This window comes from Capra hircus, chromosome 4 (genome assembly GCF_001704415.2).
Source record: "Capra hircus breed San Clemente chromosome 4, ASM170441v1, whole genome shotgun sequence".
Classification (NCBI taxonomy): Eukaryota; Metazoa; Chordata; class Mammalia; order Artiodactyla; family Bovidae; genus Capra; species Capra hircus.
The window spans coordinates 27,392,499-27,463,722 of record NC_030811.1 but is presented as its reverse complement, the minus strand read 5'-3'; the positions used below and the strand labels follow the sequence as shown (position 1 = coordinate 27,463,722).

The following is a 71,224-nucleotide window of genomic DNA, read 5'->3' as shown; positions in this document are numbered from 1 at the left end:
TGTGTTCCTATTTTTAGCTGATTTGTTCTCTTTCCTTTTCTTCTATTGTTCCTGTCTTACTCAATTTGGATTCCATTTCCAGAGGCCATGCCCTGCAAGGGAGAGTGTTCTGGTGGTTTTGAGAGTTCTTAAGGCACATACTTCAACAGCCTCTTCAGACTGTGCCACAGACCCCTTGCACTTACTTCCCCAGTTTCCTTCTTTCTAAATTGGCTGGTTGCACTTTCTGCTGAGACGCTGCAGGCAGTGTAGAAGCCCTGCTGTTTACAGGCACATCAGACGCCCTGCTGCTTCTCTCTGCTGTCGCTCACGTAGATACTGACCCTCTGGGCCTTGGGGCTATCCGTAGCTGCAATATTTTATCTGAGCTTTTCTCAAACAGGCCTATGTCTGTGGGATTCATGTTGGCCTAAGTTGGAGGGGCAGGGTTTGACCCCACAGAACCATTGTAAGTTTGCTTCTGTTGGATGCCTCAGAGAGATTCATGGCTCAGGAGAAATTTTTTACATTAGTTTCTCAGCTTGGAAGTTATTGGACCCTGTATCATTTCAGATCTCAAACCAATATTGAGACAGTCCCAAGGATAAGGATTTTCAACAGAGACTTTTGTTTTGACCCAGAATCCAAGTTGGAATCGTTGACCCAGAATCCATGTTGGCTTTGACACTGGATGGATTTCTCTCTGGTATTCCCTGCCCCTTTAAATTAACTCATTAATTTTTGACTGCACAGGGTCTTCACTGCTACACATGCAAGGTTTCTCTAGCTGCAGAGAGCAGGGGCTGCTCTCTAATTGTAGTGCACGGGCTTCTCATTGCGGTGGCTTCTTTTGCCATGGAGCGCAGGCTTAGTAGCATGTGGAATCTTCCCAGACCAGGGATTGAACCTGTGTCCCCTGCATCAGCAGGTGTATTCTTGGATACCAGGTGTATTCCCTGGTATCACTGGATCACCAGGGAAGTCCTTGATATCCCCTTTTGTCAAGAAGGTGGCTTTGAAAGTCCTGGACTTATGCAAATATCTTGACCGGTGTCGGATTCGTGATCTCCGAAGAGAATTTAGCTTCAGAACCAGGGCCAAGGCTTCAGGCACTCAGAGCTTCATGTGGCAGAAGTTTTATTACAGTGGAAAAGAGACAGAGAAAGCTTCTGACATAGACATCAGAAGGGGGACGGAGAGTGCCCCACTCACTAGTCTTATCAAGGCTTTATATACTTCTTCAGTTGGTTAGTAACCAACAGGGGAAAGCCCCTGGAGAAGGGCATGGCAACCCACTTCAGTTTTCTTTCCTGGAGAATCCCCATGGACAGAGGAACCTGGGGGGCTAAAGTCCATGGGGTCATAAACAGTCAGACATGGCTGAGTGACTAACAATTTCACTTTTCACTTTGGGCTTCCCTGGTGGCTCAGAGAGTAAAGTGTCTGCCTGCAATGCAGGAGACCCCGGTCCAATCCCTGGGTCAGGAAGATCTCCTGGAGAAGGAAATGGCAACCCACTCCAGTACTCTTGCCTGGAAAATTCCATGGACGGAGGAGCCTAGTGGGCTAGTCTATGGGGTCAGACTGAGCAACTTCACTTTCTTTCTTTCACTAAGAGTAGGTCTTACCAGACCCACTCCCACAACATACATTTTAAGATAACATTTAGAACTAACAATAGTAAACAATAGGAAAGTTTTACCAGATCTACTCCCACAACATAAGATAACAAGATTAGACAGAGGGTTACTGTTAAGAAGGAGAAACATGTCCTCAAGCAAGAAACATTGTTATTACATAATCATTAGTACGGAGCTTAAGGAAAAACATACCCTTGAGCAAGATGTGTTGTTTTGTGTAATCACTGAAAAGTGACTCTTTGCGACCCCGTGGACTGTAGCCCACCAGGCTCCTCCGTCCATGGGATTCTCCAGGCAAGAATACTGGAGTGGGTTGCCATTTCCTTCTCCAGGGGATCTTCCCGACCCAGGGATCGAACCCAGGTCTCCTGCATTGCAGGCGGACACTTTAACCTCTGAGCCACCAGGGAAGGAAAAACATACCCTTGAGCAAGATGTGTTGTTTTGTATAATCATTAGCTCTGGCTTTAAAGAAAGTTAGTCTTACAAGAAATAGATTGTTGCCATTACAACTCACAGTTTAAAAAAAAAAAGTCTCCTGTGACTAAGATAAAGCAATATAGAAAAAAAAAGTTTGTTCCCTTCTCCTCCTTGAGGGCCTCAGATTCCTTATCAACCTATCTAAGAATTAACTTTCTCAAGTTAATGTCCCAGGAGCTGGGTCCCAATACTTAACCTCCTGGGCCACATGGCCATAAATACCCAAGGCCTGGACTTACCCTGAAGATCCAGTGGTTAAGAATCCACCTCCAACGCAGGGGACATGAGTTCAATCCCTGCTCTGGGAGGATTCCACATGCCACATAGCAACCAAATCCCTGTACACTAGAGCCTGTACTCTGCAACAGGAGAGACCGCTGCAGTGAGAAGCCCAGGCGCGCACAGAGAGAGCAGCCACCACCCAGCACACCTAGAGAAGCCTGCACGGGGGCAAAGACCCAGCATAGCCCCAGTAAACAAACAAACAAACCTAGGGCCCGGGTCACCAAGACTGGCTAGCCCCTCAGGCAGCCCGGCTTTAACTCATACCTCATTGATCTTTAATTTTGGGCCCCAGGGATTTTTACTTTAGTTTTCATAAATGTAATGATACATTTAAAATCCTGTGGATTATATTTCAACTAGCAGTTATAGGTGTTTCATGGCAAAGACATTTTTAGATTATTAGTCCATATTACCTGTCTCTGGCTAAATAACCCTAAAATTATTTTCATTGGAAAAAAATACTCATCGCACTTATCTCTGAATACTAAGTGTGTGTTATTTTTAACTTTCTTTTTGGTGCCTTTTCACTTCAACCCAGATCTGGGTTGAAGGTATCTGTGCTGGAAAAAACATAATTAAACAACAGTTTTAAAATTCGATTCTTACCAATGCTTTCTTTTTCTTCTGTTGCTTTCAATGTTCCTGGGCTACTCCAGAAACACCAGCAGTGCCACTGAAATAGAGAATTTCAACTGCAATGACAACACATCCTTGCCAGCATCATCCCCGGTCATTTCGAATATACCTATGAGAGCCACATTGAGCCACAGTCTCTGGGAACAAGAGAACGCCGATGAGTACAACATGCAGGCTCCTGTAGCCAGTTCCTTAGGAGAGAACTTCTGGGGACCCTAACACCTGGCCCAAACAGGGTGGTCTTCCCTGGCTTCATTCAGTGCACTTATTACAAACTTCTATAGGGCAGTTTTCCTATTGTGGCCCAAATGACCCTGGGAGAGCTAAGATGGTGTTTATAACAAGTCGCTTCTGTACGTCCATCAGTAAACCTCCAGATGAGTCCCTAATTGTTGTAGGTTGTGCTATGGAAGGGAGGGCGGGGCCCTAGGCTGGAGGACTAATTAGGAGCAATAGCTCACTCCTTGGGGAAACAAGTGCGGAAAAAGTGTTCTGTTTGCTCAATTGAAACCCCAAAGCAGCCAAGCAAAGCCAAAAAAGCCAGTCTCAAGGAAAGGACCTGGGGAGAAATCCAACTCTCTCCTACAAGGGAGAGGTTGGAGGAACAGAGACAGGGCTGCTACAAGCCCAAAGTGAAAGAAATCCTGAGACTGATGGCGACTGACTGGGAGATATTTTTGTGGTGCCCCACTTACCCCAAGCAAGAATGTGTGTCTTCCTGCCCCCATACCCTATGTTAAGTGTAAAGCTATGAATGTTACAGAAAGGTATGCATGGGGGGGTCTGGCTCCTTGCTGCTCAAAAGCCAATGAGCAGGCCAGGTTGGTGGAAAGGAAAGTTTGCTTCATTTTAGAGGGCTGCCACTTGGTGGGGAGAGTGGAGGACATCTGTCCAAAGGCAGACTCCCCTCCCTGACAATCAGAGGTAACAGCATTTATAGACAGAGTCTGGGGCAGGGGGCCTACATGCAGAAACAGCATAGTCATTTCTAACAGTCATCTTCAAATTGGTCATCGGTGGTCTGAACAGCATCATCTTGGTTGTTTTAGGTACAGTTAATCTTCAGTTCCAGGGTGCACTTGTTCCCAATTCTTTGTGGTCAGTTCTCAGAATTGAGGCAGCTCATGTCCTGGGTACAGTCTGGTCATCGTGCAGTGAACTTTCCCACCCGGGGTTTTAGTTTCTATGAGAGCTCACAGGATATGCCTCAGAATATTATCTATAGCCCTTAAGAAAGAACTAAAGGTCCTTGACCGTGCTTAATGACTACAGTATTATTATTTAGTCTCCTTAGACTGTTTTCCTTTGTTTCAGCATTTCTCACTTCTCTGATTAAACTCATTCTTTGACTAAAGTTTCCCACAGGCAAAAGGCAGGCAGAAGATATGACGGGGGTGGGGGGTCGGGCGGCAAGGTTCCATTTCATGAAGGCTCATCTTAGCCATGCAGACTTTGGTTGCTAATGAAGACTGGGCTTCTGGTAAGGAAGCTGGTGATCACTCATCACTGAAGTCCTAATCGATTTGACTCTTCTGACCCAGCACCTAATGAAAGTCACCTGGAAGACACACTGTGTAGATCAGGGATGGGGCAGAAGCCTTGGCCAACATCTGGGCAAATGGGGAATATTGACTTGGGAAATATCACCACAACATTCAGCAAGCATCTATCAAGCTCCAGCTAGGCGCCAGACGCTGCACTCGATGCTGGGTATATTATTGAGAACAGGACAGAAGGACATGACGCTTGACTTGGGGAGCAAATGGGAGAGCCACTGAGCCCTGTTTTGGAGACACAAGAAGGCCATTTAGGAGGACAGGATGTTTGAGTCACCTGGTCTGCAAGTCAAAGCTTGGAAGACCTGCTTCCATATAGTTCATGTTGTGCGTAATAGAGTGCTGCTGCTGCTGCAGCTAAGTCGCTTCAGTCATGTCTGACTCTGTGCGACTCCATAGACAGCAGCCCACCAGGCTCCCCCGTCCCTGGGATTCTCCAGCCAAGAACACTGGAGTGGGGTGCCATTTCCTTCTCCAATGCATGAAAGTGAAAAGTGAAAGGGAAGTCGCTCGGTTGTGTCTGACTCTTAGCGACCTCATGGACTGCAGCCCACCAGGCTTCTCTGTCCATGGGATTTGCCAGGCAAGAGGACTGGAGTGGGGTGCCATTGCCTTCTCCATGTAATAGAGTGAGAGAGGCAGAAAGAGCATGACTGCCCTCCCCCTTTCCCCCTGCCTCCGTGCATACTCAGTTATGCTGAGTGGCAAATCCCAGCTAGAGGGACTTCCCAGGTAGCACTAGTGGTAAAGAACCTGCCTGCCAATGCTAGAGACCCGAGACGTGGGTTCTTTCCCTGGGAGGGGCAGATCCCCTGGAGGAGGGCATGGCAACCCACCCCAGTATTCTTGCCTGGAGAATCCCCAAAGACAGGGGAGCCTGGAGGGCTACAGTCCATAGGGTCGCAAAGAGTCAGCATGACTGAAGTGACTTAGCATGGCAGGGGACAAATCCAGGCTAGACTGGATCAGAAAAGACATCTGAGCCAAGAGGTTGCCCAGTGTTTGTTGGTTTCTCTCTGCCTCCAATAAAAACAACAAATGTTCCTTTCACGTGCTAACAGTCAAATCAGCTGAGCATTGTTGGTGCTGATGAAGGACATCCAGAAGCAGAACTTAGAAGAGACTCATGTGAAGGGTGACCATACTTCCCAATTTATGCCTGTTGTTCTAGTATCATTATTAACATGAACCCATTCCACTCTCAAAAGCATCCCTATAGGAATAGTGAATCACTCTACTAATAATGTGTGTTCATAAATGTTTAGGAGATCTCCATCCTCACTTCTATTGCCTTGGTTTAAGCCTCCATCAACTCTCACCTAGATTACTGTGATAACTCCAACTGGGCTCCCAGATTCTGTCATCACTGTAGCAATAACAGCTAATTTCATTAGAAACTTACTATAGGCCAAACACTATGCCAAGATTTTACAAAGATCACTTAAATGACCCAACTCATTGGAATAGAGATATTCTAAGGATCACATTTTGATAGATGATGAACCCGAGGGACAGAGGGGCTCAAGAACTTGTTCAAGGCCATAAAGGGACTGATAGCAGAGCAAAGACCATACTCTTGATGACTCTGATTTCTTCCCAATCCATTTCCCTTTCATATGTCTAAAAAGCTGTCTTTCTGAACCACAGATCTGACTATAACCTCACCCTTGATAAAACCAAACTCTGATATGAAATGGCCAGGCCTATCTCTCCAGCCTCCCCACTGAGCGCTGCTCCCCGTGAGTCAGCTGCTTCCACCATGCCGAATTTCTTGTGGTTTCCATAAGGTACCACGTGTTTAGATGTTGCAAGATGTTGCACATCCTTCACTCGATTCAAATATCTTCTTTTGTGTTTTCTACTTGTTGTTCTCACATTGCTCTCAAGATACTTGTCCTTATGATGGAGTTCTTCTAGGCTACCATTGTGCCCTGTGTGTGCCTGTACTATAGCATTTCTCACATTACTGTAGTTGCTTGCATATCTGTTTCCTTGGAGGGACTAGGACACCTTTAAGAAGAGGATCCATTTTATATTAAAGTCTTTTAATTCCAATAAGAGAAGCTGACTCTAATTTAAACCTAAAGGAACTTATTGGGAGAATATGAGTTGGCCCATGGGATTGAAGGGTCAGCTGAAAGCCAGTCTTGGGAGCCAGTCTTGGAATGCGCTGACACCAGCAGAGCTCTGGGGGTTCAGGTAAGGATATCCAGTTGAACATCTCTTCAAATGCTGCAGCAGACTATGTGGTTTCCCCAAAGGCAATTGAGGGCTCTTATGAAAGAACAGTACTCTTGCCTGGAAAATCCCATGGACAGAGGAGCCTGGTAGGCTGCAGTCCATGGGGTTGCTAAGAGTCAGACATGACTGAGCGACTTCACTTTCACTTTTCACTTTCACGCATTGGAGAAGGCAATGGCAACCCACTCCAGTGTTCTTGCCTGGAGAATCCCAGGGATGGGGGAGCCTGGTGGGCTGCCGTCTATGGGGTCGCACAGAGTTGGACACGACTGAAGCGACTTAGCAGCAGCAGCAGCAGCATGAAAGAGCAGTTAGGGGAATGTCTACTGGAGGATGATAACACATGCCCACCACAGTCTGACTCTTTGCTCTGAATTTGGACAGGAGCTCTGCCATCAGCCTCAAGCAAGTCTGTATATCCTTAATGAGGAAGCCCAGGTTTTTAGGCCTAACTGTCCTATGACCTTGAGCCATTTCTGGAGCTAGCCACATAGGCAATTCAACATGGGAAGTGACCAACACATGACTACAATGACTTGCTCTAGGAGCGGGCACTGGTTTGGTTACAGTTGCTGTTTGCTGAGCCCTCAGCCCTGGTTCCTCAGCTGCAGTGCAGTTCACTGTGGGTATGGGGCTCACTGGGCCCATCCTGTTCTGTGGGCACTGGGGGCCGGGCAGCTTGTATTATCATGCTGAGGCTCCTCTGTTTGCTGTGCTGTTGGTAACAAACTGTCTTGCTTTCATCCATTCACTCTGCAAGTCTACTTTGGGTGCCTTTGGGACTGTTGTAAATCAGTCTGCTTTCTTCCTTAGTCGTTTTCTTTGCAGTCATTGCTCTGCTTCTCTCTGCTATCCTCTGTGAGACCTGGGTTTGTCTCCAACACTGTCCAAACCCCAACATTCAGTCTGATTTTTTTCACTATTGGCCAACCCAATATCATTTTGCCACTATTAAAAATAATCTTCAGGGACTTCCCTGCTGGTCCAGTGGCTTAGCTCTCAATGCAGGGGGCCCAGGTTCAATCCCTAGTTGGGGAACTAGATCCCACATGCCACAGCTAAAAAATTTCACATGCTGCAACTAAGACCCCGTACAGCTAAATAAGTTAAATAAATAAAAATAAATATTAAAGAAAAAAAAATCTTCAGCTTTCATAATGCCTATGTTTGGGGATGGGGAGGATCTTTCTTTTTAGAGAAAACACAAAACTTCCTCAATCATTGCATCCATTTCCAGATCTGGGTTCAAGAGGCAAGGTCCATTCTTCCCCTGGGTTGTTGCTATCCTACCTTTATATTCCAAAACTTCTATACCAAGTGGTAAATTGAAATGCCACAGATACATCCTATGTATGGTAATGAGAGAAGGAATAACTTAAATAATATATTTCATCACAAAGAAAGAAATATAGGTTGAAATTCTTGCTTCTGCATCTTGATGACCAGGCAGTAGCTAGTATTTATTTATTGTACAGTGGAAGTGACAAATAGATTCAAGAAATTAGATCTGATAGACAGAGTGCCTGAAGATCTATGGACAGGGGTTCGTAACACTGAACAGAGGTGGTGACCAAAACCATCTCAAAGGAAAAGAAATGCAAGAAGACAAAATGGTTGTCTGAGGTGGCCTTACAAATAGCTGAGAAAAGAAGAGAAAGGAAAGGCAAAGGAGAAAGGAAAAGGTTTAGCTGACTGAATGCAGAGTTCCAAAGAATATCAGGAGAGCTAAGAAAGCCTTCTTAAGTGAACAAAGCAACGAAATAGAGCAAAACAGTGGGATGGGAAAGACGAGATCTCTTCAAGAAAATTAGAGATACCAACAGAACATTTCATGCAATGACGGGTACAATAAAGGACAGAAATGGCAAGGACCTAACAGAAGCAGAATAGATTAGAAAGAGGTGGCAAGAATACCCAGAAGGACTGTACAAAAAAGGGTCTTAATGACCCAGATGACCATAATGGTATGATCACTCACTCACTCCATGTCTAGAGCCAGACATCCTGGAGTGTGAAGGCAAGTGGGCCTGAGGAAGCATCACCACAAACAAAGCCAGTGGAGGTGATGGGATTCCAGCTGAGCTAGTTTGCATCCTAAAAGATGATGCTGTGAAAGTGCTGCACTCATATGCCAGCAAATTTGGAAAACTCAGCAGTGGCCACAGGACTGGAAAAGGTCAGTTTTCATTCCAATCCCAAAGAAAAGTAATGCCAAAGAATGTTCAAACAATTGCACAATTGTGCTCATTTCACACATGAACACATTTTTTGAGTAAGGTAATGCTCAAAATCCTTCAAGCTAGGCTTCAACAGTACATGAACCAAGAACTTCCATATGTACAAGCTGGGTTTAAAAAAGGCAGAGGAACCAGAGATCAAATTACCAATATCCATTTGATCATAGAGAAAGCAAGAGGATTCCAGAAAAACATCTATTTCTGCTTCATTGACTATGCTTGATTGTGTGGATCACAACTAATTGTGGAAAATGTTTGAAGAGATGAGAATACCAGACCACCTTACCTTCCTCCTCAGAAACCTGTCTGCTGGTTAAGAAGCAACAGTTAGAATCAGACATGTAACTATGGACTGGTTCCAAATTGGGAAAGGATTTCATCAAGGCTGTATATTGTCACCCTGTTTATTTAACTTATATACAGAGTACATCATGAGAAACACTGGGCTGGATGAAGCACAGTCTGGAATCAAGATTGCTGGGAGAAATATCATTAACCTCAGATAGGCAGATGACACCACACTTATGGCAGAAAGCAAAGAAGAACTGAAGAGCCTCTTGATGAAAGCGAAAGAGGAGAGTGAAAAAGCTGCCTTAAAACTCAACATTCAGAAAACTAAGATCATGGCATTGGGTCCCATCACTTCATGGCAAATAGATGGGGAAAAAATGGAAACGGTGGCAGAATTTATTTTCTTGGGCTCCAAAGTCACTGCAGATGGTGACTGCAGCCATGAAATAAAAGACACTTGTTCCTTGGGAGAAAAGCTATGACAAACCTAGACTGTTTTAAAAAGCAGAGACATCTCTTTTCTGACGAAGGTCTGTCTAGTCAAAGCTATGGTTTTTCCAGTAGTCGTGTACAGATGTGAGAGTTGGATCATAAAGAAGACTGGGTGCTAAAGAACTGATGCTTTCGAGCTGTGGTACGGGAGGACTCTTGAGATTCCCTTGGACAGCAAGGGATCAAACCAGTCAATCCTAAAGGAAATGAATCGTTAATATTCACTGGAAGGACTGTTGCTGAAGCTGAAGCTCCAATACTTTGGCCAGCTGATGCGAATAGCTGACTTATTGGAAAAGACCCTGATGCTGAGAAGTATTGAAGGCAGGCGGAGAAGGGGACAACAGAGAATGAGATGGTTAAACGGCATCACCGACTCAATGGACATGAGTTTGAGCAAACTCTGGGAGATAGTGAAGGACAGGGAAGCCTGGTGTGCTACAGTCCATGGGGTCTCAAAGAGCTGGACACGACTAAGCGACTGGACAACAAGATAGCATTTATTTCTTTATTACGCATTCCATGTACCTTTTGCTTTGACAAGCACCTCAGCTAGATGGGGTTCTTCTCTTGGTAGGAAGACCATAAAACTTAATTCTTGAAAATCCTTAAAACTTAATTCTTTAGGTTTAGATTTCCCTTGTGGTCCAGTGGTTAAGACTCTGCATTTCCACTGCAGGGGGGATGGGTTTGACCTTTGGTCAGGGAACTAAGATCCTGCATGCCCCACAGTGCAGCCAAAACAACAACAACAAAAAAAACCAAACCCCTAAAGCCCTCACTGGTCTGGCTGTGTAGGCTCACGTGCTCTTCTGTTAACTGAGCAGGTGCTGTGGATCTTTTGGGCTCCATGCCTACTCCTCCTTGCCCCCATGTTGTTTTTACAACACTTTTGCCTTTGATAATGAGTCAGTGCTTCTCAAATGCCTCCAGAACCCCCTTTTATACATAATCACCATGCTCGGCTAATGGCAAGTGGAGCCCAAAATAGCAGCATCGGTCTCAATCAGTAGAATGATTTTTGTGCCTCTGGTGGAATCATTTCCATCCTTAGGTATCAAAAGGCCCAAACTTTGGAGATGTAACTTATGAAATTTTTTTCGTACAACCCTTCCTTCAAAGACTTCTGGAGTGTGCGCTGCATTAAAATTCCTCAGAAGAAGGAAAACATGGATCCAGGAAAAGGATGGATTCAGTGTAGGATGGAAGTGAAGGAAATCCAGGATGTTGGTGGAGGGAGATGCCAGAATGACAGCAGAACAGTCAGTTCTTATTGGAGCAAGAAAGCACTCTGCTAAATATGCCTCTGTCCTCTGTCCATAGGATTCTCCAGGCAAGATTACTGGAGTGGGGTGCCATCTCCTCCTCCAGGGGATCTTCCCAACCCAGGGATCAAACCTGGGTCTCTTGCATTTGGAAGCAGATTCTTTACCACTAGCACCACCTGGGAAGGGGTACATTAGGAATAGTATATAAAACCAAGTAGGGATGTCCCTGGCGGTCCAGTTTGTAAGACTCTGAGCTATCAGTGCAGGGGGCCTGGGGTTCAATCCCAGGTCAGAGAATTAGATCTCACATGCCACAGTTAAAAGTTAGAATGTGGCAACAAAGATCCTGTGAGCCAAATAAAGTCCCAGTGCAGCCAAATAAATAATTAGTTTTTTAAACCAAGCAAACAAGACAATGTTACAATTATTAACTTGAAGAGGAAAAAGTTGTACTAAAAAGAAGTACAATTTAAGTATATGCCTTGTCTGTGATTATTCATAATACTATGACAGAGGATGAGATGGTTGGATGGCATCACCGACTCAATGAACATGAGTTTGAGCAAACTCCAGGAGAGAGTGAAGGACAGGGAAGCCTGGCATGCTGCAGTCCATGGGGTCACAAAGAGTTGTACAAAACTTAGTGACTGAACAGCTGAACAACATGCCATGTAGGACCTTAATTCCCTGACCAGGGATCAAACCCACACCCCCTGCATTGAAAGCCCAGAGACAACCACTGAACCACCAGGGAAGTCCTCAGTTTTTATTTTTCAGGTGTCCACAACCAACTCTGAAGTTCAGGTATAAAATGAACATTTGACAGGATATCCAGTAGCTGACACACTCTCAAGAAAGACAAGAGAGAAATGGCTTGAAGGCTTATCCAGCCAGCACAAGGAATGATGGCCACCCACAGTAGGACTGCCCCAACAAAGACCCCATGCCCGACTACAACACAAACACTACAGCTCCCCCCAGCGATGCTGGGCCGAGAGTCTGCCATCGCTGTCTTTTAATATCAGACTCTTCTACAGCCACCTGGTCCGGAAAACAAGACTGTGCAGCGCTGGCTTCCTTATGTTCTCACTCCCAAATAAGTGAGTCTGCTTGGCAGAACCCAGGTGACAGGATGTACCTGAGCTGAAACAGAAGCTGGGGAAGTAAAGGTCTGGCTTCCTCCCCAGGAAAGTGAAACTCATGATGTGTAAATCTCCAAATAGAAGTACAGCAGCCAGAAGTCTTGAAAATGTCCCCAAAGCACCCTTAATTAAGTAAGCACAGTCCCAGATCTCAAAAGCCCTCTGATTACCAAACCTGACTATGCTTCTGGTCCTCAAGTGCTTTCCAGAATCCTCTTTTCTCCACTAAAGTCTCCAGTGGAGCCCATTTACAGGCTTACAACTAGCCTAATTAAACATTCTAATACTTTCTCAAAATCTTGGAGATAGGGACCACTGGTGGTCCAGCGGTTAAAAATCTGCCTTGCCATGCAGGGAACATGGGTTCAATCCCTAATCAAGGAACTAAGATCCCACATGCTGCAGAGCAACTAAGCCCATGCACCATAACTAGAAAGTCTGTGCCTCGCAACGAAAGATACCACATGATGCAACTAAGACCTGAGGCAGCCAGATAAATAAATCACATTTGCAAAAACCTTGGAGATGTGTAAGTATTCAGAGTCTTCTCAAAGGACAGAGTTGGGCCAGGGCAGAGGAGATACATGATAGATGAGTCAGCGTTCTTGTCTCCCAAAGCCTTGAATTCCTTTTTCTACATCCTATCAAGGAATTTCTGGCCTGTCATTGTTCTTTAATGTAAGCCAGGTTGAATCCAAGCTCATTTAAGCCAACACAGCAAACAATTAGAAACACACAGAGCTGGGAGAAATAGCAATCATTACATAATCCGTGGTAAGCGGACCCATATCAATAAACCAGCTCTATCTAAAATTATGCTGTCCCTCCTTGATGGAGTGCCTTAAATTTATTACAATAGATACTTCCAGACTTTGCACATACAAATCATCAAATTCCTACCATATGTTTTCATGGGTAAATACTTTCTCTTCCCTACATTGATTCCTACACTTACCTACCTACACCCACTGGGCATTGTGGAACTGAATTCTGCTTACCAGTCTCCTAACTCTGAGAGGAAATTTTAGCATCATCCTGCAAGAAAGGAAAGCCTTCTTCTCATAAGGGATTAGGCAGTGGGAAATTTCCAGAAGGATTTGAGGGTTTGGATCTTCTAAGTCTCTAGAATTAATACCTAATTTTCACTCTGTTTAATCATGCCTTTCTTTTACATTAAAGACTGGATTGAAGCTATGACTTTGGCAGTCTTCAAAATTCAACAACCCAAGGAACCTGGATTCTGAGTTCTTTTTCTTTGAACTTTTTTTGTCTCTTTCTTTGAGTTATTCAGTGTCATCAGAAGCACCCATTGTACTCCAGTGTCCAGGAGTTCTTCATACCCTTTTATGTTGTCCGAAGGCAGCAGCCACCTCATTCACCAGATACCCTCAGCCAACAAATGATCCTTTTTATCAACAACTTATAATTAGCTGCAGGCCATTGACAGTTAAGTTCCCAACCTGAAATATTGCTGGAATCTTGCTGAATTCTGTTGCATCTTGTTAGGATAAAATTAACTCCCTGGGGACCTATAACCTGCGATCTGCACTCTAGTACCAATTTCTGTCTCAGAGATCTTCAGTTTCAAGCAATAGGAATTTCTCTAAGTTTAGAAGGAGCTTGGGTTTTGTGTCCCTCACTTTTTTGATAGCTCAACTGGTAAAGAATTCGGCTGCAATCCAGGAGATCCCCGGTTCAATTCCTGGGTTGGGAAGATCCCCTAGAGAAGGGATAGGCTACCCACTCCAGTATTCTTGGGCTTCCCTGGACGATAAAGAATCTGTCCGCAATGCGGGCAGACCTGGGCTTGATCCCTGGGGTTGGGAAGATCCCCTGGAGGAAGGCGTGGCAACTCACTCCAGTATTCCTACCTGGAGAATTCCATAGACAGAGGTTCCTAGTGGGCTACAGTCCATGGGGTTGCAAAGAGTCAGACACCACTGAGCAACTAAGCATAGCACAGCACAGAATCAGAGACGATTAGAGAAACAGGCTTAGAAAATGCAGAACCCCCTCTCCCCCCCCAAAAAAAGAAAATGCAGACTCGGAGCAGCACCAAGGATGCAGGACGTGGATTTAATCCACACTTTGTTTGGGACACTGTTACCAGCTTGAACAAGGCTCCACCAAGTTCTCTGTCCTTATGTTTTTCCATTTAACATTCAAAGTCCCAGGAACCTCTCTTGGGCCTTGTTGCCTGCCTGCGCCAGTTATCTTCCCTTTTCCATCCAAACCCACTCTCTCCCTTCTTCACCCTCTCTGTGGCCAGAACCATACGGTTTCTGCCCATTCTACAAGACCATAGACTACATCAATGGTCTCATTGCCTCTGGTCTCCAGATGGATTTGGCCAGTAGGAAGTCCAGGTAGGAGATGAGAGGGTGAGAGGAGAATGGAATCAAGACAATTATTTCCTCTCTTGCAGGAACATGAGGCTAGCTGTGTGTCCCTCAGTAGAAGGAAATTGTTCTTCTTGTGGCAGCCTCTTCCACTCAATTCTCTTTCCTAGTTCCAGTAACCATGCCCTCCCCTCACCCCTAGGGCCATTATGAACTTTAGCTAACTGGATGCTCCCTCCTGAATTTTGTATCTTGATCAGGGGTGTCCCTCATCCCCACTAAATGAAGGTATGGTGGTGGGGACAGCCTCCTGACCAGGCAGTGCTGGCTGTGTGACAGGGCTGCGCATCCATCCAGCTTCTTGTCCTCTTTTGATTCCTGCCAAGAATCCCAAATCCCTTGTCTGGTTCCCATAACTTTCAGCTGTTGTCAAGACCTTCCAAAAGTCTTCCAGTGAACTCTGTTTTGCTTAGGTGAGCCTGTCGCTTCCTGTGCCTACAAACATAAAGTCTAATTGATGCGCTGCTATCCCCAGAAAAGTGGATGCTGTGTAAACATGGCAAACACCGGTGTCTTATTCATCTGTTTCCTCCAGTGCCTGGTTCCTGCTAGATACCCAGTTAAAAGCTGTTAAGTGAATCCATTTCTGCCATGGCCAGTCCTGGCTGCCCCATATTGTTCCTCCCCTGAAACAAGGGAAGAAACTATAGTCTTTGCTGAATGAGCTTAGTGAAACTGACTTCCCAGAGACTATTTCTTAGATGAAAATAACACAACATAAAGGATTAGTAAAGCTTTTAAGGGCCAATAAGCACATCATTTACAAGGGAAAAGGAATAAAACATTGTTATCCAGAGTCATATAGAGCCCACCAGGACATGACATTTGCAAAACCCATCCCCCAAACAATGTAAGAATCCCTGTTAAAGTTTCTGAAATGGAATTCAGAGACAAAAGAAAATGTCCTCAAGGAATAATACCAAGAGGGACCCACTTAAAATGTGTGATGGAAATGAGATGAAAGCTTCACAAATGCCCTGTAAATCTCAAGAAAAATAATCAACAGCAATTCCATTAAGACTCTAGTAGTGATGAGACAGCAGGTGGGAGAAGCAGAGAACCTGGGGACAGAGAATATGTAGAAATGAGCCATCCTGACCTGCATCCTGGGGCCACCAAGGCATCCACTAATGAACTCCCAGAACCACAGAGCATTGATTTAGAAAAACAAAACAATACATGTCTCATCTTCAGCAAGAATCCTGTCACTTCAGTTTAGCTAGACTCCTCCTTCAGTTCAGTTCAGTTCAGTCGCTCAGTCATGTCCGACTCTGCGACCCCATGGACTGTAGCATGCCAGGCCTCCCTGTCCATCTCCAACTCCCAGAGCTTGCTCAAACTCATGTCCGTTGAGTCGGTGATGCCATCCAACCATCTCATCCTCTGTCATACCCTTCTCCTTCTGCCTTCAATCTTTCCCAGCATCAAGTCTTTTCAAATGAGTCAGCTCTTCGCATGAGGTGGCCAAAGGATTGGAGTTTCAGCTTCCACATCAGTCCTTCCAATGAACACTCAGGACTGATCTCCTTTAGGATGGACTGGTTGGATCTTCTTGCAGTCCAACAGACTCTCAAGAGTCTTCTCCAACACCACAGTTCAAAAGCATCAATTCTTCAGCGCTCAGTTTTCATCACAGTCCAACTCTCACATCCATACATGACTACTGAAAAACACATAACCTTGACTAAATAGACCTTTGTTGGCAAAGTAATGTCTCTGCTTTTTAATATGCTGTGTAAGTTGGTCATAACTTTCCTTCCAAGGAGTAAGCATCTTTTAATTCCATGGCTGCAATCACCATCTGCAGTGATTTTGGAGCCCCCAAAAATAAAGTCAGCCACTGTTTCCACTGTTTCCCCATCCATTTCCCTTGAAGTGATGGGATCAGATGCCATGATCTTAGTTTTCTGAATGTTGAACTTTAAGCCAACTTTTTCACTCTCCTCTTTCACTTTCATCAAGAGGCTCTTTAGTTCCTCTTCACTTTCCTCCTTACCCCTGATGTTTCCTCCCAGTAGATTTCCATCCACTGCTCCCCACCCTGTTTTTTGGCTATAAAATGCCACCAATAAGGCTTCTCAGGTGACTCAGTGGTAAAGAATCTGCCTGCCAATGAAGGAGACACAGGTTCCATCCCTGGGTCGGGAAGATCTCCTGAAGGAGGAAGTGGCAACCCACTCCAGTATTCTTGCCTGGAGAATCCCATGGACAGAGGAGCCTGGCAGGCTACAAACAATGGGGTCACAAAGAGTTGGACACAACTGAGCAACTGAGCACGCGCATCCATGCTGTAGTCAGAGTTGATGCAATTTCTCTCCTCAGTTGCAAAATTCCATCGTGGTGGTCCCTATACCTGTTGTGTTAACCCTCACCCCTCCTGCCCCAAATAAAGTCGTTATCTTACTTTAAAAAAAAAAAAAAAGCCCACAAGGGGTCAACCTTGAGAAATCCAAGACTATGGTTTCAAAAGAGAAAAACAAATACTGAGAATGGTAAAACTCCCTAAAATGAACATTTTAAATTAAAATTTAGAATTATTAAGGCTAAGGGCACTTACTGGAGCTATTTCTTGAATGGAAACAACGAGAAACGCAACAATCTAGAAATATACCGAGAGGTTTCAGTTCAGGTTTTCGAATCTGTTTCTGATTCCTGTTTGACTTAGAATAAATCAATTAATTTCCCCACTGGAGAGATACATTTTTTCACGATGCTCCCAAACAAAACACTGTTTTTGAATGTTAATAGTTGCAACAGTAACTGGAAACACACCATGTGTCCTTGACAAACAAGTAGTCATAGTTTATTCCAAGTTGGTCTTGCTGTGGTTGTTTAGTCGTGTCCAACTCATTTGCAGTCAAATAGACTGTAGCCCTCCAGGCTCCTCTGTCCATGGGTTTCCCAGGCAAGAATACTGGAGTGGGTTGCCATTTCCTTTTCCAGGGGATCTTCCTGACCTAGGGATCGAAGCCATGTCTTCTGCATTGGCAGGTGGATTCTTTACCATTGAGCTATCAGGGAAGCCCTCTTATAGCCCCCTAAAGTCTCCAGTCAAGCATGCTGCCTTGCACAACAAAGGAAAGGAATTTCTGCCGCATTCCTCTCAAGGGCCACATCTGGATGCAAGAAGAACGTGGCCCCTAGTGGTATGAGATCTTCCCACACCCATCCTCAGGATGTTCCATTTGTAAATGTTTTGGATTTTTCAAAAAGTGTCTCCACTTCTACAGTCTAATGTAATTTTCCCAGTTGTGTGAGATGATAGCTGTTATTTTGAACTATACCTTACAGATGAGAAAAGGAAAGCCCAGAACAGCTTGGCGTGAGCTTTGGGCAGCTCGTGAGTCTCAAAGTCCAGAGGGCAGTGGGGTCGATGGCCTCTGGGCCTCTTTTCATGAGTGTCCGTCCCTGTTGTGCCCATTTCTGTTAGTCATCATCACTGAGACCTTTGGTAGCAGGCTTAGCCCAGCCTAGTTGCTATACCAGCGGCCCAACCCAAGCCCAAGCCCTGGATTCTGGCCTAGGTAAGCAGGCTGCACGAGGGGGCACCACACCACAGCCGGGACCCCAGTGGATCAGATCTGCGTCTCCCAGCCCCTTAGCTGAGTAGCCTAGCCCCAGGCATTTTATTAACTTCAGAATAATGCCCCACCAACCAATTGACTATTTGGAACCTCATTATCTGTCTATTGCGGAGTTCTACTGCTTTTCAGTACCCAGTTCAATACATCTTCAAGGGTATTTTTTTGTTGTTACAGCTGCATTCTAAGTCTCTGATTAGATTTCATTATTTTCTGAGTGAAAGTTTCTGATTAGATTTCATTGTGACTTTTGCAAGTTGTATGCAAAAATTTACATGTTGGAATATATATTTTTATTATATTTTTTTCCTTTTACATGACAGGCTAACACATTGATTTTTTTCTTTTTCTCTCTCTTTTTTTTAAGTTTTTTATTTTGAGTTGGAATATAGCCAATTAACAGCATTGTGATAGTTTCAGGTGAAAAGCAAAGGACTCAGCCATATATATATATGTATATCCATTCTCCCCCGAACTCCGCTCCCTTCAGGCTGCCACATAAGACTGAAGCACATCGATTTCTTAAAACTACATATGTATACATTTCTGTAAGGATATAATCACTGAATTTTATTTCAGAACAGCAAAAGATGTATTATAAAAAATATTTACCATGAAAAGGGAACTTGAGTCTGACAAGGTTGATGCCATCATATTGGAATATTGATCTTCCAGGTATTTTCTGGTTGACTTGATGATACTTGAACAGATAACGACTTTTAGCTTACTTTGCTATCTCCACTTTCTCCTGCTCTCTCCTCATTCTGGGGCTGCTCCCAGAGGCTCCTTTGCTGTGCTGGTCCCACATCTTCTCTTTACCTATCAGAGAAACAAGTTCCTGCAGCATCACTCGCTCCCTGGTACCATCCCAGGAGGGCCATTGCTCCCTCCTAGGCCCCCTTCTACCACTTCCCAGTCCCCCAGCTCCATCTTGCTTGTTCTGCCCTCACTTTACATATGCAATCTCTTCTGGACTGTCTGTCCAGGTGAGATTCTGGGCTGTGCTCTCTCTCCTGATGGCCTTTTAAATGTTCTTCTCTCTAGCTGGAGATGCACCCTGTTCTCATGGAATAATCTTTGTCAGTTCAGCCTGGAAATCTGAAAAATGGTGAGCCTAGCTGAGCTTTTCTGCCTCTGCAGAGACAGTGCTGTGATCAATAAGGGGTTCTACTCTTGAAGATTTTCCTTATTGCTGTGTCCCTGAAGCTTATTACTTATCTCTTTGGTTGTCTCTCTCCTGTTGGGGGTGGCAGGTAATCTGCGAGAACACACACAGTTATATTCACTTGCTTTCTTTATTATCAGGCCATACCCAGATTTTATGTTTTCCCTATCCTTTGACCACCATTTAACCTCTTTCCTGGTTAGACTGTCAATAGTTAAAATTTTGCTATTAAAAAATATTATGTGTTTACTGTGGGTGTCAGAGGGAGTAATTCTGTGACATGGCTTCTTTGCAGAGGTTGCTGATAATCCATCAATATCCTTCATCATTAAATAATAAGTAATAGAACTTTCCAGTTCTACATGGACTCATGCCCACTCAGCTAAAAAATCTACATTTCCCAGCTTCCCTTGTAGCTGGGTGTGGTCATGTGACTGAATTCCAGCCAATGGGATGTGAGTAAAAGTTATTATGTCATTTCCAGGTCTTGCCCTTAAAAGGAATGAGTGTACACTCCCCTTCTCTCTTCCTCTTCTCAATGGCCAGGATGAAAACATGATGGCAGGAGCTAAAGCAGTCAGGGAACTCAGAGATGGAAGTCACCTGTTGAGAATGGCAGAGACACTCTACCAGCTGTAGACTGCATTCCTTTGGACTACTATGTAAGAGAATAAAAATTCTGCTTAGTTTAAGTCACTGTATTTTGAGGTCTTCTGACTGCCCATTTTATGTTCGAAGCTTCATGTTACTACCATTACCCAGGAACCTGTCCTTCCTACTTGTACTTATTTGTGTTTTCTTAGTTCAAGTTTTATGATTTCTGTCTTCCTTTTAAAAACTTAAACTGTTAGCTAGTGGGTCATCTAATTTTTTTTTCAAAGAAGCAGCTTATGGTTTTCCTTATTCTAGAGTGCTTAGAGTTTTAAGATTAGTTTTGCTACCTTTACACTTGAATTAATTTCTAGCCACTTATGGAATTGTTGAGTCACATCCTTTCCTCCTCAACATTCTTTCTACATTGTTCCATTGTCCTATGGCATCTAAAACTGCTGAAAAGAAGTCCAAGGTCAGTCTCATTTTCTTCTTCTTGGTAGATGGTCTGCTGCTTCTGCTGGGAAGTTTATAGTACGAAGCTTTTGTTATACTAAGATTTAGGAACTTCACAAGAGCTATTCTGATTTCAATGGTGTCTTTACTCAATTTACCTGGAATACAGGAAATTCTGTTCATTTGCCAAGCTGAGTCTTTTTGTTTCAGAATTGGCTTTTCTTTTATGCTTGTGACTACTTTTTCAATTTCATTTGTTCCCCCTTCATCAGGACTCTAGCTGTATGTTGGATCAATATAAACATCTCACATAGCTACCACTTTCTTTCTAATCGTTTCATCTCTTTGTACTTCTCTTTTGTGTCTGTGTGATATTCTCACATCTGTTACCCATGGCGCTGACTCACTTTTCTGTTATAGCAACTCTGCTTCTTGTGGTTTCTAATGTGACTTTCAGATATTTAGTGTGTTTTTCTTCTATTTCTTTCCTTACCTTTCCAAGACTTCTTTTAATCTAATTTTGGTATCTCTGAATTTTTGTTTCATAGGGTCTCATATTGTATTCAGTTAGAGTGATACTTTTCAAAGAATTTATTCTATTTTCTGAAATCATTTTTCTTCTGATGTGTATTCTTTACATGTATTTTTCTACTGACATTCTTTGGGAGAGGAGAATAGTATCTCATGTAGATCCCATGGTAGCTCTTTACTAAGAAATAGTGACAAGTACTTGAATCCTCTTGCCCTTGAGATATAACTTCTATTTCATAGGAAATGTAGTAGCTAGAGAAGCAAGCTAACATAAGGGAAAAACAGAGAAATACAGAAGGTGGGACATTCTGTAGGACAACTGACTCAATTGTTTCCACCAGTAAGTGTTCTAAAAAAGGGATTGGATGAGATTAAGCTTAACAGGTATTATGGTCCTTGATTTGATACTGATATGAATAAACCAGATAAGAATAATTGGAAAAACTTTAATATGGCCTGGAAATTAAATGAGATGGGATAAAATAACTAAAACACAAAGGTAGAAAGTGTTGCCTAAACAAAACAGGTATAAAAATGTTATAAAACCATTTTTACAGTGTGATCTCATTTTAGTACACACAAAGGTAGCTGTTACAGTGAGTGATATTCTCTTGGTGGTAGGACTATGCTATTTGTTTTTAAGCTTGTCTGTATTTTCTAATACATATACTTTTATGTAATACAGTTTTTTTAAAATAGTGACACATATTTAAAATTGGAGAAGGGAATGGCTACTCACTCCAGTATTCTTACCTGAAGAATTCCATGGATAGAGGAGCCTGGCAGGCTATAGTCCATGAGGTCACAAAGAGTCAAACATGACTGAGCAACTAACACTTTACTTTTATGTTTAAAATATTTACCATGAAGATAATAAAGCTTAAGCTTCAAGATCCCTTTTCATGTGCCCTTACAAGGTCTAGGAGGACATCCCTCTAGCAATTTTGTACCATACTTTTGTAGGATTTTTAAATTTCATTTTTGATTTCTCTAGCATTTTTAAATTGTGGTAAAAGACACATAATGAAAAGTTCACTCTTTTAACCATTTTTAGGTTTACAGTTCAGTGGTAGTATATACATTCACATTGTTGTACAAATATCATCCCCACTCATCTCCAAGGCTTGGTCATCTTTCCAAACTCAAACTCTGTACCCGTTAAACAATAACTCTTGACTCACCCCTCTCTCTAGTCTTCTTATTTTTAAGAATCTCCAAAACTCTATAAGCTTTAAACTCCACAAAACCTGGGCCTAGCCTCAACTGACAACCAGGTATCCTAGTCATTCTTGAGAAAGCTTTTGAAATGATACCTAACCCTGACAAGGTGACTTTAACCTCAAACCAAAGTACAATCAACATACTCAAGGAGACTCTCACCAAAGTGCTCATCAGTAAATGTGCAAAAGTCAATAATTGTGACAACATCAACAACAGTGTATACACATAACAACAAAACCAGTGAATGTTACTAGAATATATTTTAAACAACTTTTCCCAAAAGTTACTTGCTTGTCATTCTTAAGGTCCAATTTTATTGTAAAGTTAAGCCTATTTTCTTCATTACTTAGAATTATTGGTAAATAGTACCATAACTTCCTGTAAAATTAGTCCAGAGGAGTATATAGGCATTTTATATAGTTCTATCAGCTAGTTTTAAGCCTGATTCAAAATCAAAGAAACCTTTATTTCTTTCATACTTAGAAGAAGTTCAAGGTAAGAGTCCAAGACTAGTATAATTTTATGATCCTCAAGGAACTGGAGCCCTTTTATCTTGCTATGCTACCATCCTTAGCACGTCAATACATGGCCCCATAGGGATGCTCAAGCTTCAGCCATCAAGTCTATATTCCAGTCTGAAGGGGAAAATGAGTGAAAATAGAGCATGCCCCCTTCCCATGATGATTCCATATAGAAATTTCGTCCAACTCCTGATCTTGCATCATTTTTGCCCTATAGCCTTAGCTAGCCGAGAGAGAGGCCAGGAAACACAATCTTTATTCCACAAACTCATGCCAGCTAAAAACCAGATGCTCTGTTATTAGAGACCCAATGGTCAAATGTATCCAAACCATGCATCTAAGCTTTACTGCAGCATGTAAGCTTTAGCTGTGAAAAGCATTGTATCAGTGTACTAATTATTATCACTTTTTACTGCGTGTTGTTTCCAGGGAAATGTAAACCACCGGATGTGGTCTCTGACCCCATCCCTAGAGAATGTTACCAGAGAAGACATTTCCTCACATGGTAAAAAATGGAAAACAAGGAACGTGAGGGTAGAAATTGTGCCCACGAGACAGCCTATAGAGCCGGAGTATAATAGAAACAGCCAGAGGGGGGTGATGGAATCAGCAAAGGAAAGCCTCGTGACCTTTCAGCCTTCTCCCTGGCTTGATAATGAAATACAGAAATAAACCTCCCCACTTCTACTTTGCATATTTTGGTTGTCATATTGCTTTTCTAAATTGATTGCATTTGACCTTGATGAGGGAATTTACCTTGGTGGTTAATAGAGTCTGGAATTTTGTTCAAACTAGAAAAGGATTTCTCCCTGAAATAGTGGTAGTGGTCAGTAGGAGTGGTGGTCATTCTGCTGGGTTCTTTGCCTCTTATCTAGCTGCCCCAAGATGTGGGCTCTCTTTTCCTCTGGCTCAGGGATGAGGCAGACTCACTCTCTGAGAAGCAGCAGGGCGTGTTGATCTAGCGAGCGGCTCACTGGGATTCCATTCCTTTCAGCTGGCACCCCCACCCAGCCAGCCTCTGGGTAAGAAACCACTTATTCCTACTGTTCTTCAGTTTGACTTCCTTAGGGAAATTAGCCCCACAGAAGTAGCCAGCCAGTGGTAGCAAAGTATAGAGCAGGCACCTACAGTCCTGCAGCTTCTCCCAGAACCAGCAGAGGCTACTGCAGATAGACCAGGGCACATGGGGCCCACATGGTACAGAGCTCAGGAAAGCTGTTTTAAATCAACCACTGCCCTTAAAACTCTTTGGGGGTAGGTCACATTTGGAGTAAGGGAGGCTTGAAAGGCAGGGAGGGGACTTTCCTCTTAACAGCGGAAGGAGCTTCCTAACAGCCTTCCTTCTCTGCTTTGTGCCTGGGTCAGCAAGTCCTAGGGGAGCTGTGTCCTCAGGTCCCAAGGCGGCTGGGGCCTGTCAGGGCACGCAGTAAGCTGTGAAAGCACTCTGGAGGAAAAGGGAGGCTCCTCTTCATTTCCCTTTCCTGCAGGCCTGCCCTGGTTTTTCATGATGTCATCCATTCATCATTGTGAGCTGATTGGTGGCCCCAGGCCTTGGCTGGCTGCCCAAGGCCAGGAGGGAAGAAAGAGGACCCAGGACAAATGCGCAGCAGGCCCCTGAGTATGTGCGGAAATGTTGTCATCAGTTCCACATAGAAAGACTTGGAACAAATCGAAGAAGACAGTAAAAGTCACAAGATCCTATCCAACCTTCCCTTCCCTGAATGCCTGGGAAGAATTCAGGGGCCTCTTTCCTGTGGATGGGGAACCAAATCCTGGAGTGGGCCTGGGTGTGGAGGAGGGACTGCTCGGCCAGATGGTTCATTCTCCAGAATTCAACCTGTTTCCTGAATCAGTGGTGTTTGAAAGCAACTTTGTCCAGGTACTCTTGGGCCGCTCCGAATGGCACTCCTTGATTCCTCTAAATCTCTTCCCACAATGTGACGGAGAGTCTGTCCCTGGAACTGGAGTGGAGTGACAACCGAGGCAAAGAGAGGAACCAAAGGCAAGGCTACCCACACCTGACCCTGGCGTTGCAGAGCCCCAGATAGGCTTTCTCCTGCAGTCACTCTGGGGAGAGAGGTCAAGGGTTCTCTGCTCTGAGGGGAGGGTTTGATCTCTGAATCCCTTAGTTTACTTCATCCTCCAGGCTGTCAGTTCAAAGCAGATGAACAAAGAGGCAGTAAAATGAGATGCTATTTAGGGCTTTAGAGCAGAAATGCTGATGGATGAAAGAATAGAAGTCGGGTACCCAGAGAGATCTAGGCTCGGAGTCTGGTCCACTTTTTTCTCGTCAGGGGGTATCATGGAGCAGGTGACCTGTGCACTAGTTTTCTCTGTTGTAAAAGAGGTGGGACTGACCTGGCTGTTCCATGAAACATGGGAAGCAAAGGCCTCAGCACAGGAGCACTCGGTGCATTTTGTTTCCTTGCCTGGGCTCTCCTTAGGCCAGATGGGACCCAGAATAAGCAGCACTTGGGGGTTACAGGGGCCTGACAGTGAAAAACAGATGCAGGAGATAATAGGGCCCCTCAAGAAAATGCCAAAGGGCAGGTTTTTTAAATAAAAGCCAGGAAGCAGTCTGGGGAGGATCCGTGGAAGTGTGACACGTCAGGAGACTCTTGTGGGCAATTGCTAACATTGGGTTAGTCAAAAAGTTCATTCTATTTTTCCATTTCAGCTTAAAAAACCCAAATGAACTTTTTGGTCAACCCACAATAGGCAAAGTAAACACTGTTACAGTTGTTTAACCAATATAGGTTTAACTGTGGTTCCAAACAAGTGATGACTTTGCCCCCACCAGCAGTGGAGCCATGTCTGAAGCCACTGGCCATGTCTGGATGAAGCGTTTTGGATTGTCACAATTTGGGGGTGGGGTTGGGGTGGTCACTGCTATCCGCATCTTATTGGGCAGAGGCCATGGATGCTGTTAAACATCTTACAACATACAGGAGAGCCCACTGCCCCCAAACAAAGAATTATCCAGCCCCAAATGTGAACAGTGCCGAGTTTGAGAAGCTCTCTCGTGAAACATGCTGCTGCTCCTGCCAAACGCTCAGACTGTGCCTGGGGGACTGCTTTGCAGGTCAGAAAGGGCAGGAACTGGATAGACATCTACAAAGCCTGCAACACCATGGCCCTGGGGGTGACCTCCTCCGTGCCCTGCCTGCCTCTTCCCAACATCCTCCTCATGGCCAGTGTCAAATGGCACCACGGGCAGAACCAGACATGGAACAAACCATCCACAGCCCCCAAGATCATCCTGAAGAGGTGAGCATTCTGAAGTAGGGCAAAGTGGGAGGCACGTAACATGAACAGGAAGGAGGGCCAGTCTACATCCCCACTTTCCTTCTTATTGCATTCACTGCACTGAATTCTTAGGAAGTCTCTCTACTCGGGGGAAGGGACAAAGAAGCCAACGGGTCTAGGAGATGAAGCGCTGGTTGGGAGATGCAGGTTTTAGACCTTATGCAACTGACTAGACTCAAAACCAGAGAAGGCAATGGCACCCCACTCCAGTACTCTTGCCTGGAGAATCTCATGGACAGAGGAGCCTGGTAGGCTGCAGTCCATGGAGTCGCTAGGAGTCGGAAAAGACTGAGAGACTTCACTTTCACTTTTCACTTTCATGCATTGGAAAAGGAAATGGCAACCCACTCCAGTGTTCTTGCCGGGAGAATCCCAGGGACGGTGGAGCCTTGTAGGCTGCCATCTATGGGGTCGCGCAGAGTCGGATACGACTGAGGCGACTTAGCAGCAGCAGCAGCAGACTCAAAACAATTTTTGAGTCCCAAGTTACTTGATGCATTTCAGTTTTCCTACTGGTAAAGTGAGTTGAATGAAGTCTTTCTTGGAACTGTAATATTATGCTTGTCTAGGATGCAATGGCCCTTTTATTTTTTCAGATTTCCAACTTTTTATTTTGTATTGGGGTATAACCGATTAACAATGTTGTAGTAGTTTCAAGTGAACAGCAAAGTGACTCAGCCATACATATAACTTGTATCCATTCTCCCCCCATATCCTCCTCCCATCCAGGCTGGCGCATAACACTGAGTATTGTTCCATATGCTATACCCTTGCTGGTTATCCATTTTGAATACAGCAGTGTGCAGTGGCCCTTTTAGATGCTTGAGCCTCTTCAAGTAATTTGCAGGATATCTCAAGAATCTCTAGATATTCCCAGAAGCCCAAGTTAACCTTTCATTGCTCCATGTTGCTTCAATAATAAACCTCTCCATTATGTTCTAAGCAGCCCCTATAGCAAGTGTATCCCAGTTCAGCTGGCTAATCCCAGATCCAAAGCCAGCTCCCTGAACTTTAGCTCCTTTGGGAAGAGTAATTGAGGCCTTAATGGACAAGCTGGACAGTGGGACCCAGCTCCTGTTGTTCTATCAAGAAGAAAATTAAAAATCCCTATGATGCCAGCTACCTTACTCCCAGGCTGCCCCTTCTCAAGCAGGATTCAGGGAACACCAGCATGAGAATCATAGCAGGATAGGTGGAGGTTAAAATGCAGATTCCAGGGCCCAACCCCAGACCTACTGAATCTGAATCTTTGGGAGTATCTTCAGGTGTCTGCATTTTAACCAAGCTCCCCAGGTGAATCTGATCTCCCTAAAGTTTGAGAATCACTGGGCTAACCATTCACTTCTACCCACCCACAAAGCCTTGGTCCTAAAGGAGACACTCTTCATTTTAATGAAGACAGGGTTGGACCATGTGTGTTGTCAATGTGTGTCTTCCCTTGCATCTTCAGGATTCTCCCATTGAAGTTTGTGGAGCTCCAGGTCTCTGACCGCCTTCAACGTGTCCTGCGGTTGAGGACAGTCACAGAGAAGATATACTATCTAAAACTCCACCCCGACCACCCTGAGACTGTCTTCCACTTCTGGATCCGGCTCATTCAAATTCTGCAGAAGGGCCTGTCCATCACCACCAAAGACCCCAGGATTCTTGTCACTCACTGCCTGGTACCCAAGAGTAGCTGCAGTCCCTCAGGAGACTCACAGGTAAGTGGACACTATGGCCTCCTCCAGCCAAGGCCAGAGCTGAGCTGTAGAGCTTTGGTAAGCTGATATGGCAGCACCCTGGGAAGGCGATCCCTGCCTTAGGCCTTTTCTAATCACTTTTTTGATTAAAATTCACTCAAGTCTACAGTTCAGCATTTTCAGTAAATGTATAGAGTTCTGCAACCATCACCACAATATCACCCTAAAAAATTCCCTCATGCCCATTTGCAGTCATTCTGTTTGTACTTTCTGCCCTAGGCAACCACTGATCTGTCTTCAAACTCTACTCATATTTCTGAAACATTTCACATACATGGAATCCTATAATATATAGTGTTTTGTGTCTGGCTTCTTTCTCTTAGCGTAAGGGTTTTCAAGTTCATTCATATCATAGCATGAGGCCAACTCTCTGTTAGAGTCACAGATTATCAACAATCTCTTCCTTTTTATTGCTGAATAGTATTCCACTGCATGGATAGACCACATTTTGTTTGTCTAGTCACCAGCTGATGGACATTTGGATCATTTTCGTGCATGCACGCTCAGTCCTGTCCAACTCTTTGAGACCCCACGGACTGCATCCCACCAGGCTCCTCTGTCCATGAAATTTTCCAGGCAAGAATACTGGAGTGGGTTGCTCTTTCCTCCTCCAGGGGATCTTCCTGGCCCAGGTATTGAATCTGCATCTCCTGTATCAGCAGGCAGATTCTTTACTGCTGCACCACCTGGGAGACCTTTGGATTATTTCATTTGGACCTATTATGAATAATGCTGCTGTGAACATTTGTGTACAAGTTTTTGTATAGATGTATGTTAGGGTATATTTTCATTTGTTGTGGGTAGATTCCAAGAATTTTGAATTGGTGAGTCATATGGTAAGTTTGTGTTTAAACAGGCAAACCTTTTTCCAAAGTGACTGTACCATTTACATTTCCACCAGGAATGTGAGAGGGTTTCGCTTTCTCCACATCTTCACCAACAATGATATTATCTTCTTAACTAAAGCCATTCTAGGGGATATGTTGTGTTTTTAATTAGGATTTCCTGTCAAGGAACTTTTCATAGACTTGTTAACCATTTACATATATTCGCGGTGAAATTTCTATTCAAATCTTTTGCTTATTTAAAAAAATTTTTCTAATTGAGTTGTAAGAGCTCTTTGCATATTATGGATACAAGTCCTTTATCAGATATATGACTTGTAAATGTTTTTTCACAGTCTGTGAGTTGTCTTTTTATTTTCTTAATGATGTTTTCTAAGGAGCAAAGTTTTAAATTTTAATGAAGTGCAGTTTATCAATTTTTTCTTTAATAGATCTGACTTTTAGTGGTGTATCTAAAAACTTTTTGTTCAACCCAAAGTCACAAAGGTGTTATCCTATATTTTCTTCAAGAAGTTGTATAGACTTCTTTTTTTAAAAAAAAAATTTTTTTTGGCCACATCACGTGGCATGTGGGATCTTAGTTCCCCAGCCAAGGACTGAATACGAGCCTCTGCCATTTGAAACAGAGAGTCTTAATCACTGGACCACCAGGGAAGTCCCTAGACTTAGCTCTTACATGTAGGTCTTTGATCCCTGAGTAAATATTTTCGTATGACGTGAGGTAAGGGTACACTTTTAAGTAAATTTTTTTTGGCATGTGAATGTTATAACTGTTCTAGTACCATTTGTTATAAGACTATCCTTCCCACGTTGAATTGTCTTGGCATTGAACCATAAACCTAAGGATTTAGTTCTGGCTTCTCAGTTCTGCTCCATTGATCTGTTTGCCTATTCTTGTGCCAGTACCACAATGTCTTGATAAATGAAGCTTTATAGTAAGTTTTTTGAAACTTTTGAATTTTAATATTTGAAATTGGGTGTTGTAAATCTTCCAATTTTGCTCTTTCTCAAGTTGTTTTGGAATAGCCAATTCCAGATCCTCTGCATTTCCATGTAAATTTTAGAATCAACTTGCCAATTTCTGCAAAAAAAACACAAACAAACCTGCTAGAATTTTGATAAGGACATGTTGAAGTTATACAACAATCTGGGGAAAATTGACATCTTGACAATATTGAGTCTTTCAGTACATATGTATACAAAGTCTTTCCATTTATTCAATCTAATTTAATTTCCCTTAGCAATGTTTGCAGCCTTCAGTTTATAAGTTCTGCACTTCTTTTGTTTAATATATTCCTAAGTATTGATTGTTGTTGATATTATTGTCAATGGAATTGTGTTGTCTTAATTTTGTACACTTATTGAAAGTATATAGAAATAGTCGATTTTTGTGTATTGTTTTATTAGCTGTAGTAGTTTTCATGGATTCCTTAGGATTTTCTACATATATGCATACATTCTTATTATCTGTAAATAAATACAGCTTAATTTCATTTCTCATTTGGATCCATTTATTTGTTTATTGCTGATCGCATTAGTTAGAACCTTCAGTACAATGTTTAATAAAAGTAACAAAAGCAGACATCCTTGCCTCATTCCGGGTATTAGGGGGAAAATATCCAGTCTTTCACTAAGTATGATATTAACTATGGGATTTTTGTAGATGCCCTTTATAAGATAGAGGAAATTCCTTTCTATTCCTTGTTTATTAAGAGTTTTTATCATGCATGGGTATTAGATTTTGGCAAATGCTTTTTCTCTGTCTACTAAGATGATCATGTTGTTTGTTCTTTATTCTATTAATATAGTATATTGTTGTTGTTTAGTTGCTAAGTTGTGTCCAGTTCTTTGCAACCCCATGGACTGTTGCCAGCCAGACTCCTTTGTCCATGTCCATAGGATTCCCCAGGCAAGAATACTGGAATGGGTTGCCATTTTCTTCTTCAGGGGATCTTCCCGACCCAGGTCTCCTGCACTGGCAGGCAGATTCTTTACCACTGAGCCAACAGGGAAGCCCATATATATATATATTTATATATATATTTTTTTTGCCCATGTATTATGTTACTAATTCTTAGATGTTAAACCGGGCTTGTGTTCCTGCAATAAATTCCATTACATTACGATGTATATGATCTTTTCTATATAGTTTGATTTGGTTTGCTAGCATTTTGTTAAAAGAGTTTTTCACCTATGTTCATTAGAGAGATTGGTCTGTAGTGTTCTTGCGATAGTCTGGTTTTGGTATCAGAATACTACTTGCCTTATTGAGTAATTTAAAAAATGTTCCCTCCTCCTCTGTTTCTGAGTTTTTGAAGAATTGATGTTACTACTTCTTTAAATATTTGATAGAAATCAGGGAAGCCACCTGGGCCTTTTTGCCTCAGGCCTTGGAGTCTAATGAACTGAAGCCTGACGTGAGCAACAACATAAGCTCCACAATGGCTGAGATTTTTATCTGTTTTTTTCACTGAGATTCCCCGGTGCCTGGTAAGTAGTTGATATTCAGTAAATATTAATATTAAATGAACATGAGCAGCGTGCACAACTAGGGGACATCCCAGGTGGTGCAGTGGTAAAGAATCTGCCTGCCAGTGTGGGAGATGCAAGAGATATGGGTTTGATCCCTGGGTCAGGAAGACCCCCTGGAGGAGGAAATGGCAACCCACTCCAGTATTCTTGCCCGGAAGAGTCTATGGATGGAGGAGGCTGGTGGGCTACAGTCCATGGGGCCTCAGAGTCTAACATGACTGAGCCATGTGCACACACACACCTGCACAACTAGAACATCCGAGGGGCATCACAGGCAACAAGAAAAGAGGCAATTTTACTTTGGCATAAAAAGCACCCCAACACAGGATATTTCTTAGAGAAATGAATTTGAAAAACATTAAATTTCTACAATAAACATTTAACCCCCTCTATTTAAATATAAAACCAAGTACAGTAAGTTTTATTAAAGTTTATATTAATAGACTGTTCAATAACATAGTAAGGTATGTTAAGAATAGCTTATCTACACTAAATTATGTTTTAACAATATTATTCTTAGGACATCAAAGGAAATTTATAACAATAGAGATCAAAACAGATATAGCCTCAGAATTGCCTCTCTGAGCTGCTGACATGGCTTTGTCTGATGGAACACTTTAGGTTCTAACACTTTAGGGTCTAGACCATGATATTAGGAAACTGTGCAGAGATGCTAAGACCTTAACAACCTGGCTTTGTTTTTCTTTGCTCTATCTAGTTAGTACAGAAGAAACCCCAAGCTTCCCAGCCCAGCGAGAGCCTCATGCAGCTGATGGCCAAAGGGGAGAGTGAGGCCCTCTGTCAGATCTTTGCTGACTTGCATCAGCACCACCTGTTCAGGTACATGACTCAAATCCAGCCAGCTTGATGTCCACAGGTGGTCTGCCCCAGAGACCCAGAAACCAAGTAATCTGGTTAAGGGGCACAAGGAAGTACATGAAATTCTGCCCTTCCATATCCAATCCAGTCTGTATTCTTGACTCAGGGAAACCTTTCTGTGGTCTCCTTGCCTGCTTGTCCTCCACAAGCACTGTGGGCTTGACTTCAGAGGAGGATATTCATAAAAAATGAAAAGTAACCTCTTCAATATTAAGAATAAATTAGTGACACAGTGGAAATGTAAAACCTAATTTCTAATCTAGTTTCTAGATTTCCTGCTGAGAAATAATCAAAACATTGTTTAAAACATCCTCTAACACTGAGTTCCTTTACCTACATACTTGGCCTCTGCTTGGACTCTATGGAGCTTCTGTGGTCATTTTTTTAAGTGTTTTCTGGAAAGCTCCCTCATGTAGGCCTGTCTTCTCCATGTCTGAGGAAATGTCATTGTAGGTACAGATGACTTGGGGTTGACTCTTAGGACTGGTGTATGAGAGAGACAAAAGCACAGCGCAGTTAGACCTCAGAGTACCACGGCCAGAGAGCAAAGATCAAGTGGGAACCAGAGTCCTAGCGAACTTGACATGTGGTGTCAAAGAAAAGAGAGAACAGAAATAAGTTAGTAAATGTCACCATGAGAGAAAGACAGCAGAGAAGGAGATTTTGTCATGACAGGGACCAGCAACTCAGAGAGAGAATTTTAAAGAGAAAGTTCTTTTGCATGTATGAGTGCCAGTAATAAACTGAAAATCAGGTTAGCACAGAGGAGGCGAAGTCTCATAGTGGGTAAGTGCTCACATAGGTTTGGACCCAAGTCACTGCTCTGACTATGAGCCCTTGGGCACATTGCTTAACTCTGCTGGGCCTCAGTTTTCAGATCTGTAAAGTGGAAATTATGATAATGCCAACCTCATCCAGATAGTGTCAGTATAAAATGAACCCAAATGCATCAAGTGCTTGGCTGGTCCTCAGCAAATTTAGAGGCAGTTATAAGTTAACTTTCAACAAATATTAACTTGTATTCTAACTTGGGCTGAAAGTAGAAAAGTGATAACACAAGAAAAAGACTTATTAGTTGCCCACTGTTGAATAATTTTTTATACTGGGGTTGTCACTTGGTATATCACACAGAGATCTGTAATGAAGAAGTTCCAGGGTAAGATATCACATTCTGAACAGGAGACCTCTGGACTTAATACAGCAATTTTTTTTTTTTTTTTTGGGACCACACCACTCAGCTTGCAAGCTCTTAGCTCACTGACCAAGGGTAGAACTCCTGACCCCAGGCAGTGGAAGTGCAGAGTTCTAACCATTGGACCATCAGGGAATTCCCAGAACAAGATATTCTGAAGCAACTTTTTGATTGTCTCAAAATGTTAACTCACAGATTTTCTTTATTACTCTTAGGACAAGCCTCTGTTTATACCTCATTAGCCACACCTATATTTAGTCAAAGCTATGGTTTTTCCAGTAGTCATGTATGGATGTGACAGTTGGACCAGAAAGAAAGCTAAGCACTAAAGAATTGATGCTTTCAAATTGTGGTGCTGGAGGACTCTTGAGAGTCCTTTGGACTGCAAGAAGATCAAACCAGTCAATTCTAAAGGAAATCAACCCTCAATATTCATTGGAAGGACTGTTGCTGAAGCTGAAGCTCTAATACTTTGGTCACCTGATGCGATGAGTCAACTCATTGGAAAAGACCCTAATGCTGGGAAAGATTGAAGGCAAAAGAAGGGGTGGCAGAGGATGAGATGGTTAGATAGCATCACCAACTCAATGAACATGAATTTGAACAAACTCCAGGAGATAGTGGAAGGCAGAGGAGCCACGTGTGCTGCAGTCTATGGAGTTGCAAAGAGTGGGACATGACTTAGAGACTGAATAACGATAGCCACACCCAGTTGCAAAGGAGCCTGGGAAATGAAGCCTCCACTCCGCATAGCCATGGGCCCAAAACAAAGTTAGATGCTTTGCCTTAGCAGAAGGGAAGAAGGGATGCTGGGGGTCTACTGGCAATCTCTGGCACAGAGAGATTTTAATATCTCTGAAAGGTCAGAGAAGTGAAGACCTGAAGGAAAAACTCACAGAACTCAGATAAAGGATGGGGAAAGTTGTGCAGACTAAGGGAACAAATGGGTGTAAGACGGAGGCTTCGCCCTGAGTAAGAAGCCTAACGAGTCAGTGTAGAGAAAGGGAGGAAGATCAGTGGGAAAGTGGGGATGTTGGCAGGAGGACATATGTAGAAGTGGGCAGGGCCCAAGCCAGGCAGGGCCTGGGAAGCCATGTGAATGGATTTAAGCTTTTAAGTGTAATGGGAACCTTAGCATTTTAAATAGGGAAGTGCTGTGATCCCATTTACATTTTTAAAAGGTCAAGCTGGCTGCTTCGTGACAGCGATTTGAAAACAGGGAGGGCTAGGTGTGATGGGACCAGCCAGGGAGCCATGGCAACCGAGTCCGGGCTGTCATGTACAAGACGGGTCAGAAGGATTCGAGAAGCTGGGAACATTTAATTTTTGCTTCCCCATCTCAAACAATTACTTTGTACAGACGTTTAGTTTCTTCTCTTTCATTTCCCAGCATGAAGCCCTGGAGTGATGATTTTTCTCCTCATTTAGGCAGGCTCTGGTCTGGTTGCAGTTTTAGCAGGTTTTGCACATCAACAGCAATATGCAGCTTACAGCAAATAAAAGGAATGGCTGCGATGCCAAACAGACGGAGTCACGCCCACTCCACCTCAGCAAAGTCGGCGTCAAGGGTTCTGCTCCCCAAACCCCTACCCCACCCTACCTCCCCCTTCTCTAGTTTTCCTTCTGGTGCTTTAATATGGGTCACATCCACCCAGTCTAGCCACAGCTGTCCTTTTTCATATTTATATCTGCCTCTAAAGCTTTTGTTGCATCAGGAAAAATATAACAAGAAACAAGCTTTGAAACAAGAGTCTCACTCTCTATTCTTTTCCTTCTGACCTTCATTTCCTTGATCCTGAAATGACTGGAGTTCCAGGAGCAGCAGAAAGACAGAGAACAAAAAGGACAGCTCAGGTAAGGGAGGGCACAGGGCACCCGGATCTTGGAGAATCTTTCTGCTCTGCAGACATAGGAATAAAATTCCCTCCAGCCCCCCATCCCAGCTTTCCTGTGCTGTCAGGATCACCATTTTCCTCCTGTACCTTGGTTCTAGTTCTTCTGGGATCTGCGGTCACCATCGTCTATTTGGCACCACATCACCCCAGTTTCTTTCTTTGAAATATTCTTTACATACTTGAGTTCATTTCCAAGCCCACAGATCCCACCCTAGTCCACTTTATCATCTCTTGCCTGGGCCACTGCAACAATCTCCTGCTAGTTCATTCATTCATTCAAAAACACACATTGAGCACTCGGTAAGTGCCAAACACTGTTGAAGGCTTTGGAGTCACAGTGAAAAAAAACACAGCATCCCATTCAGGGGTTTATAGTTTTTGGAGTCAAACGGGTAAATTTCCAAATCACATAACCTCTCCTTCCAGGCAACATTCAAAGCTCAAGACTGGGGTGCTCCTGTCTTGAGGGCACAAAGGCAGAACTCCCTCACTCCTTCTGGGAAGCTGTCCCGGAAGACCTGGGGTGTGTGCTGAGTCACAGAGGATGAGTACAAGTGGGCTGGCCAAGGCGGATGAGGCAGGGATCCTAGAAAGAGACAGAGTCTGTGTGAGACAGCATGACACATTCTGGAAACAGCAGCCAGTTCCTGATGCATTCTCAGGTTCTAGTTTACCCTAAATCCACTCATTTTGGCATGGCTGATCCTGCATGAACTTTCCATCTCTTACCCATCTCACCTGATTACTCTCTCCTCCTTAATTGGGAGCTCTCTGCTTCCTTTTCTCCAGCTCAAATCTTCTGCTCTGGTCAAACCTCAGCTATCCTTCCCCATGACTTATTCATCCTCCTCTGCTCCCTTCTTCCTGACACTCTAAATCCTGCCTAATCATCCAGATACACTCACAACTGAGGCTTCCCCGGTGACTCAGCATTAAGAATCCGTCTGCAATGCAGGAGACACGGGTTCAATCCCTGGGTCAGGAAGGTCCCCTAGAGAAAGAAATGGCAACCCACTCCAGTATTTTTGCTTGGAGAATTCCATGGACAGAGGAGCCTGGAGGATTATAGTCCATGGGGTTGCAAAGAGTCAGACACAATTTAGAGACTAAACAACGACACTCACAACACCTTCCTGTCCAGGCACATCTTGCCTTGCTCATAACCTCTCTTTGATAACATAAGTTCCCTAATTGTTTCATAGGTTTAAGTCTTATTTCTTCAACCAATACTAAACTTTTTTGTATGCCTCTGAATTCCTACAGTGGGAAGCGCAGGTCTGAGAATGCAATAGGAGCTCAATAAATATTCATGCACCACATCCCTAAGAAATTATTCCTCCAAATCGGCTCATAAGGCAGCCAGAATATCATGTTATATTTGGAGGAGTGCGTAGATCCCAGAGGAGCTGTGCCAACTTATATCCAAACCAGGGATTCAAACTCAAACATCTGCAGGTGTTATAAAGGAGTAAAGAGTCTGTGTGTCACAGATATAAGAAATGGCTAATTTTTCTCTCATCCCTATTATTCATAAAACAACGGCTGGGCTGACACGGTTCAGCACTGAAGAGACAGCAGGGAGTGATGGGGATTGTGGCAATGAAAAAGTGAATGTTTCAATTAAAGTTTCATTAATGGTTGCCATGCTGCAACGCAGGCCTGGCATTGCCAGATAATCTGATTTTTCAAGAAAAAACAAAAATCTGAATTTTTATATCACAAACACCCCCACCCCCCACTTCGTAAAAATCTATAGTGTGAAAGTGATAGTTGGTCAGTCGTGTCTGATTCTTTGTGAACCTATGGACTGTAGCCCTCCAGGCTCCTCAGTTCTTGGAATTCTCCAGGCAAGACTACTGCAGTGCGTTGCCATTCCCTTTTCCAGGGGATCTTCCCAACCCAGAGACTGAACCCGAGTCTCCTGCATCACAGGACAATCCTTTACCATCTGAGCCACCAGGGAAGCCCGACAAAGTACTGCTGCTGCTAAGTCACTTCAGTTGTGTCCGACTCTGTGTGACCCCATAGACGGCAGCCCACCAGGCTCCCCCGTCCCTGGGATTCTCCAGGCAAGAACACTGGAGTGGGTTACCATTTCCTTCTCCAGTGCATGAAAGTGAAAAGTGAAAGTGAAGTCGCTCAGTCGTGTCCAATTCTTTGCGACCCCATGGACTGCAGCCTACCAGGCTCCTCCATCCATGGGATTTGCCTGGCAAGAGTACTGGAGTGGGTTGCCATTGCCTCTTCCCCAACAAAGTACAGTATAGGCCAAAACTTAGTGAGCAAACAAAGGTATCTGCAGACCAAAGTGAGCCTGGAGGTTGCCAGTTCTCAGCCCCTGTTCTTTATGGTAAGCGGAGCTGACTGCTGGCCCACATTTTCTGCAAGTCTAGAATTGCTTTCTAATATTATGTGATTGCTAATACAGTGGTGAGTCATTCATGTTTATACACATACATTCAAACACACATTCAAATTTTTGCAAATTTTTCTGCATGTACATACACATACACTCAAAACATATCCCATGAGATTAGTGTTGAAGAAGATAGAGCTAGAGAATATTTCAAACTTATTTCTAGGACTTGAGAAAACAGCTAGAACTTCAGAGTCACAGGACATCTGTGTCATCGGAACTGTTGCTCCCAAGATGTCCCTAGGCTGATTGCAATGAATGATCCTGGGATGTACTTAGGACCCTGTTCTTTCCTTGGACCTGAAGGAACCCCTCTTTTCTCTTTGGGCCAAGTAGCATACACTTTCAGTTTGGAAGGACGCTCACACCCCAGCCTCTTAGAACTTTTGGATGATCAGAGGGAGAGAGAGAGGGAGCTACATTTGGAAAAGCCAGCGTTCCCAAGTGTACCTGTGTAGTTGAACATGTCACTTCCCCATTTGTGGGTGATGTGATCTATATGGTCCTTCCTAAAACTTTAATGTGCAAATACTTCCCTAGGGATCTTGTTAACATGTAGATTCTGATTCAGAGCATCTGGGCAGACCTGAGACTGCATTTCTCACATGCTCTGGGTGACGCCAACGCTGCTGGGCTGTGAGCCACCCTTAAGTAACTCGAGCCAAGTGGACCAAGAACAGGCTCTGGCTTCAGACCATCTGGGTTCAAGGGCATTGCCTGTTCAGCTAGCTGAATCTCCTGGGGAAATTCACTTGGTTAACCTCTCCAAGCCATGTTGGTTGCCTCGTTTTATGGGTACTGCCTGTTGACATGATGTAGTGGTAAAAACACGGGCTCTGTTGCCTGGCTATCTGGCTTGGGATTCTGGCCTTGCCTCCTCACGATGTGACCATGGGTAAGTGACTTCACTTTGCTGGGCCTCAAAATCCTCATGCATCAAATGGGGACTATGGCAGCACTGACCTCTCGGAGGTTGTTGTGAGGGTTAAAAGAGCATTAATGCGTGTAATTGTTTGGAAGAGTGCCCGGCCCGTAATAAGCACCTCACAAATGTTGGCTGGAACCTGTGAGTGTGCTCTGTGAATTAAAGTACAAACAACTGCATTCCTTTTTGGCCTAGGAAAAAAAACCTCTCTGAGTGAAGACTCCATCCCTTGCACCCGTGACCTCAGTTGGAGGGATTCGTTCACCTACGGAGAGTGGGAAAGAGAGAACCCCTCTGGGCCACAATCCCTCTCGCTCCTCAGCACTCTGGCAGCCTCCACTGGGCCCCAGCTGGCCCCACTCATAGGTACGGTGACGGCATTCATCTACTGCCTTCCTGGGACCGCCCTGGGTTCAGGTTCTAGGGTCTTGGGAATGATTCCAGGAGGCTGTGGGTTGGGAGTGGGGGACCAGCCACAGCTACCTCAACCCTCTTTCTTCTTGCCCTGTTCTTCTCTACCTCCAACTGGGCTGAGTGAAACCCTAAGAGTGGCACCTCCAGAGCTACCAGAGGCCCCTGGGCTTCCTACAAGTGGCTCAAAAGACAGAGACTAGCAGGACACGGCTGTCACTAGAGCTGCCGTCTCCGTGCTGTGCGGGAGGCATGAGGGGCTGCCTCTGCAGAGGGAGGAGCTCCTTCTCCTTCTCTGGCCTCCATGGGAATCCCAACCTTCTGCTGTGTAGAGTGGGAAGGAGGAAGTCCATGAGGAAGGAAAGTGAAAGTCACCTCTGACTCTTTACGACGCCATGGACTGTAGCCCACCGGGCTCCTCTGTTCATGGGATTCTCCAGGCAAGAATACTGGAGTGGGTAGCTGATCCCTCTTCCAGGGGATCTTCTTGAGCCAGGGATCGAACCCGAGTCTCCTGCAAGGCAAGCAGATTCTTTACCATCTGAGGCACCAGGGAAGCCCAGGAGGGATGAGGTGTAAGGATCAAATTTCTCTGAGGCCCAGCCCTTATCTTTCCATGCACCAAGGCTCATCCATCCATCCATGTATTCATTTAACATTCATTAAGTATTTCCTATGAGCCTCTGTCTAACCAGAGAGAGATCCTTAAAGAAGGTACAGTGGTTTATGTTTTCCAGAGTAAAATATTATCCATAAGCCACTAACTCTTATAAGTTACCTATTATCAACAGTTGACGATTTAAAAAACTAACCAAAGTATCTAGGTGCCGATAGAAGAGCTCATAAGGCAAGCTACATCTTATTGAAAGTTTTTCTCTCCTATACTCACAGGAAGTTCTATTTGAGCTACCCTTTCACAGTAGAGAGAATCATACGACCCTTGCCAACACCACTCTGCAGCATTCAGCTTTCTGTGGGATACTGTCTTTATGGAGGGGAGGAGAAAAGCTGCACCTAAGGAAAAACTAGAATTGTCTCACGCTGACGGCATAGCCTTCCCCTGGAGAATCGCTTGGGAGCACGGCACCCAGATGAGAAGCATTATTCTGGCCCGTAACTTTGCATCCTCACCACCACACATCACCACACCTCACCTCCCTTCCAGCACAAGAACATACGCTCTCAGAAGGACCAGGATCAAGAGAGAGAGAAGGAAGGAAAGAGAACTAGAACCGGAAAAGAGGTGGAAGAGAACAAAACGGGGCTGAAGAGGAAGGTGGAGGGCGGAAAACAGAGAAGAGGGGTGATGCAGAAAAGTAGAAACAGAAGGAAATGAGCAGCACACTGAGAGATGCCTCGCCACGCTTCTATTTATCTAATTTAAAACTTCAAAGTAAGGCCATATACCAAAGGAGACATGTGTTTTCTTCTCTGCTCAGACTCCTCTGGACAAGGATAAGGGGAGAGAAATGAATTCCAGCCAAAGGCCTCTCCTTAAATGTTCCTTTTTGCCAATTTTTCTCCTTAGTCCCTCTGTTTTGATTCAAGCCTTAGACCTTCTTCCTTAGTGCATTTCCTGACTTGGACCTGCTAGCCTGGCCCTGCTGTTCCAAATGGTGGTTTGGGTCTGAGGCTATACAAGTTCCTGCAGGAGGTTGTAAGACAAGGTGCGTGTGGTAGGGGGAGTTTCTCTTCCTGAGTTTCACAAATAAGGCTTTCTATTGTCTTAGCCCTACAAACACTGGCTCAATTTCTTCTGCATACCATACCCCCTTGAAATAGAGTATCTTGTTAGTACTTATTAGATATTCAAAGAGAGGAGACACAAGCTCAAGCTACAGGTAAAACAGAGGTTCCAGGCTCAAAGTATAGGTAAAATCAAGGGTTCACAAATTATAGATGAAGAGAGTCACTAAGGAGGGTCTGCTAGAGAGACCATGGACAGGTCTCTATTTAAAATGCACAATATTGCACATTCAATAAAAGCCAGACTATACGTATTTCAGAAAAAGTACCCAGCCTTCCAATTGGAAAGCTTTTCTGGACATCTTGCTTTGATTTAGGCTATCCTAGGGGAGGGTATTTTTCTTCACTGAAGCGGTTTTCAGACTGAAATGGTTGGAGGGCTAAAAAGTAAGTTCCTCGATCATCATTGATCAAGCCAAGGGTGAGCTATGTCCTAATTCTTGGTGATTTCAGTACCCACATAAATGATCTTTCCCATACCCTAGTCGCTCTCCTTGTCCTTTAACCCTGCTCAGCCACTGACCGCCCCCCCCAATTTACCCTAGAGTTTGCCATTAATAACTGCACCCCACCCCATCATTTCTACTCTCCAACTATATACCATCTCCTGTCTTTCCCTGAGTCCGATAATCCTTCAACCCCACCAATCCTGCAATTTCTTGCTGGGTTTTCATTGTCCCTTCCTGTCCTCACATCCTCATTCCCTTCCCCTCCAGCCTAGATTCCACGATCCATCCTGAATATCACGACTCTCTTGCAAGTACCCTTCAGCGCCTTTGCACATCTTCCACTTTATTAACTGGCCAGATCGAACTCTCCACCATGACGCTAAACTTTTTTTTGGCTGCTCTAGGTCTCAGTTGCGGTACCTAGGATCTTCGATCTTAGTTGAGGCATGCAGGAGCTTTAGTTTTCAGTGTTCAGACTCTTACTTGTAGGATCTAGTTCCCTAACAAGGGGTTGAACCCAGGGGCCCTGCATTAGGATCACTAGGGAGTTCCCCACGCCACTAAGCTTGCCTAGAGAAAAATCACATGCCATATTACCCAGTTTCACCTCAACATTATCTCAGTTCTCAAGAGGGTCCTTAATATTGCCTGGAGCTCATACTATGTTCCCCTCATCTGCTCTCTCTGCTGAATGGCTATTTCACATCTTCTCCTTTGGGTGGGAGGCTTCCCCAGTGCCTCCTGATGACCCAGCTTCCTATTTCACTGGGAACATAGTAGCAATTGAAAGAGAACTCTAAGTTCTCATGACCACCCCTACCACTCACCTAGAAACAGACCAGCAGATCTAGATTCTCTCCTTGTTAATATAAAAGAATTGCTTGCTGCTGCTGCTGCTGCTGCTGCTAAGTCACTCCAGTCGTGTCCAACTCTGTGCGACTCCATAGATGGCAGCCCACCAGGCTCCCCCGTCCCTGGGATTCTCCAGGCAAGAACACTGGAGTGGGTTGCCATTTCCTTCTCCAATGCATGAAAGTGAAAAGTGAAAGTGAAGTTGCTTAGTTGTGTCTGACTCTTAGTGACCCCATGGACTGCAGCCTACCAGGCTCCTCTATCCATGGGATTTTCCAGGCAAGAGTACTGGCGTGGGGTGCCATTGCCTTCTCCTAGCTCTAAGCAAAGTCCAACTCTTCCCCTGTTGTACTGGGTCCCCTCCCACCTCACCTAGTCAAGGACATTGCTCCAGCAACTCTCCCTTCTCCCTTCATCATCAATTTGATTCTCTCTCTTAGAGGCTTTCCATCAGTAACAAACATGCTGGCATTTTTCCTTAATATAACTGCTATTTCTTCCATTTAAAAACATGAAAAAAATAAAACAAAACCTCTCTTGGGCTCTCTGCCCACTCTGTTCCCCTTTAGTAAACTCCCTAAAAGGGTTTCCAATGTTTTGCTTCCCATTTTCTCTTGAACCCTTCCACTACAACACCAAACCTGATCTTCACATTGGTAAAGCCAATGGTCAATGAGTCCTCACCCCTCTGTTAGCATGTAACATATGTGATTTCTCCTGGAAACACTTCCTCATTTGCCTTCTGGAACACTATGCTCTCCTCTTTCACTGGCTTTTCTTCTCAGTTTCCTTTGCTAATTCATTCTCATCAACACCCCTCCACCACCAACATCATCACCATCTCTAAACACTAGAATTGCAGGACTCAGTCTTGGGTCTCTTCTAATCAAACCTCATGGTTCATACCACACATAAACCAGTTACTCCCAAATGTATCTCTCTAGTCCAGAACACTGTGATCGCCAACTGCCTACTTGACAACTCCATTTGAATTTCTAATAGGCATCTCAACACGTCCCCAAAAAAAGATCTCTCAATACTGACTTGCTCCCCACAAGGTCTTTTCTATTCTTGTAAATGGCAGCTCCATATTTCTACTTACTCAAACCTGGAACCATCCTTGACTCCTCTTTCTCTCCATCTCATTTCCAAACCATCAGGAAACACCTTTAAACTGCTTTCAAAATATACACACAATCTGACACTTCTCAGAATTTCTACTGTTATCACCCTGGACCAAGCCATCATCATCTGTATTGTTGTAAAAGTCACCTAAATGAGTGGCTTGTTTCTAATATTACCCTCTTCAATTTCATGTGACCCCTTTTTTTCAAAGGTTGGCTTGATTTTTTTTTTTCTAATTGATAGTAACATACTTTTCCATGACTCAGATGTTAAAGAATCCGCCTGAAATGCAAGAGACCCTGGTTTGATCCCCGGATCAGGGAGATCCCCTGGAGAAGGGAATGGCTAACCATACCACTATTCTTGCCTGGAGAACCCCATGGACAGAGAAGCCTGGCAGGCTACAGTCCATGGGAATCACAAAGATTTGAACATGACTGGGTGACTAATACTACTTTTTGTACAGAACATTATTTTATTTTTTTAAAACCTATTTATTTGGCTGAACCAGGTCTTTGTTGCAGCACACAGGATCTTTAATCTTTAGTTGCAACATGTAGGATCTAGTTCCCTGATCAGGGATGGAACCTGGGCCCCCTGCATTAAGAACATGGAGTCTGAGCCACTGGGTCACCACAGAAGTCCCTAATGTGACCCTTTTAAGATCTTAGGCATGTCACTTTTCTGCTTAAAACCTTCAAATGGCTCCCCATCTATATTAAGGTAATGCTACTTCTCTAAGAAATAAGCCCCAATATATCAGTGGCATACAACAATCAACAGAACTTCATTTCTCACACACAGGAAAAGTTCAAGAAGGGTGTCCTGTTCAAGGAGTGGCTCTTCAACAGGACCCTGGGCTCCTTCCATCTTGTGACTTGCCATCTGTGCTACACGGCTCCCAGGGTTGCCATAGAAAGAACAAGAGCTTGGAGAATGACCTGTGGCAGGTTTGCATGGCCAGTACTGGAAGTAGTGGACATCATCTGGCCCAAGCTCTGTCACATTGCCATATCCTGAGAGGGGGGATGCTGGGAAATGTAGTCCAGCTGCATCACAGGATGAAGAGGAAACAGTTTGGTAAACAGCCAGTCTCTTCCACATTACTTCAATCATAGTAGCAGCTAAAGATTTTAAAATGGCCTAAAGCCCTCCATGGTGTCCCTCTCATCTTCACCCCCATCCCTGCTATTACCTCCCTGACCTCATATCCTCTACTCTCCTCAATTACTTTACCCAGCCACACTGACTTCCTGCTGCTGCTCAAACACTCCAAGCAGACTTCAGAAGCTCAGGACCTTTGCTCTCGCTGTTGCCTTTTTCTGGAATGTTCTTCACCAAAGTCAGATGTTCACTTACACGCATGTATGGTCCTCTTCATGAGCCTTCTCTGGCTACCCTCTTGAAGACTGCAAACCACTCCTGATGGTCCTAACGTTTCCTTTTTCCTTTCCTGCCTTATTTGTTGAAAATTATTTATTTGGCTGCATTGGGTCTTAGTTGTGCCATGAGGGATCTTCCGTTGTGGCCCACAGGCTCTAGTTGTGGTGTGCAGGCTCTGGAGCAACTGAGGCTCAGTAGTTGCAGTGCCGGGCTTTAGTTGCTCCTCGGCATGCAGGATCTTAGCTCCATGACCAGGGATCAAACCCGCATCCCCTGTATTGCAAGACGGATTCTTAACCGCTGAGCCACTAGGGAAGTCTCCTTTCCTGCCTTATTTTATTCTGAAGCATCTATCACCACCTCTCATTCTATATATTTTGCTTTTGTATATTGTTTATAGGCCACATTCCAGAATATAGGCACCATGAGAGAGTTTGGGGCTCCCCTGGTGACTTAGATGGTAAAGAATCTTCCTGCAATGCAGGAGACCTGGGTTTGATCCCTGGGTCGGGGAAGATCTTCTGGAGAAGGGAATGGCTACCCATTCCAGTATTCTTGTCTGGAGAATTCCATGGCGAGAGTTTTGTCCATTTTGTTCACTGCTGTGCCTCCAGTGCCTAGAACAGTGCCTTGCACACAGGAAACAATACATTTGCAGAGGGAATGTTCAGTAGCACCATATGAGGACAGTTAGGATGTCTGAAGAACATTATCCGCCCTTTGAGGTTGACATTATTCTATCTGCTATAAACAGTCCTTCGGCGCTTCCCTTACAGTTCGATGGGCCTTGGGTGCAGCTATGGTGATTTTTCTCGACGTGTGTCAGCCTTCACGTCCTTTTCCTCCTCTACAGACTTTCTAACTCTAGGGCTCCCAAGAGGCCTAATCTGCTTCTCTCTCCTCAGAAACCTCATGTGTTCTCATGGCTCCACCAGCTGCTGCCTGGCCACTGACTAAGTATCTCCTCCAGCCTACTAGTTCATTCTTTTCAGTTGTTCTCCTATCACCTTAGACTCATCGTGTCTTTAATTCAACTCCGTTCCCCTATCTTCCATTCACCTAGCTCATTCTCCCAGTTTCATACAATTAAAACTTTAAATTTTTGAGTGCTCCCTTTTCATTTCTTTCTTCCAAGCAGTCACTAAGTCCCGGAAATGCTTATTCCCACTTTTAAAAATTCTTTTCTATACAAGTGTTCATTTGCATTTCTCTTGCTTTGCCTAGGCCAAACCCTCATTCACAGGGAAACTCAGGGTGAAAGGGTGCCCCATCTCTGGCAGAGTCCCACTGCCTTTTCCAGCCTCTTCTAGGACACTTCCAAGATGGTGGCATTTCCACTAGGCAGCTGTTCCTTGAGGGCAGGGGCCATGTCCTATTCTTTGTGGGTTTACCAGCACCTAGTACAGTGCCTGACTTCAAGGAGGCATTTTCAAAATAATTTTTAAAGTGGCTCCTGATGCAGCCTATTCTATAGTTAACAGATGCATCTGTATGGAGATGCATCTCCCTGACAGAACACTTGCAACCTCATTCCATCTGTCACAAAGGCACAAGCTTAGAAACCTTCAGAAGATCCACAATTCCCACTGCCTTCAGCTCAGGCGCCTCAGAGCTCAGGCTCTCCCCTCCTCATCCCCCCTTTTAATCTCCCTCATCGCCTACCTGACCTAAGAATTTACCTCCTACTCTGTCCCCCACATGCCCTTTTCCGGTTATTCCTTTTGCTAAATAGTGCTCAGGAATTTTTTAGTCCAGCCTGAGTCACACCTTATTCGGAAAGCCCTCTCTGGATGTTACCAAGGGTTATGGCCACGCCTTTGAATTCCCAAAGTATTGGTCAACCTCTCACCTTGATGTTTAAAGTAAACTAAGTTGCTTTGTATTTAACTTTCTAATGAGCACACTACTTGCCTCAACTGGATTTTAAACTCTAAAGGCTTTATGTGCTAAGAACACAGTAGGTTTATATTCCATTGACATTGCAAAGATAGTAGTCCTTAGTGAAGCAAGTGAAAGTCACTTAGTTGTGTCCGACACTTTGAGACCCCATGGACTGTATAGGAGTGGGTAGCCTATCACTTCTCCAGGGGAACTTCCCAATCCAGGGATCGAACCCAGGTCTCCCACATTGCAGGCAGATTCTTTACCAGCTGAACCACAAGGGAAGCCCAAGAATACTGGAGTGCATAGCCTATTACTTCTCCAGGGGATCTTCCCAACCCAAAAATTGAACCGGGTCTCCTGCATTGCAGGCAGATTCTTTACCAACTGAGCTATCCTTATTTAATTCTAATTTCATGACTGAAAATGAATAAGTTCATGATTTCCTGTGTTCCTCTTCAACTGGGACATCATATGGGTTCCACCCATTCAGTTCACTTAACATTATTAAGCATTTACTTTGAACTGGGCAGTAAGCTGAAAGCTTCAGGTACAAAGATGGATAAAGGTAGATCTCTCTCCTAGAGCTTAATCTGGAGGACAAATGGATAAACAGCGTTTTATAGCAAAATCTGTTCTTCCCAGGTGGCTCTAGTGGTAAAGGACCCACCTACCACTGCAGGAGTCAAAAAAGAGGGTTCTATCCCTGGGTCAGGAAGATACCCTGGAGGAGGGAATGGCAGCCCACTTCAGTATTCTTGCCTGGGAAATCCCATGAATAGAGGAGCTTGGCAGGCTATAGTCCATGGGGTTGCAAAGAGTCCAACAGGACTAAGCACGCATGAACATACATACCAAAGATACAAAGTGTATGAAGGTAAATAAGGGAGGAATTGTTATGCCTAGCAAGGTCAGAAAAGGCTTTTACAGCTAACATCAAACTGGGATTTCTGTGAACTGGGACTTGTATTGTCATTCACAAGGCAGAGGATTTGGAAAACGAGCTCACTGTCGGTTGATAATGAAAGGGCTTCCCTGGTGGTTCAGACAGTACAGAATCTGCCTACAATGAGGGAGACCTGGGTTCGATCCCAGGGTTGGGAAGATCCCCTGGAGGAAGGCACGGCAATCCACTCCAGTATCTCGCTTGGAGAATCCCCATGGACAGAGGTCACAAATAGTCGGATAGGACTGAGCGACTAAGCACAGCACAGAGAGATATGAAAGGGCGGGCAGTTGGAAACATCTATTTCATGACAGTCATAGCACAGGGTACGTACCCATCTAGGCGGCAGAGCTAAAGGGAAAGAAGTGGGTAGGGCTGTTCAACATACTTGGAGAATGATTCAAGTAATTTGGCCCTGGTTTCTTGTGGGCATGAAGATAACTAGGATAATTTAAGAAGCCCTGCGGAGGCCGAGTCACGCTCTGCGAACCGGTACGTAGCGGCCAGGCAGCCGCGCCCACACGCCAACCTGAGTAAGGGGTTACAACCCGCCAACTCCACAGGGCCCCGGACAGAAGTTGGGCGGGAATCCTGTCCACGCAACCCGGCGCGCTCGCGGGGACGTGGCGCTTTCCAGCCAATCCCTACTACGCAACCGTGGGGCCAATGGCTGCCCGAGGAAGCTGCGCGTAGGCGGCGGGCTGGCTGATGATTGGTCTGGAGCCTGCCGTCGTGGAGGACAGCGGCGGGGCGCGGAGCCGCTTCCGGCTGGGCGGGGCTTGCGCGCCAGAGCTAAGCCGGTGGGAGAGCGGCGGCAGCGGCAGCCTGGGCAGTGGTTGCGACGGAGAAAGGTAGGTACCACGATGCACAGTACCTCCGCCGCCGCCGCCTCCCTTTTCACTTTCTTTCTGTCTTCTGGGCCTCGCTCCCGGCGCGGCAGGGCTTCTTTGGCTCAGGGTCCCCGTTTCTGCCCTCTTGTGGTTCTGGGGCCTGACACTGCTCGTGACTGCCCGGCCCTCGGCGTGCAGCCTGGATTCGAGGCCGCCGCTCGCCTTCCCGCGCTCTCTGGGAAGGGGCCTGGGGCCCTGAGAGCTCCGGCTCCCCGCTCTGCGTCTTGTGGGGGTACTGTTTTGTTCCTTGCTTGCCACGTCCTCTGGCTGTGGGCCCCGCCAGTCACCAGGTCTCTCATCCTAAAGGGTCACGCTTGTTTGTCTGCTGAAGGTCGGAGGGCAGTCAGATAGCGTTATTGTTACAGCTCAGTGCCACTTCCCACGCTTGGGCCTGCTTGTGTCCGCCAGCTCCGCCCCAAGGCCACATCCCGAGAGGACATCTGCATCTGCCAAGAAAGTCGTGTTCGCTGACTTGGAGGGTGTAGAAACGAGGGGGGAAGAAAGCATGCAGACCTTATGTGCTTTTTTTAAGAAAGTTGTCTATAATTTTAAAGAAAAGACGAATATCTCTAGCATGTTTGGCTGCATGCCTCGGTCAGCGATGGAAAATAGTTTTAAAAAACTCCAATAAGGTACTGTATTATTACATGGTGTTGTTGCTTCTAGACCCAGGTTCTAGTTCTGATTTTTAGCATGCTGGGTTCATAAGTAAACTTAATTCCCTACAGCTGCCCTGATCGAGTCGAGTGATTTTCAGTTCCAAAAGGTGCTTTTGCTTCAAGGCAAAAAGCTCCCTGGATCCCCTGCTAAAACTTTAGTAGGAGTTTTGATCTGAAGTCCTAAGTGTATAAAGTCCCAGAATAATGTCCTTGAGAATTGAATTGCAGTCACTTCCTGGCGTGAACCATAAAATACGCATGAGTTGGAAATAAGGTTTTTTATGATTTGTTTTTGTAGCTGAGAGGTAGAGAACCATAGGATTTCTGATAACTTATTTTTTTGCTATAGAATGGAACTTGACACATGGCACATGCACGTTTGACCTCGTTTGATAGATTTAGTTAACCAAGGACCAAACGATGATCATCGCTGAAGAATTTATGTATATCTAGTACTATTGCGGCTCCACACATAACCTGCAAATTGTATTTGTGTGGAGCGAAGATGAGTTTGTGTATCTTGGCCTAAATCTGAGATTTACAGGGATTCAGGGATATCCAGCAGGACTGTTTTGAGAATCACTAGGAGAGACACGAGCTAACAAAGAATGATCGAGTATGCCTGAATGGCTAGTAAACTTATAATCATCACTGTTAATGTAATCACTTGCCTGCATTTATCCAGTGATCTGTCAAAAGATACTCAGGGCATTTTCTGTATATTGCATCAGTACGAGAGATCAGTTCTTTGATTTTAACACACGTTTTCCTCTGTGTGTGGCACATGCATTTCCTCTGGTTGTGCCAGGGGTGTTGGAAGCACAGAGGGGTAGTCAGGAATAGCCACTGGAGATGCGTGCTAGGCCATAAGGTCCTAGTTCCAGTCTTTCTATGAACTCTTAAATATGGTTGTTGTTGATGTTGTAATTTATGTATTAGAGTTAAGACAGCTGAAATAGCACTTTTTTTGTTGCTGGCTGATGACCACATCCAGTAAGGGGAACTGGGGGATGGGGAGCACTGGTGGCAGGCAGGAGCTATATTGTTGCCAAGTACAGTCCAACTAATGCAAGAAAATGTGTTACTATACAAAAAGCACAAGACACAGTGTTAGAGACTACGAGGATGGATGCTCAGTCAGTCATGTCCGACTCTTTTCAACTCTATGGGCTGTATCCCACCAGGCTCCTCTGTCCTTGGAATTTTCCACTCAAGAGTTCTAGAGTGGGTTGCCCTTTCCTTCTGCAAGGAATCTTCCCGACGCAGGGGTCAAACCAGCAACTCCTGCATCGGCAGGCAGATTCTTCACTACTGAGCCACAGGGAAGTCCGTTAGGGATTATGCTGCTGCTGCTGCTGCTGCTAAGTCGCTTCAGTCGTGTCCAACCGTGTCAGACCCTGTGCGACCCCATCGACGGCAGCCCACCAGGCTCCCCTGTCCCTGGGATTCTCCAGGCAAGACCACTGGAGTGGGTTGCCATTTCCTTCTCCAAAGAAGAAAAGTGAAAGTGAAGTCGCTCAGTCGTGTCTGACTCTTAGCAACCCCATGGACTGCAGGGATTATAGATGAGTATTAATTTATATTTAGCTGAGATCCCTGCCTTCCTAAAGTACATCTATAGAGGAGCTAAGGAGACAACTTGAGATAACCTATGATCATTATTGTGGAGTGGTACAAACAAGTTCTATAAAGTTCTTTAGAGGAATATATACAGACCACTTGAAGCTGGAGTGATCATAGTAGATAGGTCGTTTCATCTAGGATTTTAAATTGTTTATTTACATCTGGCACTAAAGGAAGGTTGAGCTAAAATAACTACCAAATTCCCAAGAATTTGGTGCCTGTTACATATGCACAACAAAATTACAACTAGAAACCAAAACTTCTGCCCCTACATTTTACATAGCTTTCCTTTGGCAGTTAATAATTTATTGAAGTTTCATCAGCCAAAAGGAAACCTTCATTCTCCCAGGGTTTCTCGAATTTATATTTTAAGGAAATTTGTTTACTCTGCAGCAAGAAAAATTTTAAGTTTGCACTGAGTTGTTTTGGTTATAGAATTAATGAAACCTAAGTAGTAGGCATTTCAAAGCTTCTCCCCTACAGCCAAATTTTGCACTTTTATATACATGGCTAGCTTATAAATGTATACCCTCAGTCACACAAATGATTTAATTAGAATGTATTAATGAACAGTTTGTTCCATTGATTGCTAGAGAAATGCTGAATAAATGGTTTGTCATTATTATAACTCTCATCAAATCATGAAGGGTGAAGTTATTACCTTAGTATGATCCATTGGTGGTACTAAAGTCTGGAAGTGAAGAATGTCAGGTAGATCCCCAGGTGGCTTTAATTCCTAGACCTTATAACAAGAACTTCAGTATTGTTAAATTACTATCAGACTCTTGCCCTCAATTCCCGATTGAAGTAGACACTTAAGCATTGAGATTCCGATTTTGCTGCACTATAGAGGAATGCCTCCCCCCTCCCCCCCCATATCCAACTCACAGATGTGGAATTTTACCACCACACCCATTTTTCCCACTGTTAACACTGAGCAATGGGTCTTTGGTTAACTAGAATAACTGTGGGGTCACTCATTGTTAATGTTCTTGAGAAGCTGAATTTAATCCAAACCTCTAAATTTCCCTGAATCAACTTAATTTTAACTGTTCTATGACCAGTGCATTTTTATTAAAAATGACTGGGAAGAAAAGGAGAAATGGCAAGAATTTAAAGCTTCCAAAAATTTTTTTGAATGGGTAAAATTGATTCTTAAGGCTATCATTGTTACTGAAAGAAATTCAAGTTTATGCTATTGCCTCTCTCTCCTTATAAATTTACTGGAACAAGTCATGAAAATAACTTTGTAGGAAACCATTATGGCTGACATAGTGGAAAAGTATGGTAGTAACTTGATACGTTTTCTGTTCTAGCCCTTTATTTATGTCTCCAACATGACACAATGAAATAGAAATATAATACAAGCCACATATGTAATCTGAAATTTACAGGTGAGGGACTTCCCTGGTGGTCCAGTGATTACGATTCTGCACTTCCACTGCCAGGGGGCATGAGTTCAGTCCCCAGTCAGATTCCTGCTTGTGGGGGGCAGGGAGGGGGAATTTTTTTTTTTTTAAGTGAATATTTAAAACAAGGGGCTTCCCAGGTGGCATAGCGGTAAAGAATCTGCCTGCCAATGCAAGAGACGTGGGTTCCATCCCTGGGTTGGAAAGATTCCTCTGGAGGAGGAAATGGTAACCCACTCCAGTATTGCTGCCTGGAAAATCCCGTGGACAGAGGAGCCTGGTGGGCTACAGTCCATAGGGTCACAAAGAGTCAGACATGACTCAGCGACTGAACATTTGTTAATAAAGCATGTGAAATTAATTTAAATAATTTATTTAATCCAGTACATACAAAAGTACCATTCTTTTATCATAAAGTATAACATACCACATCCTTAATTCACACTAGCCATGTTTCAAGTGTTTGGTAGCCACAGGTAGCTCTCATCCTGGACAGTGCAGGTCTAGTTTTCCGGTTTTGTTTTTCTTTTAAGAAAAAAATTAAATGTAGTCAGACATGACTTAGCAACTGAACAGTATCAACAATTAAATGTTACCCTTGGTGAGGGAGGGGCAGAATTTGAATGAGAGAAACTTATGAGTCATTTGAAAAAGGGAAGTGGGAAGATGAATTTTTCACAACCATTGATTTACCTTTAGATCATGTCTACAGTCCTTTCTCAGAAAAGAAAAAACAAGAAAAATCTGAAACAACCTAACCTACCACCTAAGATAAATTAGAAGAAAAACAAAAGCTAAAGTCAGCAAAGAAAGAAAGTGTTAGTCGCTCTGTCGTGTCTGACTCTTTGCAACCGCATGGTCTGTCCTTGGGATTCTCCAGGCAAGTATACTGAAGTGGATTGCCATTCCCTTCTCCAGGGGATCTTCCCTGACCCAGGGATTGAACCTGTGTCTCCCGCATTGCAAGCAGATGCTTCTTTACCATCTGAGCTACCAGGGAGGATGGGTAGAGTCAGCAAAAGGAAGGATATAATAAAGATCAGAGGCAGTAGAGATTCAAAAATAGAAAAAAAAAAAAAAAAGCCTTTTTTTTTTTTTTTTCCTATTCTTTGAAAGGGTAGACAAAATTGATAAACCTCTGGTCAGGCCCATCTAGATCATGCAGTAAAAAGCCATACAAGCAAGCTATCGTGATAGAGAAAAAAGGGTCTGTTAGCTTTCTATTACTTGGTTTCAGTTTGGTTGAAAAGAGAAAGATGCTTCAGAAATAACTGTGCTGATGTAGTTTTTCAGGAGCCTTGTATAAGTTGTTCTATACTTTCTTCACATCTTTCCACATTATATGTCCTTTGTCTTGGGAGATACCCTTTGTTTCTAATGGACATTTTTATATGTGTGGATTTAAATACATTTGGTAGTCTTTTTTAGTGTGTGTATTCATAAAACAAGAGCCCTTTTGTTAAAGTTTCTAACAGCCAAGGGGGCTTCCTCGGTAGCACTAGTGGTAACAAACCCACCTGCCAATGCAGGAGACGGAAGAGACACAGGTTCAGTCCCTGATTTGGGAAGATCCCCTGGAGGAGGAAATGGCAACCCATTCCATTATTGTTGCCTGGAAAATTCCATGGACAGAGGAGCCTGGTGGGCTATAGTCCATGAGAGTCAAACATTACTGGCAGAGTCAAACTCTCTACTAAGCACAAGCACGAACAGCCAGGAGTTGATATACGTAGGCATGAAAAGTATATTTTTCAATATCTACTAAAGTACAGATTTTTCATCGCCCACTGTAGAGAGATGAAGGTGAAACCATTGCTTTGTCTGGTACGTAGTCCTTGGTGATGTTTTTAGGTACTTTCAGTAGTCGGTAGAAACCCAGATTGCAGGGAGACAGTAGGTGGTTTGGAAACAGAGACGAGTTTCTGGACACCTTGTGAGTGAAGGAACAGGGAAGAGCACGCTTGAAGTAATACGTGGTGTGAGAAAGACTGATTTTGGATTAAGAAGACCTGAGAAGTATTGATTGACAGAATGAAGGAACCTGTAGAGGTGCAGGATTGAGTTTAATTGTGAAGGGAAAGGATAGAGAGATGGATAAATGATAAAGCTGAATCACTTGGCTTTTATGCTGACAATCTTCTTTTATCACTGTATCAAGATGTTAAGTCTCAATCTTAAATGTAGTTTTCCCTCTAAATCCTAATGAGTCAATCTGTTACATTTCTGTATGTTACACAGTATCAAAACTTTACACAGTATCCCTCACAGGCCCTGATAGTGTTCCCAGGTTTAAGCATTAATTTATATCATAACAATGGCGGTTTGCGAAAGCTGTCAGGGTATTATGCAAGAGTTGGTAGGCTGTTATTTTGGGGATGTAATTAGTAATTAATAAAATTTTCCTAAATGTGAGGTCACTTTGTTAATAGGCATAAGGAAGATACTGTTACTATGACTCTTGATTTTTACTTGATTCTGTAAGCCTTTAACATCATAGCTATCATTTGAATATGTCACAGAATAACAGCATAAAACTCATTCCTTATCTCTGAAGAATTTTATTTATCTAAAGAATTATTTGTAGTTTGCAGTGAAACTTTCATTTTGTCCTAAAATAAAGAGATACTCACTGTGACGTTTGAGAGAGCCACTAAATCTAATTTTCTCTCTACTGTTCCACTGATCTGATTGATTAGTTCAATTATTGAAGTAGCCTGGAGTGTTTTTCTCCTTGGGCAGTGTTATTTTACTTGAAAAATAGCATTTGTGTCTTAGGAATAATTATGTGTTTTTTCCTTAAGAATAAATATGTCTCCTTTTCCAGGAGAAGTGGCTTGAAAATGTATGCTACCTAACAAAATAATTTTTATCATATTGTTTAAAAAGTACACACAAAAAGGTAATGTACTCTTTTAGAAAAAGGAAGATAGCACAATAGAGCACAGTATTAAAATTTACTCCATCCCAGCCTCACCACCCCACCGCCATCTCTTTTTCAGCCTAGGGCGTTGTTGCTATTTATAGATAGATGTTTATCCTTCCACACCATTTTCGTGCATATATGTTATATTTTATACAAATATAAGCAACCTGGAGAGGTTAGTTGATTGCTTTTTCTATGAATGAGATCTTGACATTGTTTTGCAACATGCTTTTGTTGTTTTCATAGACTTTGCTGGAATGTGACAGTCACTATACCTACTTTGTGGTGGTAGTGGTGGTTTAATACGTATTTACTAATTCTTTGATTTAGTTCATTTTTCATTTTTTAACCATAAAATATCATCGATTAGAGCATCTTTGTGTATGAATTTGGGTGTTTTGATGGAATAGCATGCAAAAACATTGATAAGCTTTCAGAAGCATGTGCATGCATGCGCACTCAGTCACGTCCCCTCCGTGTCCATAGGTTCGTTTTCTGTGTCTGCATAAAGGGAGACTACTTATAAGATGGATGTTCCTTGTAATTCCTTGTTCCTATAATTCCTTGTCAGCCTACAATCAGATGAAGGAAAGTGGTGAAAATTTCTCAGAGTAAAACTAGAAAGTCTCATATTCTAGCATACTTTTTTATGGGTTAAATAATTGTATTTAGGATAATGTCAAATTGATAATTTTACTGGGTCTGAGCTTTTAATCTCCTGTTTACTCCTTAAGCATGCTGAGTGAACTACTTTTCTTTTTTCTTTAAGATCTGATTATCATGGACCTGCGACAGTTTCTTCTGTGCCTGTCCCTGTGCACAGCCTTTGCCTTGAGCAAGCCCACAGAAAAGAAAGACCGTGTACACCATGAGCCTCAGCTCAGTGACAAAGTTCACAATGATGCTCAGAGTTTTGATTATGACCACGACGCCTTCTTGGGTGCTGAAGAAGCAAAAACCTTTGATCAGCTAACGCCAGAAGAGAGCAAGGAAAGACTTGGGTAAGGTGCCAGCTCTCAGGGGGCTAGGTAGAATAATGACCTTTCTTTATAGATCAACTCGTTCTTTTTTTTCCCTTCTATCTCAGTCACCCGGTAAAGCTGTACTGAACTACATCTGCTGAAAGCTAACCACAGAATTGCTCCCGCTAAAATTTAATCTCTTTCCTCATTTCTCCATTGAATGACAGTTTTTACCTCATTCTACAAAACAAAGTCATTTATGCATTAAAGTGCCAGATACTGTAGGACTCAGCTTAAACCGCATCATCTTGATCCCAAAGGAACATCACATGGGAATTTTCTCAACACTGTTGCTTTTAACTTTTAAAAACAGTCTGTGACCTCTTTGTTGTTGACCATGCCAAGTCTTTGAGTGGATAATAAACTGCAAATTAGACCCCTGGACTGACTAATTTCTGTAGTTTATGATTTCCAAGGATGTCCTTCACCCTCTTTGGTTCATTCTCAGGTATTTGCTTAATTAAAAGCAAAACCAAATCAACCTTGGCTTTCACAAGGTTGTATTAAGCTGTGCTCTTAATGTCAGAGTATGCGTTGGCTCTTGGAGTAAACAGCTGGGCCATAGTCAGGTTCTGTGGCTGTCTCTGAAGGCATCTTTTTACCTAAATAGTTGATGGGGTAGAATTCCAGCTGATTATTTCCGAGGGTCTGAGAATGTCTTTTTTAATTCTTTCAAAGGCTTGCTTTTTAAGGAAATGCAGGTTAATTGGTGAACATTTTCTCCTCAATGAATAGTGGCCATCTGTGTAGCTTTCTGAACTAAATTTAACAGAGTTGTTGGAAAAGTTATACCCCATAGGGATTTCCAGAAATATTTTCCCCACGGATAGTGCTGTGATTAGAAGACATTTTGGGTTTGCTTTGAGTGGTACTTTAAAATAAATTTATTCTTTCGGTGAGTTATCTGCCAACTGAAGGATATAGTATTCTTAAACACTGACAGAAATAATCAAAAGATTTTGCCGTGTAGAATGAGAAACTTTCCCAAAACATTGAAAATAGAGAAAACAAGCACATCAGAGATAGTCTTCTATTAGGTTGTGTTTTAACTTTGAAGGACTGTGCTCACTTTTAATCTCCTAACTGTGCTAACATTCCAAGCTGAAAATAGGGGTGCATGAGGGTGTTCTCAGTCTTCATGTCTTGCCTGTTAATAACATGCATGTCCAGCCTAGATTTTGGTCTGCACACATCTCTGCAGAATTACTGTCAAATAACAAAGGGCCTCTAGGCTTGGTGTCAGTCGGTGTTCTGGCCCTGTGAAGGTATTGGAATTGCTCTGCTAACAGCCTTCAGTAGACAAAAAAACATTTCTTTTAGTCCTCAGTAAATATCAAAAGTTCAACATGTGCACAGATTCCATATTTGATAAGAATAAGATGGTTAAAATGATGTTTTTCCTGGAATGTGTGAATGAACCAAGTCCGGTTTGCTTCTCCCACATGTGGAGATAACAAATAGCCCATTAATAAGGTGATATACTGTTGAAAGCAAGAATTCCAAGTGAAATTTTTTTTCTTTTAAATTAGCTTACTATGGCATTTTTGAACATTGGTATGTGACTGTACACCAGAGGCTGGGTACGACAGTTTCCCCTTTCCATCTATCTAGGAGGCCAGTAATTATTAGGAAATAAGATCATTATTTATACCTCTAGTTGCAAAAATTCACTACTATTTTTAAATCTTTAGTAATAATATCTAAAAAGCTACAGGAAGCACTTAAAAACAATTTTAACATCCAGGTTTTAGTTTCTTTTTCTTATGAATAATCAAATAGAACATTTTTTCCTTGTGTATTTTCAACCTTACCCCACCCCTAAGCAGTCTAAATATACTTAATTTTCATTTATGTGTCCTTCACATGATGATTTATCCAATTTGAGGTGGTGGTCCTTAGTAAAATTTTCACTTATTTTGATATAGAAGTAGAGTGGTTCATCATCCTTTTTTGGGTCACAGGCCCAATCCCTTTGGCAGTCTAATGAAAGCCGAAGTGCAAGTATATGAATATATGTAAAATTTTGCATGCTGAAAATTTCTGGAATATTTTGAACCCTCCTGGAATCCTTTTATTGACCCAGGTTCTTAAAAAGCCAAAGGATTTGGCTTTACGCCTTCTGAAATGTAGAGGCATATGTCACCTCTTAGAAATGACATAATATCCACTTGAGTGCATTGTGTCTGTCCTAGAGTAAATGCTTATTTAGTGGCATCATGCGTTTGTAGGGTTCTCCAGTGTCATAGAAATACAATACCATTAGCTTTATAAATTAACATGGGCTTTTAAAGATCAGAGTTTAGAGCTTCATGCCAAAAATAGGCCATGCCCACTTCCAGTGTACTTTGACAACTGCCTGTAGGCTGGTTAACTAGAAAGATAAGGATAGCTTTTTTATTTTTAAATGGTTGCGTGGTTATTTTTACTGTTTTTAAGATATGTGACAGATGCTATGTGGCCCACAATGTAAAAAATATTTATCTGACTTTTTCAGAAAAAGTTTGCTAATGTCTGAATTGAACCATTTGGGATATTTCTGTTGGGATGAATAGAATAGCATTCAGCCAACTTCATTAGGAAAAGCCCATCTTAAAAGAGTCATATGCCTTTTTTATCTAAGTGATGCTTCTCTTTAGGCTACTAATAATAGTTTAAAATTTTCTTTTGGCAATAAGAATTGCCTTTTTTCTCTTAACAGTACAGTGGAACTCTTGGTAGCCAATGCCTTTCAGACACAAACTGGATTCTATTATAGATAATGTAGAGGTTTTTGAACAGGTAAAACTTAACCTGTTGGGGCTTCCCTGGCGGTCCAGTGGTTAAGATGCTGCACTCCAGTGCAGGGGGCATGGGTTCTGTTCCTGGTCGGGGAACTCAGACCTCTCGTGCTGCACAACACAGCCCCCCAAAAGTAAGAAAAGCTAATTTATTGGTATTGTCAAGATTCTACAGATTCAAGTTGCAAAAAAATTTTTGTCCTGTGTCCATGTAGATACAGAAGGGTATTTGAGGTGACTTCTTACTATTTTAGGGGGCTTCTCTGGTAGCTCAAACCATAGTCTGCCTGCAATGCAGGAGACCCAGGTTTGATCCTTGGGTCGGGAAGATCCCCTGGAGAAGGGAATGACAGTCCACTGGAGAATCCCATGGATGGAGGAGACTGGCAAGCTACAGTCCATGGGGTTGCAATGAGTCAGACAAAACTGAGTGACTAACACTTACTTACTGTTTTACCTTTTTAAAAAAATATTTTAGAGTAAAAACTATAAGATTCTCTGAAGGAAAATGCTTGTTAATTACAGGATTTAAGTAATAGACAATCATGGCTAAAAGCATATCAATCAATATCAAGGTGAATTTGTGTCTCTTATATTCTCTGATTCTAATCACTTTCCAATGTTGTATTCATAAGAATACCGATTGGGAAACAACATAAGCTACCAAATGACAGTCTTTTTCAATCCTGCAAATAACAGCATAGGGGTATGCCAAGATTTCAGTTCCAATAGAAGTTTTTTTTTTTTTTAACAGTAGGAAAATTATTTATTAATTCTTGACCCTTGAATTCTTTCTAAAATATTCCGTGTGATGAAATAAGTGTGCATAATGGACTTCTACTGTGTCAATTCCATTAGAAGTTTTGATTTAAAGTTCTTGTGACTTGATCCTCCCTACAAAGGGCCAAGGGGTGTTTACATGATCTTTTCCTGGCTCTCTTAAAGAATGTAGTCAGTGAATATTACTACTCTTAGGCCATTAAATAATTGGTGTGTAAAATTGTAAAAAAAAAAAAAAAATTCTTGTGACTTTACATAGGCAGTCTTAGCTTCTATAAGTAAGCAATTACATCGTTAAACAGAAGTTTTCATATCATGCACATATTTTGAAGTCCTTAAGTCTTTTAAAAATGCCTGTTATTAGTATGACATTGCTGGAAGAAAGAAGCTTATGAAGAGCAAAGTATATTCATTCTTTAGCCTTGTAGTTTGGTTTATCATCTGCACCCTAACCCTCTCAGCTTATTAACATTCTCATAATCAAGGATGTACATTCTTACCACATTACTTCTTCAGAGCTCTCTGTTTTTGTGGTTATATGTAAAAATCCAATTCAATATAGTCTGTAATAACTGCTAGCCTTTTTTTTCTTTTTTTAATGTATAAGCATGCTTATGTCTCTGTACCTATTTTGGGGTTTAAAAGAAAAATCTTGACTTCAGGTATAAGTGATCCTGGAACTATTTTTGATATCTTTATATTTTTAGCAAAGGCGTTTTGGTTTTTTTAAAAAACTGCATTTTTTTTTAAAAATCTGGCTACAGTTTTTGAATTTTTAGAAAACCAAGTCAGTGGTTGTGATTATTTACCCAGAAATAGAGATTCTCCTAAGAGCAATAAAGAACAAATATAAAAATTTGCATGTTGTTTGATACTAAGAGTGAAGAACCCAGATAGGAAAGGATATTCACTCCAAAATTCTGACCACTGGCTGAGACCTGCCTCTTAGGGATAGTCCATAGTTTGCTTTTGGTTCCAAGTACACCATCCATGGACTGTGCTTGTCTTATCTGGATGACTCATTTCAGACCAGCAACAGGCACTCAAGAGAAAAATTTTCAGTTGCCCATCTGGCAGTTTTGTTTTGAAGACAATTTTTATTTCCATCCTTTAGCCCTGGGCAACACCCGTGGCCATAGCACACATCTGGCTAAGTCCAGAGCTTTGTGTCCTTTTAACTTCTTGCTGGATTTCTCTGCATTTTCTACAGAAAGATTGTAAGTAAAATAGATGGCGACAAGGACGGGTTTGTCACTGTGGATGAGCTCAAAGACTGGATTAAATTTGCACAAAAGCGCTGGATTTACGAGGACGTAGAGCGGCAGTGGAAGGGGCATGACCTCAATGAGGACGGCCTCGTTTCCTGGGAGGAGTATAAAAATGCCACCTACGGCTACGTTTTAGGTAGGTCCCTACTCTCTGGGGGAAAAAGCCTTGTGGAGCCGGCACCTTGAAACGTAACTGTTTTGTCTTGTAGAATGATTGTAGATAAAATAGACGCGGATAAAGATGGGTTTGTGACGGAGGGGGAGCTGAAATCCTGGATTAAGCACGCCCAGAAGAAATACATATATGACAATGTTGAAAACCAATGGCAGGAGTTTGATTTGAATCAAGACGGCTTAATCTCCTGGGATGAGTACAGAAACGTGACTTATGGCACTTACCTGGGTAAGGGGCAAGGTGTCAGCCTGGTGGAGACCATGGTCTTGAGTCAAAGAAACAAATGGGTCAAGCAGTGAAGGAAAGGAAGAAATCACACTTATCTTAGATAGTTTGATGCTGTGCTGATTCTCCTTCACTTTATTGATTTTGAATTTGTATATTATGTATTTTTAAAAATTTGTTTTATTTTGGTTTTCTAAGGTCTGACATCTTTTACATCTTTTAGCATTTCAGATGTATTTCCCCATTTTTTTCTTGCTGTCATCCCTCAAAGAGACCATTTTTGGAGTAAATTCTCGTTCAAAAGGCTGCATTGTACCAACAATGCAAAGCAGGAGGCTTTGAGATGTCTCTTGACATGGTCACATTAAAGCGTTGGACCTGAAATTTAAACCAAATTAGATTTCTTTGTAACTGGTGAGAATAGGAGGAAAATACTGTCTTCCCTTGCTAAAATAAAGGTCAAGTCTAATGGCTTTCCTTGATGAAATTTAACTATTTCAATATGTCTGCTTACTGAAGTTTAGAAATGAGTATTTCCCATTTGTTTTCTCTGACACATGAGTTTATTAGCCTGCTTTGCAAATGCTTCGAGGCAAATCAATGTGACTTTGATTGCTTTTTGTTGATTTGGTAGCTTGTATGCTTGGGCCACCTGTTAGTAATTTTCTTTTACTTATTCCACTTGCCTGCTGTTAAATGCTAGGTGGCGATCTTACCAAGTTGATGACTTAGAGTGTTTTTGTTAGTGATATTCCTCTTTTGTACGTGGTCACAGTTTGAGATGAGACAAGAATGAATAAATGTTACTTCTTGCATTTTTACTCTGGAAATTAAATAAATTTCTGGGTGAAAGCAGGCGTTCTCCATCACTGACTAACAGGCAATGAATGTATGATGGTCTGTTTCCCCCATTGGATAACCAGCTGTCCATGTTAATTACAGGACTGCATGCATTTCTGGTGAACAGATTTTTATTTCTGTATGGGGCTTGTTCTCATTCCTGAGACAAGAGCGGCCACCTCTCTCATGCTTGACACTTAGCCAAGAACCAAACATATCCTTCTCCCAATTAAGAACACGTGTATCAAAAAGTCAGTGCAGATAGAGAGACAACCATGCTTCTTGCTCTCTGGCTGAGACCCAGAGCTTCCTGATGTGTTTGGGATTAATTATAAATACAAAGCACTGGTTAGGCTATTGGTGATCTCAACAGAATGATGTGTTAATAAATCTCAGCTCAGACCTAGGCACTTACTGTCCAGAAGGAGTTTTAAACTCTTTTTATGATTATGTGCATACAAATCTGTTGAGAGCTTTGTTACCTCACAGGGCCAGTGATTCAATGTAATGAGTATTTCTACTGACCTGAAACTGCATAAGCTGAAGCACTGGCTAGAGAAACAATGTCTTTATAAGGCATCTTTCTCTGGCGGCCTGGGGGTGGACAATGCTGGGGTAAGGAGGCGCCTTCCAAAAGTTCTGAGGAGTTTTTTGTGAAAATGTGTTCTTGACTCAGTTGAGTTAAGGTACAAATCATCTTAGCTTCTAATTAGGGTCTGTCTTAATATCTGCTTTCCACAAAAGGGACGTTAACCCCGTCTCTGCCACAAGTAAAATATGAGATGCCAAGATCTGTCCCGCCTATACCAAAACCAAAACTAGATCACGAGCCTACCCTTCACTGTGTGCAAGCCAGCTGGCCCAGTAAACTGGTGCTTAGGATAGATAGGGCACTGAGCAGTGATGATAGGCATGCGAGTTTAGTCATTAAATACAGTTCTGTAGCTTTCTTCTTCATCCTTATATATGTGTATGTGATCCTAGTCACCAAGTTTTACCTAAGGAAAAAAGGGCTCTCGTTTTTTTCTACTCTTAATATGTAAGTTGCCTTCTGTTATCTTGTTTATGTTACATAGTTTGTACTGATTATTTGTTTAGAAGAAATGACTTAGTATCTGAGTGAGGTAGTATTTTCCTTAAATTCTCAGTCTCTAATCTGTTATGGCTTTGAGTATACACATAGGGTCCCCAGAGCCCCAGTTTAATCAGTAAACTGTCTTACTGAATTTTGACCCTCATCAAAGAATGAAGCTTCAAGTTGCTCAACTCAAAATAGAGCAGTAGTTTATTGTTGTTGTTTTTGACCATACTTAAAGTATGGAAAGATTGAACTACAATATCGAAACTCAATAGTGTAGTGTTAGTAAGGGGCCCTGTGGGTTTGTTTGTTTGTTAATAAAAACTAGTGCTATATCTTTTTTTATTTGATCAATATGTTTTGGGAACAATCATTTCTTACCTTTAATGTGGTGACTTTTACTTTTCAAAATATCTTCACATGTTATCTTATTTTGGTCCATATAGCAACTCAGATGGAAAAGTTGTTTTGTTTTTCCCCCTTTTTTAACTCCTTCACTTTTTTTCAATTTAAAGTTCATTTTTCTAGATTCTTATGAAGTGAAGTGAAAGTCACTCAGTTGTGTCCGACTCTTTGCAACCCCAAGGACTACACAGTCCATGGAATTCTCCAGGCCAGAATACTGGCATGGGTAGCCTTTACCTTCTCCCGGGCATCTTCCCAATCAAGGAATCAAACCCAGGTCTCCCTCATTGCAGGCAGATTCTTTACCAGCTGAGCCACAATAACTACTGCTTGTGCAGTTCAACATCCTAACAGATAGGTCCAAATTCAATTTGGTTGTAATCTAATATTTATCTTCTGTAACAGATTTGTTGAAGTATAATTGACATACAGTTTATTGCACTGCACATATTTAAAATGCACAATTGATGAGTTTTGCCATATGTGTATGCATCAGTGAGCCCCTCACTGTAATTAAATATTTCCATCACCCCCAAAAGCTTCCTTGGTCCCATTATAGTCCTCACCTTCCTCGTGCCCTGTCCCATGGCATCCACTGATCTGTTTTCTGTAACTTGATTTGTTTGCATTTTCTAGAATTTTATAAAAATGGAGGAAGTGGGGGTAGTGAACAGGTATCTCATGGTATATTTCTGAATTAACCAAAGAAACTAAAATGTGACCTTTCAGAGTGGTGCTGTTCTGGTATTGAATCCAGATGGCCTATAATGGGAAAGAAGGCCTTTGATATCTGGCTTCCTAATGAGAGCCTAATGTTTAATAAATGTTTAAATAATGTTTCATAAACATAGCAATAGTTAACATGTATTAAAAGCCAGCTCTGTGTCAAGCAGTGTTCGAGGTACTTAACTTCTATTTATTTGCTTGTTTAACATCGTAACAATCCTGTGAGGCCAACTCTATTACTCTCTGTATTCTACAGATGAGTAAATTGAAGCACACTTAAGTTACTTGTCCAAGGTCACATGGCTAAGAAGTAGTAGAGTTAGGATTCAAACCCAGACCCTGTGACTTTAGAGCCACTGCTGCCCCTTGGATATAACTAGAACACTGAAGCCCTCTAGTAGCCTTGATATCGATAACAGTGAAGCATTTATGTAATGGATCACATAGGCCAAGAGCCAGGGTTCCATGTTGAATTTACATTCAGTTCAGACCTGACTCTGTAGTCTTTGATCACCAAAACTGAATGTCTTTATACTGCTGTAGTTTACCCTGAGTAACCAAGTTAATTCTTCCATGCTAGGTTTATTGTTCTTGGAAATTGATTTCCGTACATTTTCATGGTTTCTAGAAGTCTTTTAAGATTGGACCTAAATTTTTGTTTCCTAGATGATCCAGACCCTGATGATGGATTTAACTATAAACAGATGATGGTTAGAGATGAGCGGAGGTTTAAAATGGCAGACAAGGATGGAGACCTCATTGCCACAAAGGAGGAATTCACAGCTTTTCTGCACCCTGAGGAGTATGACTACATGAAGGATATAGTGGTACAGGTGGGTGAGAGAGAGGATTCTCAGTGGAAACTTTCTCCTTTTGTTGCTTACACTCTTTCCTGTGGTTTAACCATACTTTAATATATATACATAAACACATATATACGTGTGTGTTTATTTTAATGACGCAGTTTCTTGTCCTAAATAATTGCCTGAACTAATTCATCCAGATACGAGATCTAATTATTCTCTTCTGTTTAGGAAACTATGGAAGATATAGATAAGAATGCTGATGGTTTCATTGATCTGGAAGAGTATATTGGTAAGTCTGTTTCTAGTCTGTTTTTCTTAGAAGAAGCTGGGAAACATTGGAAGATATGTCCACCAATAAAAATAATCTGCCCCGTGGGTCAACTCTTAGCACATCATTAACTCAGACCAGCATGGGAAATAGTGGGTCATGATAAAGTATTGAGCAGCGCTGGCCAATCACAATGTGAATGTGAGCCCCAAATGTAAGTTTAACTTTTCTATTAGCCACATCAAAAATAATGAAAAGAAACAGATGGAATTTACTTCACATGTGTATTTTATTTAATCTAACATTCCAAAATACTATAATTTCCACGTTATGAAGGATTATTTTTTTTCTCTTTTCACACGAGTCTTCAAAAGTGTATTTTACACTGTAGCACATCTCAGTTTAGACTAGCCACATTTCCTTTCCTCATAGCCTGATGTGGCCGGTGGCTGCTGTAGTGGACTGCACTAAAATAGCGCATCCCAGATGCCCTATGGAATTGACACTGAGGAGTTGTAGGGAACCTAGACTGGTATTGGGAAACTAGGGAGCAGAACAAGAGAGACACTTGGGTGAGTAAGCAACCAGGAGTTGTTGGTTCCTCTTCGTCATTCCTTTTCAGTGTATTCTGTTTGTATTTTCTGTAGAGGTTTTCTGATTTGTTTCCTTTTGTCCTTTTTTTGGCCATGCCATGCAGTTTATGGGATCTTAGTTCCCCAACCAGGGATCAGACCCCACCCTTGGCAGTGAAAATGTGGAGTCCTAACCACTGGACTGCCAGGGAATTCCCAGTTTATTTTAGATGCTATACCTTCAAGGCAGTTTCTCTCAGGTACAGCTTTTTTCTTTTTTTTTTCGCCATGCCACCGCTGGCGTGTAGAATCTTAGTTCCCCAATCAGGGATTGAACCTACATCCACAGTATGGAATCTGAACCACTGGACCACCAGGGAAGTCCCTAAAGTTATTTTTATTATCCTCAAAAATAATTGCAAGATTTTCCCATTGCTTTAAAAAAAGGAGCTGCCTCTTACCAAGTAGTTGACCAAATTGTTTCACAATTCATGTGATGGAAAGTAGCATAAGACAATGCCCATCATTTTAAGAGATATATTATAAAGTATACTTAGGCATTGGTTGTAGACAGTTTGACTGTTCACATTTACAGACACTTTTACATCTCTCAGGTTTTCCTGAGGATTTACAACCACATCTGTCTAAAACTAGTGGTCAGGTTAATTTGCTGCCTTGTAGTGAAATGGAACACAGGGAATAGGTGTCTTATGAAAGTTGGTCTTTACCCTTCTTGACGCTAGTCATCTGCCTTTGTTTCTGCATTTTAAAAAACGCTTAGGGCTGCGCTGAGTCCTCGCTGCTGCACGCAGGCCCGCTCTAGTTGCAGTGCATGTGGTGGCCTCTCCCACTGCAGAGCACGGGCTCTAGGCAAGCGGGCTTCAGCAGTTTGGCTCTCAGGCTTAGTTCCCCCATAGTAGCACATGGGATCTTCCTGGACCAGGGGTCCAACCCGTGTCCCCTGCGTTGGTAGATGGACTCCTAACCACTGGACCACCTGAAAATCCCAGTTTCTGCCTTTTTTTAAAATAGTTCTCTTTGCTCATACCACTCAAGAGCAATCGCTTGAAATATTCTTTTTGCAAGATCATCAGGAAAATGCCTTACTTCATAACATCTCTCCAACCTAAAATACCCTTATAACTTCTGTGAGGTTCCAAACTAATGAGTGAGGAAGAACGGTCAGATCAGATTTTCATGGGGCAAGCTTTGAGAGAAGACATAGCCATCTTATGTATGGATGTCTGTTCATACAGGTGATATGTACAGCCATGACGGAAATGCTGATGAGCCAGAGTGGGTCAAGACAGAGAGAGAACAGTTTGTTGAGTTTCGAGATAAGAACCGTGATGGAAAGATGGATAAGGAGGAGACCAAAGACTGGATCCTCCCCTCAGATTATGACCATGCTGAGGCAGAAGCCAGGCACCTGGTCTATGAATCAGACCAAAACAAGGTAGGTCTGACCAGGCCCAAGCAATCTAGCAATGGTCCAAGTCTGTCTCTAGGGGATTGCTTAAAAAATTCCTATTAACGTACATAGAGCATGTAAGGTGTTAATTAGTCTAAGTCTGCTACGGAGCTAAAGTTGGCAGCTGAAACTTACAGGGCAGCACTAGCTCTGTGCTCCCTCATTTTGGAAATCCCTTTGCCCGATGTTCTTAGCATTGGAGGAGTTTAAGGCTCAGCAAGAGCCTCTGGATATAGCCTGTGCCCAGCGTGCCTCATCCGCTATCTTTGGAACCCCAAGAAATTTTCTTTGCCTTTTTTTTGTTATTTCCTTTGTTCTTTTACCTTTTACAGGCTCACTTTGCCTACTCAGAGCTGATTATTTCATTCTTAAATCAAGCATGCTGCTTGTAGCTTATAAATCAGCTTTTCTCTATTATAATTCAGTTCAGTCGCTCAGTTGTATCTGACTGCGACCTCATGGACTGCAGCACGTCAGGCTTCCCTGTCCATCATCAACTCCCAGAGCTTGCCCAGACTAAACGTCCATCAAGTCAGTGATGCCATCCAACCATCTCATCCTCTGTCGTCTCCTTCTCCTCCTGCCTTCAGTCTTTCCCAGCATCAGGGTCTTTTCCAATGAGTCAGTTCTTCACATCAGGTGGTCAAAGTATTGGAGCTTCAGCATCAGTCCTTGACCAGTTATCTCAGAAGGCATTTGGTTCATTGAAAGAGTGGTGTTACTACTGAGCCCTGTCACCTTTTTCAGAGAATGTCGTCCTAGAGCAGACTGAAAATCAGTCTAAAGATGGGGGGGGTTAGAATTCTGAATGTTCTTTTATTTAGATTAATGTTTGGTTTTTATGTAGTTTCTTATCATTGAGCCTTTTTAAGGGTCGGTCTGTTTTGCGTTCTTGCTCAGTCTCTTCAGTAGCCAGGTGCTGAGACATGAGGAAAGGAAACTCATATAGTCATCCCTTGGGAATCTGGCCTAGCTAATTTTTGAGATAAGATCTGGACCTCCATTAGGGGTTCTGTCTGGAATCTGATTGGTAGCTAGGGCATTTTGGAGTTGAAAACTATGCTTGATAGTAACAGATTTCATTGTCCCTGTTAGACAGTGACTTGATTGACTTTGAAGTATTTTTCCTGGCTCTTGTTAACTATCTTTTACCGATATCTAGGAGATGTCCCACATTTTGCTGAAAAGGGAGCATTTTCTCCCCAAGAAATAAACCCGTACCGCTGGCGTTGACCTATTCAGCTGTATTATTTTCATCCTTTTAGCTTTCTTGATAAGGAAATAAATTAATTGCTCTTTTCTTCGTGTGTGTGTGTGTTGGGGATGGGCCATGAGTACTGAGTTCACATTTAATTTAGTGGGAATTAGAATCTTAAATCTTGGCAATTCTTAGATCCCCTATTGTATGATAGCAGTGTTTCTGAATTTGAAATGGGAACTTTTATTTTGCCTCAGTTCACTGTTCTTTCTGCTTTTAGGATGGCAAGCTTACCAAGGAGGAGATTGTTGACAAGTATGATTTATTTGTGGGCAGCCAGGCCACAGATTTTGGTGAGGCCTTAGTACGACATGATGAGTTCTGAGCTGCAGACAGAGGAACCCACATTTCTTCAAAATAATTTATTTTTACAGCTTCTGGTTTCACATGAAATTGCGCTACTGAGACTGTTATTACAAACTTTTTAAGACATGAAAAGTTGTAACAGAAATGATCCCGTCCCCATTCCTCCTCCTCTCTGAGGGACAGGAGGGAAACCGTGCTTCTGAGGAACAACTCTAATTAGTACACTTGTGTTTGTAGATTTACACTTTGTATTATGTATAACATGTGTGTTTATTTTTGTATTTGTTCTCTGGTTGAGAGTATGATATGAAGGATCAACATCCTCAACTCACACTTGTAGGCAAACATTAGCCCTTCACTCTTTCTCAACCCTTATCATGTAATTTTTTATAATTTTGACTTAAGTTTAAGCCTGAGATCAATAAGAAATGTTCAGGAGAGAGAAAAGGGAAGAAATATTCCCCACAATTTATATTTAGAGAGATAACACTTAAACTTGCCTATTGAAAAGTATATTTCATAAGTAGGAGGGGCCACATGTTCCATTCAGTTGCTTCATGTCCAGGTCCTAGCATTATGTGGGCAAGGACAGATCCCTGTGTTATAAGAAAGCTTGAATCGACTTGATTTCATTCATCCTTTTTTTCCCCCCCTTCCCTGTGGGACTAGCTGTTTGCTAATTTTGTCAAGCACAGCTGTGGTGGGAAAAGTTGGGGCCAGTGTCTTGAATATCAATCAAGTAGGGAGTGTGATCTCTTTACAGAGATATAAATAGAAACAGCTGGAAAACTAAAGAAAAAATCCAAGTGTTCTTAGGGCACATGCTTTTTTCTGGGTGTGCATCTATTGAAGTGCTCAAGCCTGTCTTTATTCAATCAGTCAGTGCCCCATTCAGTTCCTATTTCCCCAAGTGTTCCAAGGAACTAATCTTGATTTCACTGCTGTCAAAATGTGCTCCTTTCCAATCGTGTCATTGAAAGTGCCTTTAATGAGAGAAACGGTCACTGAATGAGGATTCTCTTAAGAAACCCTAAGATAAAGAGAAAGTAGACGATTTGGACCACCTTAAATGAAAGCTTAGAACCTCCTGTTGTGGTGGGGATTTTTTTCTTCCCTTTCTCTTTTGGACAGTGGTTCAATAGCAGTATTAGTTAGGGGCTTGGTTGCAGTGTTCTTACCTTGTGGGCTGATTTCTGAAAACCACATGCTGCTGAATTTACCAGGGATCCTCATACCTCAGAATGCTAACCACTTATCTACCAGGCCTGTTTCTCTGTCAGCTGAGGAGGCTGAGCTAAGGCTCAGAGATGAGAGGGCTCTTTGGTTTGAGGACCGTCGCTCACCCTTCCTGCCTTTGACTCATCCTTCCCTATGTCCCCATCTCCCCGCTGCCAAAAAATGTTTATCATGGATCAACATTGCCAATCCTTATCAAAGAGAGGGACATTGTAGAAAGAGCTGAAGAAACCACCTCTGTTCCCAACTCACCTATATTTTGCATAACAAGAAACTGCCCTTTTTTGGTCCCTTTCATACACATGGACCTCTTTTGAGAAGAATTATGTATTCCAAGTTTTTAGCCCTCAGGTTACTAAGACATATATATATATATATAACCTTTATTATTTCATATATCTTTCTGGATAATACATTCAGGTGGTGCTGGGTGATTATTATAATCTGAACCTAGGTCTTCCATAATCATGTTCAGGTGGGCTACTTGGCCTGGTAAAAAGCCAGATATGTAACTTCACCCTGGCCTTTGCTCTTGAGAGTGGATACATTCTTTGAACCCCAGTATAAGGAAATGGGAATTCTCTGCCTTCAGATTCCCCATTTGAATTGTTAAGAAGACCAGGAATGATTAATAATGCCACCAACCCTGGCTTGGAGAGGGCACAGCACAAATTGTGTGGCAGGAGAGCCTCGCAGGTCACTAGGTGCAGAGAACCCAGGCCTCACGTTAAAGTCATGCACCTAGAAAGCAAACCTCCATCTGCTAAGATAGCAACTTCTGGATGCTGGGTGCTCATCAATAAGCATTTGTACTCTAATCTCTAATGACCCTCCTGGATTTTTTTTTTTTTTTTTTTTGGTTTAAATCAAGCCTGAGGCTGGTGAACAGTAGCTACACACCCACATTGTGTGTTCTGTGAATGCTAGCTGTCTTGAATTTGGATACTGGTTATTATTTTTTATAGAGTGTAAACCAAGTTTTATATTCTATAATGCAAACAGGTACCTATCTGTTTCTAAATAAAACTGTTTACATTCACTGAAGGGTATGTATGTCCTTTATTTTCTTAAGAAATGGAGCTCTTGCTTAGAATTATGGGGTTATAAAATGTCACAGAAAATGGACCTCTCCTAGAAGGTTTACCCCACCCCAACCCAGAGAAGTTGCTGCCTTCTCCCAAATTGGTTACTCTTTCCTTCTATTCCTGAAATCTTTAGCATCCTTATACAGCCGTAACCTTTCTTGGCTTCTTTTAGGCCATGTAACTGG

The 71,224-nt window shown here is 42.8% G+C and overlaps 3 protein-coding genes and 1 long non-coding RNA gene across 5 annotated transcripts in view; 3 read left to right on the top strand and 1 right to left on the bottom strand.

The window, feature by feature from the left end:
• Positions 1 to 3,405, top strand: part of FAM71F2 (family with sequence similarity 71 member F2) — an 11,977-nt gene extending 8,572 nt beyond the window's left edge. The window contains exon 5 of the mRNA XM_005679438.3: positions 3,041 to 3,405. Coding sequence (XP_005679495.1) covers positions 3,041 to 3,239 — 199 coding nt within the window. The 3' untranslated portion in view covers positions 3,240 to 3,405. The remainder of the gene's footprint in view (positions 1 to 3,040) is intronic.
• Positions 24,212 to 33,476, top strand: FAM71F1 (family with sequence similarity 71 member F1). Its single transcript, XM_018046965.1, has 4 exons — positions 24,212 to 24,591; positions 25,795 to 25,979; positions 27,469 to 27,721; positions 31,856 to 33,476. Exons 1-4 carry the CDS (start codon positions 24,343 to 24,345, stop codon positions 32,003 to 32,005), a joined length of 837 nt encoding a protein of 278 aa, XP_017902454.1. The 5' UTR covers positions 24,212 to 24,342; the 3' UTR covers positions 32,006 to 33,476.
• On the bottom strand, positions 35,405 to 39,271 carry LOC108635836. Its single transcript, XR_001917955.1, has 2 exons — positions 39,231 to 39,271; positions 35,405 to 35,689 (listed from the first exon to the last, which is right to left on the bottom strand). It is a non-coding gene; the product is annotated as an uncharacterized LOC108635836 (long non-coding RNA).
• Positions 47,974 to 70,998, top strand: CALU (calumenin). 2 transcript variants are annotated; one of them, XM_005679444.3, is made up of 7 exons: positions 47,974 to 48,088; positions 55,511 to 55,742; positions 60,798 to 60,991; positions 64,704 to 64,870; positions 65,072 to 65,132; positions 66,940 to 67,139; positions 68,633 to 70,998. In XM_005679444.3, exons 2-7 carry the CDS (start codon positions 55,522 to 55,524, stop codon positions 68,735 to 68,737), a joined length of 948 nt encoding a protein of 315 aa, XP_005679501.1. In that variant the 5' UTR covers positions 47,974 to 48,088; positions 55,511 to 55,521; the 3' UTR covers positions 68,738 to 70,998. The 2 variants fall into 2 exon arrangements, with proteins under 2 accessions (XP_005679501.1, XP_005679500.1); XM_005679443.3 differs by lacking the exon at positions 60,798 to 60,991 and adding an exon at positions 60,531 to 60,724 and having other exon boundaries at positions 47,975 to 48,088.

Excerpts from the sequence above, each read along its gene's own strand:
- FAM71F1 (XM_018046965.1), top strand. The coding sequence starts at position 24,343 with ATGTTGTCATCAGTTCCACATAGAAAGACTTGGAACAAATCGAAGAAG. Across the intron at positions 24,592-25,794 it reads TTGAAAGCAACTTTGTCCAG|GTCAGAAAGGGCAGGAACTG; the intron begins GTACTCTTGGGC and ends ACTGCTTTGCAG. Across the intron at positions 27,722-31,855 it reads GTCCCTCAGGAGACTCACAG|TTAGTACAGAAGAAACCCCA; the intron begins GTAAGTGGACAC and ends TGCTCTATCTAG.
- CALU (XM_005679444.3), top strand. The coding sequence starts at position 55,522 with ATGGACCTGCGACAGTTTCTTCTGTGCCTGTCCCTGTGCACAGCCTTT. Across the intron at positions 55,743-60,797 it reads GAGAGCAAGGAAAGACTTGG|AATGATTGTAGATAAAATAG; the intron begins GTAAGGTGCCAG and ends TTTGTCTTGTAG. Across the intron at positions 60,992-64,703 it reads GACTTATGGCACTTACCTGG|ATGATCCAGACCCTGATGAT; the intron begins GTAAGGGGCAAG and ends TTTGTTTCCTAG.